Genomic DNA, 72,089 nt, shown 5'->3' on the forward strand with positions numbered 1-72,089 from the left:
ATGACGTGGTGACAGGTATCTTACCCGTGGAATCCTTTGATGCACATGTTTTATTTGATTCTGGAGCTAGCTTTTCCTTTGTCTTGGTAGACTTCGTTAGACGAGCGAGACTATCAGTACAACAAATTGGGCAATCTGTGGTAGTTAACTCCCCCAGTGGTCTTATATCCAGTTCTTATGTTTGCCCGGGGTGTGTTAAAAATATTGGAGATGAGGAATTCACAGCTAACTTGGTGATGATCAATTTAGAGTCATTCGATGTTATTCTTGGTATGGACTGGCTTGCCCAATACCAAGCCATTATCTGTTGTTCTTTGAAAATCATCACCTTGCGAGCGCCATTAGGAGGGGAGATTACTTTCCAAGGGAAGGCCTTGCCATATGCACTTTCCATGTTGTGCAGGTTTTTCCCTAACCGATGGATGTGGAAATCTGGTGCTCTTTGGTCATTGGTGGAAGGGCAGGATGTCACTCTATGCGTGGAAGATATTCCAGTAGTGTGTTGTTATCCTGATGTGTTTCCTAGTGAGCTTCCAGGATTACCTCCTGAACGAGTACTAGTCTTCCGTATTGAGTTGATTCCAGGTACACAACCTATTTATAAGACTCCGTACCGAATGGCTCCAATGGAACAAATGGAATTGAAGAAGCAATTAGATGAACTCCTTGCTAAGGGATTTATCAGACCGAGTACGTCGCCTTGGGCTGCCCCTGTTTTATTTGTGGAAAAGAAAGATGGTACTAAAAGACTTTGTGTGGATTATCGGGCGCTTAATCAAGTGACAATCAAAAACAAATATCCTCTACCTCATATTGATGATCTTTTCGATCAGTTGAGGGGTGCTATGATATTTTCGAAGATTGATTTGCCATCAGGTTATCACCAATTGCGAATCCAAGATGTGGATATTGAGAAGACGTCTTTCAATACAAGGTATGGGCATTTTGAATATGTGGTTATGTCTTTTGGACTAATGAATGCCCTTGCTGTTTTTATGGAAGCCATGAACCGGATGCTCCATGAATATCTAGATGTCTTTGTTGTGGTTTTCATCGATGATATATTGATTTATTCCAAGTCAAAAGAGGAACATGAGATGCATCTCAGTTTAGTGTTGGAGGCTCTTCGAAAGAATAAATTTTATGCAAAGCTAAAGAAATGTGCCTTTTTGCTCGAAGAAGTAGGATTTCTTGGTCATGTTATTAATCAGCATGGTATTACTGTGGACCCAAAGAATGTTGCTGCAGTACTAGAATGGCAAAGACCATCTAATGTGACAGAGATTCGAAGTTTTCTTGGACTCGCTGGCTATTACCAGCGCTTTGTACAAGATTTCTCCATTATCGCAAAACCTATGACTAGACTTACTCAAAAGGCGTTCCATTTGTATGGACTGATGAATGTGAGGTTAGTTTCCAAACCATAAAGAATAAGTTGGTGAACGCTCCTATTTTGGCTTTGCCCGAGAGTGGTAAGCGTTTCACAGTTTACACCGATGCTTCTCGAATCGGACTTGGCTGTGTGCTTATGCAAGAAGGTCGGGTAATTGCATATGCTTCCAGACAATTGAAAACTCATGAACAGAATTATCCCACTCATGACTTATAATTGGCTGCAGTGGTTTTTGCCTTAAAGAGTTGGAGGCATTACCTGTATGGTGAGTTATGTGATATTTTCACTAATCATAAGAGTCTCAAGTACATTTTCACTCAAAGAGATCTGAATTTGAGACAGCGAAGATGGTTAGAATTAATCAAAGACTATGATCTGACAATTTAGTACCATCCCAGAAAGGCAAATGTGGTAGCTGACGCCCTTAGCAGAACAGGTGTACCTAAAGCAATAATGTCCTTACATTCAGACTTGGATCGGATGGGGATATCTTTTTGCTTTGCTGGCACTGTGCAGAAAGAAACTCAAATGATCATCCAATCTGCTATACCTGAACGTGTACGTGAAGCTCAACAGCATGATCGTCTTCTTTTAGAAGTTCGAAAGAGAATTTCAGCAGGAAAATCAAAAGAGTTTAGTGTGGATGAGCATGGTGCAATACGCTTTAGAGGACGTCTTTGTGTACCACAGAAGGCAGATGTGAAAATGGATATATTGAGAGAAGCTCACCAGACTCCTTATACTATTCATCCAGGTGAAACCAAAATGTATCGAGACCTAAAACAAAATTTTTGGTGGAAAAGGATGAAAGTGGATATTGCTACGTACGTTGCAGCTTGTGGTGTCTGCCAACAAGTAAAGGCTGAGCATAAAAGACCTGCAGGATTAATGCAATCCTTAGAAATCCCAGAATGGAAATGGGAACATATCACTATGGACTTCGTTGTTGGGTTGCCTCGTTCATCTCGAGGAAGAGATGCTATTTGGGTTATCGTGGATAGGCTTACCAAATCCACACATTTCATCCCAATGAAGACAACCAGTTCGGCACATGATTTGGCCCCCTTGTATATCAGGGAAATAGTGAGGTTGCATGGTGTGCCAAAATCGATCATTTCAGATCAGGATTCCAAATTTGTATCTCAGTTTTGGAAGAGTTTGCAAAGTGCCTTGGGCACAAAACTTTCTCTTAGCACAGCCTTCCACCCTCAAACGGATGGTCAGTCAGAGCGGAACATTCAGACTTTGGAGGACATGCTTCGTGCTTGTGTCTTATCTTGGAAAAGCAATTGGGAAGATCATCTAGGCCTAGCAGAATTTGCTTATAATAATAGATATCAAACTAGTATTCGGATGGCTCCTTTTGAGGCCTTGTATGGCTGAAGGTGTGTTTTCCCTTTGTGTTGGGATTCTGTTGGAGAGAGATCACTACTTGGTCCAGATTTGGTTCAGCAAACATCAGAAAAGGTACACCAAATACGTCAGAACCTGTTGGCTGCTCAAAGTCGATAGAAGAGCTATGCAGATATCCGGAGATGAGACCTAGAATTTTCAGTTGGTGACTATGTTCTTCTCAGAGTGTCGCCAACCAAAGGTGTTGTACGTTTTGGTATCTCTAGAAAGCTTAACCTGAGGTACATTGGCCCATTTCTAATCACAACCCGAGTAGGCAGTTTGGCGTACCGTCTTGAATTACCAGACTCAATGAGTGGAGTACATAATGTCTTCGATGTTTCTATGCTAAGAAAATATCTGAGAGACCCTGAGCATAAAATTGATGTTGAATCAATCACGATAGAGAAAAACCTGACCGTAAAGTGCCACCCAGTACGTATTCTGGATTCCTCAGAGCGAGTCATGAGAAGGAGAACTATCAAGTTTGTGAGAGTCCTTTGGACAAATCAATTAGAACGAGAAGCAACTTGGGAACTTGAAGAACAAATACACAAGAAGTATCCTGAGCTTTTTGAGACTGGTGAGTCATAGGTTTTGAAATATTTTACCTCCATTCCTTACTTGCCATGGAAGCGGCATAATTCGGGGACGAATTCCTTTAAGGGGGGGGGGGGGATGTAATACCGAATATTTGAGAGAGAAAAAAAGAGAGATTTGACCAAAAATTAACCTTTAGATCCCTTGCTCGTATGGACGATCGGAGACCGTGGTTGTGTTCATCTCGTCGAGATGAACCCATTTTGCTATTCATATGTCCGTTCCGAGCACTTTGTGACCCGTAGCAAGCCCAATAAATTTAGACCGTTGATTGTTTTGAAAAAAATTAAAAAATAGGATAAATATCAGATGGATCGGCCCTCAACCCGATCCATCCAGAAGCCTCTCGCATTTTCTCTCTCTCTCTCTCTCTCTCTCTCTCTCTCTCTCTCTCTCTCTCTCTCTCTCCGTCGCCGCATGTCCACGTGCGCTGCGCGCTGTTGCCTCTGCGCTGTCCGCCGGTCGAGCCCGGCCTGCGCGCCGCTACTGCTCGCTGACGCACCATCGCGCGCTTGTGCGCCGCGTCGCTGCCGTGCGCCTGCGCGCCGCTACCGCGCGCCGCTACCGCGCGCCGCCGTGCGCCTGCGAGCCGCCGCCCCGTGCTGCCGTGCACGCCGGCCGCCGTTGCGTCGTTGCCGACCGCCGTTGCGTCGCCGCAGCCACCGTGAGAGAGCCGCAGCCGCAAGCACGCAGGAGAAAACCAGGAAGAAGAAAACCAGGAAAGAGAAAAGGAGAGAGAAGAAAAAGAAAGAGAAAAGAAAAGGAAAAAGGAAGAAAAAGGGAAAAGTTGGAATTTTCGCTTTTTTGTCGGATTCGTCGTCTATCCTCCGAAGGTGATTCTTCAGTAATTCCTAGACATTCATGGTTAGATTAAATCAATCAATTCCTGTCGTATCATTTCATGTGATCAATAGTCCGATTCGTTTCGATAATCGTTATTGATTCGAAGATACGACATCCGAGTCGAAACATTCATTTCTTTCAACGTAGCAAAGTCTAATTAGTGAGAACTTTGATTCGACTCTGAATTGGAAATAGTGTATCATTTCATATGATACGGTTTTCTGTTCGGTTTTCCGAAATATAGGCGTTTATGCAACGTTTTCAGGCGTAGGAATGATGCTTCATATTTTATGTGTTTTAAATGTGTTTTAGTGCTAATAATATACCTGTGCAGGTGGTAATACTTCCGGATGTACCTTCTTCGTCGCTTTTGGTAAAAGGTAAGTAACGTGGGGGTGTAATTCAATGCTATGTTTATATTCATGTCTTACTTCTTTCACAGATAAAATCGAAATATCTGATTTTTTCCAATTTATTCATATGATGAATGATGTCATATTTGATGAATTAAATCAATGTCATTTCGTTGATTTTGTTTATATCGCTGATATCATGAACTAGTAGTAGTGATACTCATAAAAAAGAATCATCAAAAGAACATTAAGAATTGACGTCAATTCACATGCATACATATGCATTTATGCACTTCATATGGTGATAAAGGTCGATCACTGCCATCGTGCGTGATTCGTACCAGTACATGGAGTTGCATGAGAGGTTGGCATCGTCCAGCTCTCAAATGGAGTTGCATCATGGCATTCATACATTTATATGATATCTGAAGAATACAGAATGCTGGAAGTTAAATGCCATAGTTTGTGGGAGACCATGTGGGGGTCTGTCGTTTGTTTTGTATTAAGTTTCGCACTTGAAAAAGCTGTTTTGTATATGTTGTGGTAAGACGCTGGTAGCGTCGTGAAAATTTCTATATGTTGTTTATATCATATATTGACTGCCTGTGATTTCTTTCTTTTGTGGTCAGTTATACCGCCCCTATAGAGGAAATACTGCCAAATTTTTTTATTTTTGAATAAATATGCTTAGTTGTAAAGTAGGGTGTTACAGAAAAGAACAAAGGAAAGACACACCGCAAGAAAACTAGCAAACCCTAGCACCGCAGTAGTGAGGAGGAGGAGGAGAGTGCAAGTGCCCAAGCAATACCTGACGAGTGTCGAAGGAGGAACGGAGTGCCACCAAAGGGGAGGAAGAGGAGGGATGGATTGCTGACGTAGTGGCAGAGGAGAACCCGAGCGCCGCAATAGTGGAGAGGATGAGGAGGAGGAGGAAGACCTGAGCGATACAGCAGTGTAGAAGGTGAGGAGGAGTGCCAAGTGCCGCTGTAGTGGAGAGGAGGAGGAGGAGAGCCCAAGTGCAACTGCAGTGGACAGGACGAGGAGGAGTGCCCAAGCGCCACCACAGAGAAGAGGAGGAGAAGGAGTGCCCGAGAACCGCCGCAGTGGAGAGGAGGAGGAGAATGCGAAGTGTGTGTGAGATCTGTTTGTGTAAATGAACAATATAATATGCTTCTAAGTTAAAATACACAAGACAAATGGTGTTTTTTAATTTCCATCTGTGTGTTACCACATCACATATGGTGTTTCTTAATGTTTGTCTATGCCCTGTTCTATGGCCTGTGGGACCACACTAATAGTCAGAGATAATTTTCTATTAATATCTATCTATGACAAAGGACATAGACTGCCACAAACAGCCAATACTCAGAGGCGGTTTTTTGTTGATGTCTATCTGTGTCGTATGAACATAGATGGTTTGTTGATTGATGTCTATTTGTGTCTTCTGACTGCTATATCTGTCTTCAAAATTGCCATATTTTGTCAGAGAGGATATGATATAAATTTGAACATAGGCATTTCAACACTGGAATTTCAACACATACATGATACAAATTAATTTCATCACAGGCAATACTTTAGCATTAACACATATTCACATTACTTCATCAATATGGTGTGCAATTAACAAAAATGGTGTAATATCAACAAAAGGGAGGAGCTTCATCAAATTGATCGTACTCCTCCTCCTCCTTAATGATATTTTCAACTCCGATGATCTACCTTTACCCGTTGAGAACTACATCGGCTCTTTTGTGATGTATCATGCACATAAAAAACCTAGATAACATGCTTAGCAAGAACGAATGGTTCTTCCTTATATCTGACACGTCGTAGGTCAATGGTAGTGATCCTATTCTTGTCCACCTTCATGCCCTTTGGGTCTTTAATCCAACGGCATCAAAACAAGGGTATCTTGATACCTATGTAGTCGAGTTCCCATATTTCCTTTATCTGCCCATAATAAGCGCTCTTGTGCATATTATTGTCATAAGCATTTATGTGCACACGACTATTCTGATTTGTATATTCCTCATCCTACGTGACCGTGTAAAATATGTACCAATTAATGTCGTATCCTTGCCATGTCACAATGTAAATATCGGCCCATTTGCCAATTTCTTAAGTATCTGATTTGTGCATAAACTCGATTGGATTCGATTTCAGAACCAAGTGTTGAACATTTTGTTATGCTCTCCAATTATCCATACATCGGTCATTTCTGGATTTTCTCGAATGAGCAATGCCTTGTGCTACTTGATATATTTTGACACTTCATCCATTTGTTGCAAAACAAGGATGTGATCATGAGCATAAGACTTCTGGTAAGAAGTTCTTGCCTTTTTTTTTTCTTCTAATTGTCCCTTTACTTGCTAGCCAGCCCTCGTGCCGAGATATGGACACACCAATAGCACTCGATGAATAAATAAAGTAGACACACCAATCGACAACCTCCTCAGATGTATAGCCTTTAATTATGCAGCCATCTGGTTGAGATCGGTTTCTTACATATGATTTCATAATGCCCATTTATCTCTCATGTAGATGTATCTGATGGAGAAATACAGGACCGAGGTATTTTATCTCTTTTACAAGGTGCACAATGACATGGACCATAATATTGAAGAAAGAAGGCGGGAAATATATCTCGAGCTGAAATACAGTGTAACATCCTTTTAGCATTTAAAGTATAGCAAAATTCACTCCATTTTAAAAAAATTCTAATTATTTAAACCAACATAAAATCAAGGATATATATATATATATATATACTCATATGTATATATTCATATATTATTTTGGCTAAGTATTCCAAAGTGCACCAAATTAAATTCCCTAGCAATAAATTGCATAAGATGTATTTTGGTTTATTTGTTTTCATGGTTCTTGAGCGGATATTTGAATTTGAATGTCTCTCAAATTCAAATATATTCTTAGAGTCTTTTTCAGCTTAAATCCAAATTGAATTCAAATCATTTGAATTCAAATCCTCTCTCAAAGTTAGAGCTTCAATTCCAAACCATAATTCAAATACTCTTATATGAATTTGTGACAAACCAAATCCAAATTCAAAACCAAATTCAAATGCTTCCATTTGAATTTACCCAAAATAAAAACCAACTCCTTTATTCTTCCTCGGGCCACCTCCCTTCTCTTTCTCCTTGTGCATTGTGAGAAACCGTCCAAACAGTATTCTAATTAATCATTAAGTTAATTATTTACTTAATCATGACTTCAACGATTAACTAGAATACTATCCCGGTAGTCCCGGCTAGTGTTTTGTGCCCAAGATTGGAACACATATTTTTCCAACATAAGCAATCACAACCAAGCTTAATAAAGATCGAGTAATTAAATTATATTACGAGTCTTAAGCATTTACAAGTTTAACAATTTACAGCAAAAGAGATCTAAGAGGATACTAAAACTGATCAACTCCTATCCAAAAGAGAAACTACGCAGCGGAAAGAAAAGCTATAGACCACAAAAGGTGGGTGAAGCCATATGCCCTTAGGCTTGACCCTAAAAGCGTGACCACCGAGCAGTTGCCTACTCATGCTTGCCAGTCTCGGTAGGCGTGAAGTAGCCAAACACCGCCGCTTCCTCACCTGCAAAACCTGTAGAGCAGCTGAGTACGAAGGTACTCACAAGACAATCTATATAGGGTACATATAAATAACTCGACTTCAAGAATCATGCATTGAGCCATTAGCAAAAAAAGGCCACAAGGTTAAGTACATTAATATTCTTAAGCAACATAGACACATATGTGTGAGCACCTATGCTTAACCAACATATCCTGTAATCAACAACTTGCATATAAAATGTAAATGGAAACATAACAATACATCAATAGCCAACATCAATATTTTTCAATAGACCATCCATACCATTGTTCTACACTCGTAACTCTATGACCGATGCGGATGGACTGAAACATGCTCATGACCAAGAGTACGGCAATTCGAATTGTTTTTATACCCTGCATGGGGTACTCCTTTACCTACCTGACTTGAGGAACATATGACTCACATGCCCACACAAGGGGGTACTCGAGTCAACCTTTCCCAATAAGCCCTAACCGTTTGCTCATGCACTGATGATACAGGGGTCATCCAGAACTACTCTTAGAGCAAACTGGATACCTCTACAAGCCTGCCCGCTCACACCATTGACTCGCACGCTAAAAGGCCACAGTTACAAAGGTATTCGGCTTGTTGTTCCCATAATGCGACATGTAGTAAGTACGAAAAGTGCTAAAGCCAACGGCACCGACAAACGGTGCTTAAACAATGCAAAACGATCTATGGTGCTCGGACTACTCTCCTGAACTACCCCGATGAACTCATTTGGGGCAGAAGACACATCTAACACCGCCCACATCTTGTCTCATCCTCACAACTTACCCAACCAATATCATCAATATTATCATAGTGAACCGTAATTAAACCTATAGCTCGTGAGCGATAGAACACTCCACCACTCGACTTTTATCGGTGATCTATGCATCGCTAAGCATTTTGAATGACCTTGTAAAATAGACATCAACAATATCACCAAGGCTACAAGGATGTGGATATTCAATAACTCAAGGTAGAGGTAATGTAATCAACATAGATTCTACCCACATAAACCCAACATTGACTCAGCTACACATGCAAACATACATAGAGCATATCTTATCAATTTTAGACTCCACACTTCAATTCAAAAGGTGCAATATGCTTAGATGTTTGCCATGCTGCTCTGGTGGTTGCCTGATACTCCCTGCACAACACTCACAGAACTCTAAGAGGTTGGCATCACCTTCAACTATGATCATGCCACTCTCCGGTGCTTCATTCACTAAAGAAGAACGAATGCAATGACGAGCATGAATAAAGTGCAACAATGCATGCTACAATATGTATGTGATGAAATACCATAACATATGATTTATAATGCATGAAAATATTTTTCCAAGCTATAACAAGTCATAATAAGACTAGAAAAATTGGTTTCACAATTTTGGACTTGTAAAGAATTAACGACGAATTAATGAAGCCTCAACCTAATTAATTTATCTCAGAAATTTAATTAATTATTTTATGGCTTAGGATATTTATTAGGTATATTAGGGTATTATGAAACCAAAAAAATTTGTTTCATAATTTTTGGAGCTACGAAGAATTTATTATGAATTTTACAAGCTTCAGCAAACAATGAACTACGCTGAAACGGTACTATCTGAGTTGACTGCGGTCAGATTGCCGGCAGTGGCGGTCAGACCATGGGAAAATGAAGTCAGACTGCCAGCGTGTAGAGATATTTGGGGTTTGGCGGTCAGACCGGCACGGGGGGGCGGTCTGACTCTTGGAACGGCGGTCAGACCGCTAGAAAACGCGGTGAGACCGCTGTGCTCGGTCGAGAGCACTTTTGTGAGCTCATCGGTGATGATTCCGCTGGCTTTTGAGTGGGGATTTTGGACATAAAACATCATCTTGACCTCCTCTACCGTGTAGGATAACAAGCACACGCCAAAAATGATTGAAACTCGGCTATTGCCTCTAATGGCGTTGGAGGCCATTGTTGAGCTCGATGAGCTCAAATCTGGTCGATCCAGCCATGTGGGAGGAATGCGAGGGGTCTAGGGTGCTCACCACATCTTAGCAAGCCTATGGTCTGGTCGTGGAGGTTGGGAAATGGCCGCATCTCGAAATCACTGTCAGGGAGGTGGTGGATGGCTTGAGGAGGAAGAAGATGTTGCCGAGGAGCTCGGGCTCGACGGGGAAGACCACCTCCGATGGGGGAGCTCGCCAGGGACCTCCTCCTTGGCCTCTCCTCCTTGCTCCTCCTCTCCACCAACTCTCTTGGCCGGTTGGGGGAAAAATGAGGGAGAGGGTGTGGGAGAGTGTGCATGTGGGGGAGAGAGAGCAAAAGAAAGTGATCGATCTACTTAACCTGAGCCTCTATGTATTGGCGGTCAGATCGTGATTAGCTCTGGTCGGATCATGATTGACTTTGGTCAGACAACAGGAAATCCACGTGGCAGCCCACGTGACAGTGTACCTAGCGGTCAGACTGCAAGGGGGTTCTTTTACTGAAATTTTTCTAAGTCTCCCCTCATCAACCTCCTATTCTTTTCCTTCTCCAAGGTATTTAAGGATTCTCCAAAGCACTCTAAACCATATCTAAGGTATTTGAAACATGTTTAACTAGTCTTTGATAGGTAAACACGTGTAAGCACATGCGATAACAATACACATACTTAATTACAAAATTAGCATTTTTGGGACGTGACACGCAACCCAGCAAACTGGCCTGGGTTTCCTCCCCCCACTATGTCGTGCGCTTGGGCCTCTACTATGCCGCCCTATGGCCCTACTACCGTGCTCTCTCGGCCTGGTACTCGCATGTGAACAGCAGCCCGGCTGCTCTCTCGCTCTTGCTAACATGCGAGCCCCACCAATGCCCCTCTTCTCCCTCCTCCAGCGTGATGCCACACCATCGCTACCGGCGCATTCAATGCACCAGCAACTTTCTAGCTGCCTTCCCCTCTCTCTGCTCTCTCTCTCCCCTCTCTCTGCTCACTCACACGCAGCCCGAGCTGTCTCTAACATGCACAACTTTGGCAACCGCACGTGCACTAACAACCAGGTGCACGTGCTGTGCCGCTTGTCACCGCCTCTCCCTCCCTCCCTCTATAAATGCACAGCTAGGCCCCCCTTTCCTTCTCTTTTCTCCCAAATTCGTCACTGCCCAAATCTTAACCGCTGCCATCCAATCTGGTAGCCAGAGGAGGAGGAACACCACATGAGGAGCATGAAGGCCGCCCCGAGCCGCCCTTCCTCGCTCGACAGCCATGTGGAGCACACGCTACAGGACCAAGCTCACCGCACCATGGCTGTGTTCCAAATTTGCCGCTGTAGCGCTCCTTCTACCCAAACAAATACACGATGAGTTTCCCCTCACCCTTCCCCATCCTTTGCACATGTCATTTTTCCTTTGGCGTGACACTGGCACACCTCTCCGCGGTGACCAAGCGTCGCTGCAACCCGACTGCACATTGCCAACCGGGCAATACATCTCTTTGGAATACTTTCTCTTTAGAGAGGTCACTAGTGAAATACATCTCTTTGGAGATGTCGCTTCACTGTTTAATCCAGATTAGATATGCCATGGATCTTTGGTGTTGCGGAATCCTTGATGTCATTTGAGATATGATGAGTGGTGTGTATGGTTGAAAACTATTTTGGTGGGGATAAGTAGAGTAGTCCTCTGGTTGAGGATGCTCTTGGAGACTTGAGTTACCTCTGTAGTATTCATTGCTAGTTAAAGATGCCTACCCTGGGCCGTATAAGTATCGAATCATTGCACCGTCATGCTAAGCCATCCCAGTGCAACCACGTGTCCTATATGGGCAGGACTTTTCCATCTTCTGACCAAGCTGGACATCATACTAGGAGTCTAGGCAGGCAACGAGAAGCCAATCGTCTGTTAGATGCTCTGCGATGGTGTTATTGTACTAGACTCTTTACAAAGGTCTAGGTGGTACCCTGACATCCCTTATGGGGGTTATTGAATTAGACTCTTTACAAAGGTCCAAGTGGTACCCTAATATCGCTTACATAGGCCTGGAGTAGTTGGGGGTATCTCATAGAGAAGTCCGGCAAGGAAAGGTGATGGAAGCGTATAGGTATGATTCGTTCATCCGCTTGCAACGGTTGAAGGCTGAGCATATTGCGTGGGTATAGAGTGTAAATCTATTCGAATAGGCATGTCTACGGTCATAGACGTGCAAAGCAATGACCTCACTTGGTTAGACTCGGTGCGTGTGTGTCTTTGATGAGTGAGCATGTGGACTAGATGTCCATGTGATGAGGTTGTTGGCTCAGTCCACCAGGAGTTGTGTGGTACTAGAGGTACACCATACATAATGACAAGGACTGCGGAACGAGGTGTAGCCCCTCTTAGGACCGAAACCCCCCAAATATACTTGTTACCTTATTCACTCTATTTTCAAAGTTAACAGTAGAGGATACAACTGAATATCTGCATAAAACTACTTTACGCTTAAAACTAAACTGTCAAGCCTTGCCCTTGGGATATCCTTTATGCATCTATCAACACCATGAAGTACTATAGGACTTGCTGAGTATCTTTCTTACTCACTAAGTACCTTTCGTACTCACTTTTTCTATCATTCAGATAAGGAAGCAGATGTTGACTTCGCTGGAGACAAAGGCGCAGATGAGTAGTAGATTTAGTAGTCACGTTCGCACCGTAGCTAGCTTTGGGTAGACGTTCTGCTATGCTTTTCATGTCCGTGAGGCCTATTTCGTAATATACCATATGGTTTGAACACCCTTTTGTATTATTTAACCTTAATACTTTTATGTATAATGTATGACTCTGATGCTACAACTGTTGTACTATGCATATCAGTTAGTTGATCCAGGGACTGATATAGGAGGCATAGGAGATGATATGAGTTTGCCCCATCTATTGAAAGTAATATGATAAGTTGATTTGGCGGAGTTTTGACGTTGGTGATCCAAATGCTCTGACCAGTACAAATCGAGAATTCTCACAAGCACTACACCACTACTCCATGGTTATCAACCGTGCCAAGATATGGTTGACCTCACCAAGAAGGCTTTTCCTGCAAGCGAATTGAGAACACCAGTAAGAACAGGTAGATGCAATCTGAATATTGTTGATTACTACTGAAGTGCTTGAGTTTGGGATTCTATAAATTGATATACGACAAAACATATAAAACAGAACAATCTAAGTAAAATCCAAGCCTAAACTATGACAGCTATTGTGTATATATAGGGGCGTGAGCAAGTCAACCTAGGGTTGTGCAGCCATGGAGAGAAGCATACACAACCTAAACTCCGACCCCGACACGATTACATGACCTGACAAGGTCCAAAATGGTGACATATCACTTTATTCCTTTGCCTCTGACTAAACTATAAGGAATATCTAGTCTAGTTTAGATCCATTGGAAATGACTCGTCATAAGCTTTCCAACATGTCTAAGAATGTCTCAATTGGACTTCGTATGCGAGAGTTATGCTCATTTTATTGACGTGTTGTCCTGAGACTCCGAACCGAGTTTGGAGTCTGACTTGAGCTCAACTTGTTGTTCGAGTTGACTGGCACTCTAGTGATTACGTCCATGTGAGCTTTTGATGTCTCTCCTATATTCCTAAGCAATAAAACATACAAGAATTTAGCAGTAATCAATCCAAGAAGGCATGACCAACGAGGAATGAGTTCACTTGGTGGTTTAATTGTCACACACATGCTCTTGTAATTGACCCTTGTATGATTTGAGAAATATTAGCAGTGCTGCTTGTATCCGAAGGAGCCATGTCCTCATCATCCTCCCCCTCTTGAATTGAAGTCGTCCTCGACTCAATCCCATCTTCTTCTCCTAAGTATGGTCTCAAACCTGAAATGTTAAACGTGGGTCTAACCCCAAAATTGGCAGGTAGGTCTAATTTGTATGCAATGTCATTCATTTTCTCAATGATCTTAAGCGAACCATCAGCTCTAGGTATCAACTTTGATTTTCTTAATTCTGGAAACCTATCCTTTCTCAAATGCAACCAAACTAAATCACATAGTTCAAATTTTACTTCTTTCCTACATTTACTTCCAGCAATCATAAACTTTTCAGTCATGTACTCTATATTTTCTTTAGTTGTTTCATGCAACTTAAGAATAAATTCAGGATGCTTCTTAGCATCCAAATTAAGTCTTTCAGAAATAGGCAAAGGTAGTAAATCAATAGGAGCACGGTGATTAAGTCCATACACTATCTGAAACTGATTTATCTTGGTGGTGGAGTGTACCGATCTGTTGTAAGTAAATTCAATATGCGGTAAACACTCTTCCCACATCTTCAAATTCTTCTTTAAGATAGCCCACAACATGGTCGATAATGTGCGGTTGACAACCTTTGTTTGTCCATCAGTTTGGGGATGACCTGTAGTAGAGAACAACAGCTTTATCCCCAATTTGTTCCAAATGGATCTCCAAAAGTGGCTCAAAAACTTTACATCACGATCAAAGATGATAGTATTAGGCATTTCATGTAGGTGAACGATTTTCCTGAAAAACAAATCAGCTATGTTTGTAGCATCATCGCTCTTATAACAAGGTATAAAATGTGTCATTTTAGAAACTCAATCCACAACTACAAATATGCTATCCCTCCCCCTCTTTATCCTAGTACAACCCTAAAATAAAATCCATAGAAGTATCCTTCCATAGTATACTAGGACCAGGAAGAGACATGTAAAGACTATGTAGATTTAAACGAGACTTAGCATTATTGCAAGTAGTACAGTGCGACATGTAGCGTTTGACATCACATCTCATCTTTGGCCAAAAGAAATGGGTGACCAACACATTTTTAGTCTTCTTTTTTCCAAAATTTGCCATCAATCCTCCTCCATACGCCTCCTGTGCGACAGTCTCAAGGGTCGGTCAACTCTTTACAGCTTCGATTTTTGCTTCATCCACCTCTATTCCCTGTGGAGTAACAACATAGCCAAGAAAAGAGACTCGATTCGTGCAAAAGATGCACCTTTTGAGGTTACCAAACAAACGTGCATATCTCAAAGCATTAAAAATAGCACATAAGTGATCAAAATGTTGAGTATGTGACTTGCTGTACCACCACAAATCTTCTAATGAAAGCACGTAAAACTTCGTTCACCAATCGCATGAAAGTACTAAGTGCATTAGTTAACCCAAAAGGCATTACTAATTACTCATACAAGCCAAACTTAATTTTAAATGCAGTTTTTCATCCGTCTCCAAGTTTCATCCTAATCTAGTGGTATCCACTTCACAAGTCAATTTTAGTGAAAGTTATAAAACCACTCAACTCATAAAGCATGTCGTCTAACCTAGGGATAGGACGATGAAATCTTATGGTAATATTATTGTTGGCCCTACTATCAACACACACGCTAACTACCATCTTTCTTAGGAATTAAAAGAACAGAAACAACACAAGGACTAAAGCTTTCTCGTACGTACCCGCGATCCAAAAAGTATTGGATTTTTCATTGAATTTCCTTAGTCTCTTCCGGGTTGGTCCTATATGTTGCATGATTTGACAAGATTCCTCTCGGAATCAAATTACTTTGATGTTCTATTACTCAAATACGTGGTAAATCCCTAGGGTACCTTAAATGAAAATACATCCACAAAACTCCTACAAAAGGTTAGCAACAGTAGGAGGCAAAGATCTAGATATATCATCGAGTGAAATTAGAGCATCTTTGTATATCAAAGCATAGCATGATAACTCATTATCATAAATTTCAGCAAGATCAGATTTAGTAGCAAGCATAACACACTATTTCAATTTAATTCCTTCGAACTTAGAACGTGTTGTTGCTTTGTCCTTTTTTTGGGAAAAATATTTTTCGCTACTTGCTGATTTTCAGATTCAGGCTCTCGCACTTTTCGCTTATTTTCAGCTATCTCTTGTTCACATTTCACAATTTCAGCAGGGGTTAAAGGTAGAAAAGTTATTTTCTTTACTTGAGTGTACTTATTACTCTTACCATGATGTGTTGCATCAGTATCAAATTCCCATGGCCGACCTAACAAGAGTGAGCATGCTTAATTGCATTTGAAATATATCGAAATCAGCACAATCATGGTATGAATTAATAGAAAAATGCACCCTAGCTATTTGTATTACCTTCACCTTACCTCTATTGTTAAACTATTGAATATGGTAAGGATGATGATGTGTCCTTATTGGTAATTCATGCTTCTTGATCAAATCTGAACTTATCAAGTTGTTGCAACTCCCTCCATCAATAATGACTCGAACATGGTAGTCCTTGAATATGAGGAACATCTAAAATAAATTGTGGCGTTGTAGCTATTTTGCTTGTTCTATTTTAGTGCTTAACACTTGCTGCACAATGAGTGTCCTATAATTCTCCGTGGCAGTGACACTCAATTCTTCCTCGTGGTCAATTTCCGTCTCATGTTCTTCCACATCTCCTGTATGGTTAGCAGCAAGAGCATATTCATCCTCAATATTACTAGCACTTACATACTCACCGTCTTTTGTTGCAATGTACGCTCGCTGACTTGGACAATCTTTCATGACGTGTCCTATTCCCTTGCATCAGTGGCATACAATTTTGATCAACCAGCATGTAGAAGCAACAAAAGAAGAGCTCTTGACTGGAGCTTGTACATTAACAGATTTACTTACCTCTGAAGTGGGTGACGGTGTTGGAGGTGCTTCTGAACGTGCCCTACATGAGAAAGGGGCAACATATTGTGTAGCTAAATTTGTGGTTGTTTTGACTTGTCCCGGCGTTTATTTTTAAGTAGCCGTGCTTCCAAAATAGTTCCTGGGTCTTTGTTGTCGTCTCTGCAATTCTTTCTCTGCCAAACATGTAAGTTGGAACAATCTAGGAACATTATTATAGTCTTTGTAACCAACTATATCCTGAATTTCATCCTCAATAATATAACAATGTAACATACTAATTTGTAGCTCTTGATAATATTCTTCTATGGATCTATCATCTTGATTTAAACGCTACAATTTCTTACACAAATCATATTTAAAAGAGGGTGAAAAAAATATTACGCATAACAACCTTTAAAGCATTCAACGTAGTAGGCACTAACCCATCGATGCATACTCTATTCCACCAGATAATTCCAATTTCTTTAAATTCAATAGTGGCTTGTCTAACTCTATGCACTTCAGGAACTAAATGAGCATTGAACTTTTGTTCAATCATCATCTCCCAATCTAAATATTTTTCAGCATCATAAGCATCCACAAAAGATGGTATAGTAAACTTAACCTTAGCAAATATATCATCATTAACATGTAGGTTATGTTGCTAAAAATTATTACCTCTCATACATTAACAGTTGAAGTTTAATCAGTCCTATTATCATGCATCAAAGGTGTCTTATTCTTACTTCAAAATCTCATCATCGATGACGGACTCGTGAACATGGGCTGCACCATGAGGGTCCATATGACCATTGTTCACGGGTTGAGTGGCCAACCAATCAAAGCGCGTATTGAGCATTGCAATGATATCGTTGAGTCACTGCAAAGCGGTATTTGTTCCTACAAGCTTCTTATCAATGTCGCCATTAATAGATTATCGATGATCATCCAGCAACATTGTGAGTTCTTCCCTCAAAACACACTCTTTCGCATATGATGCTTTACCTGCCATGGTTAGTAGAAAACAAGAGACAACAAAAATATATCATCCCTATCGACTACTAGGTAGTAGAGATTGAAGTGGAATCACATACTCTCAAGCATCTTGCCATGCTCTTGCAAGTGTTCTTACCATTCACAACAGGTGACACAACCAGTAGCTGGTTCGTGATACCTTATCGGGTGTGAGTGAGACGGTTGCAATAGGGAGAACTGTTCTGATCAAGAGAAGGTGGAGCTTGTACAAACAATATTTAGTAGCAAGGAGTAACGATAATTGAAATCAGATTAGCAAAGTTGAATAAAAGACCATGATACTTGTCATGGTTGCTGGCCCGAACACGTTCTTAGAACTAGCTCAAGCAAGCTAAAGACTATAACAGACACAAACACATTGGAATAAAATTCGCAATGCAAACCTAAATTTTCTCTCTCCCTTTTTTGTACTCTCCTTTTTTTGGCACTCTTTGATTCTTGCTTTCTTCTTTCTTTCTTTCTTTCTGATTTTTTTTGCGAATGTGACACAAAGTCAAAACTTTTTTACTACCTTTTCTAAGACCAGTGAGGTATATAGGTCATAAATTTTTTTCAAAGAGCAAGAGTATAAAGGTAATAAAAATAGTTTGTGACCAGTGAGGTATATGGGTCACAAACACACACACTCTCTCTTTGAACTTTGGCTTGCTCTTTTTTGGCTAAGGAGTTGCTATTCGAACTTTGTCAAACAATGCTCGATATGAAGGGTGTGGGGGGGTGTCCAAGAGCAGCTAGAAATAGATCGACTCTGACTAGGTTGTGGAGGCAAAATCGAGTGGATAGTTGAATCTGACTAGGTGGTTGAACCCGAAAGGATGGTTGAATCTGATTACGTGGTCAAATCTGAGGAGGTTGTCAAAACGACTAGTGTTTGAACCCGAATAGATGGTCGAAACGACTAGTGGTTGAACCCGAGTAGATGGTCAACTCAGCTAAAGGTCAAACACGAGTAGATGGTTGAAGCCACTTGTAGCATCTAGGCCCCTAGGGAAGTGGTAATTGTTTCAGTGATTAATGACAATTGTATCATTGTGACTAATGCATTTGTTTTGAAGGGAATCAATTTTTTAGTTTACAATGATTGAATGGGTTTTCTTGGTCGCTCATGGAATTCTATTGGTCGATCAAAAGGATATTTGCGTCAAGACTAAGGATTTTCTAGTTCTAAGTGTCACAAGGTGATGAAGGACACTTAGAGTAGATATATGTCTCTTTTTGTCTTTTTGACCGTACTATAAAGGGAGCTAAGTGTTGTAGCTTGACCTAGTTGAGTCTAGACATAGTTGAATGCACACTTATGAAAATCAAGCACTAGGTAGCTCATAGAAGCCTAGGGGTGAGAAGTTAGAACTCAAAGTCGATTAAATTGAACGGGTTCCAGAAAATTTGTTCTCACCGGATTGTCCGGTGTGAGAAGGTTTAAACTCACTGGACTATTCTCCCTCTCAGTGATGGGTTCAAATGACCTCACCGGATTGTCCGGTGATTGGAGGAATTCTGCAACGGAGCATTTAACAGAAGAGTTATTTTTTAAAAGAAAATCTGAGTTGAACTGACCGGATTATCTGGTGATCAGAAGGAAGCGTACACCGGACTATTTAACAGAAGCACTGTTTTTCTGGAGAAAATCCAAGTTGAACTGACCGGATTGTCCGGTGATGTAAAGGAAGTTATCACCGGACTATTTAACAATGACTTAGTATTTTTTGGAGGAAATGATTTATACGTCACCGGATTGTCCGGTGATACTATGAGAAGGAACATCAGACCATTTTGCGACGGCTACTGACAGATGGCAGACATCACGTGAAGAAAAGTAATTTCACCGGATTGTCCAGTGATGACAGAGGCATGTGCACCGGGCCATCTGGTGTTCATAGAAAACATGAGTGGTTGAGTAACGGTTAGATTTGAACCTCTAGCCTATATATACCCCTTCACTTGACTTCATACGTCTCTCTTGCAACCCAGAAGTATTCATACATAGTTGGTGTCATTTAGAAGCAAGGGAGAGCACTTGAGTTTATTTGTAAGTTCTTAATTGAAGATTAAGGACTTCATCAGTGCTTCAAGAGTAGCGAGTGTGCATCTAGCTGTTGTTTAGGCTTGATAGGGATCAAGTGAACCAGTTAGCTTGTTACTCTTGGTGGTTGACAACACCTAGCTGGTCGTGGAGATTGGAGGTATTCTCGGTGAGCTCTTGGAGGTCTTGTGGGAGCCCCGGGAAGTATGCATACTCTCCACAATAAATAATGTAATCTTGCTTGCAAGTATGGACTCTTTCCACTTCCAATCACAAATTCTTGAAATCTAGCAAACTCTCTATCATTGTATTCATCATTCCCCTTTGCATTGTGGGCCATCTACTCCAAATTTTCAAGAATATCATCACCTTGATCTATGAAGTCATCACCAATCTATTTGATGTTCCTGTCTACAATAACTTTATACACATTACACTCGGGATCTCCTACTTCATACATATCGCCATCAAGTTCATTCATGCCTTCTTCTGCATGCTTGGTCCATGTAACGCCCCCAGATTCATTATCATGAATCCAGGGACTCTATACCTCTGTGTCAGTCCCAGGAATAAGCTGACACGTACAACTATTGTCACATATGTCATCAATTCCATACCATAAACATAAATTTTTTTAAAGAGTACAAGTTCCTCATTATTACAACATAAAGGCTCACAGGCCAAGTACACGAATGGTCTCAATCAAATAAAAACAGCAAGACAGCGGAAGAAAACGCAGTGCCACAAGCACAGGCAAACTTAGCAGCAAGCCATGATCCCTCATCTTTTAATCCTCAGAATAATCATCCAAGAAGCTGTAGTCTGGCTCATCGCCTGGACCCAAAACAAATCTGTAGTATATGAGTACACGATAGTACTCAGCATACCCTACTCAAAGCACTAGCGTGCACTACATGCACACATGAGTTTCAAGGATACTGGCAGTATAGGTTAGGTTGCAGAAAGGCCATTTTTAGCAATCCTAGGGTTTTGAAAATAGAAATACAAGAAATAAAAATCGCATTTTGTTTCCGAAGTAATTATGTGGTGAACACATAAGCTGGAGCCTCCGTGCTCCCCACCAAGTCAGGTAGACAACTCCCAACATCCCACAGCTCTCGGCTGGAATCCAAACACACACTTGATTTTCTTTTTCCAAAAATCCGAATTCACCTCCCAAAAATAAACTAGTCAAAGTGGATAGTTCCCGAGCTTGTCCATACCGTGGACACGGCTATACGTATAGATTAATACTCTGCAGAGCTTGTACATCTGGACCCACACGACATGGTACCATCATCGCCCAAGGGCACCTGACGACCGGCAACCATAACAGAGAGACTCTCTGGCTAGGGGAAATACTATCCTGCCTAACAGGTCTGGACTATCCCAACCGAATCCTCAGATTCGGTTCGGGGACCCTGCAGTAGTGTTGGTAGACCACTCGACCCCCTCGCAAGGCACGGTCAGTGGCTTCACCTCCCAGAAGGACAAACTCACTTCTGTCACATACCCCACGGTCAGTGGCTTCACCTCCCAGAAGGACAAACTCACTTCTGTCACATACCCAAACTTCCACAGTATTCATACTTCCCCTAACCGGCCAGTCTCTAAGCCTCGCCACATACAAGGCGTGTGGTTAGTACGATTTGACACCGGGACCGTATACAACACATAGACTCGGTCCTTAATCGGCCGAGGCGAGCACCTTCAACCTCTCCACTCAACTCGCTCGTATCCGCCACAGATACTCCCACATGGGAACCTCTCGAATGGTTCCCCGGCACAGTACCCAAGGTACTCCTGTCTCACCCCCGCCAGTTTTTACCATTCCCCCCCCCCCAACACAAACACGCAAACCAGAACATACATGCCATCACAGACATAAAGCATAAATGAACATGTGGTGGTACATAAGAGCCAGCTGTACTTAATGCAAACAGTGCTAAGCAATTTCTAATAAGCATAAAGAAATCCTATGCATGATAACATACTAGGATCATGGGGTACAAGGGTATAAACAGGTCAACAACCATCTCAAGGCATGGGCTCAATCAACTGGGTCATGAAGTCATAGGCTCATCAAACAGAACAGCGCTGTGAATACAATAAAAGCATTTGCAAAAACTAATCACTACGCAAAAACATAGGATGAATATGGTCAAGGGATTAAAAGGGCATGCCTTTGACACTCTTCTTCCTCCTCAAAATCTGGCTGGTACTCTTGGTCTTCGGGATCGTCTTCAACCCACTCTTGATCTACGCAACATAAACATACAGAGGGAAAAATCACCAAAAAAAAAAAAAGGGAAACTAAAATTCAAATACAAATCCAAATGGAAAGGCCGAAATACTGCAAATGCAAATAAACATATTCTTATATGATATACTACTAATCAGTGTTAGCTTTTCTGTTCTTCTGTCTAATTAGAATTAGGCATGGACTCGTGTCTTTCTGAAAATAGCATGGCTGGAGATGTCTAAAATCTAGAGGCGTCACTGGGCTGCGCAAGGGGGAAAAAAAGGTTCCCAGACGGTGGAATCTCACCGGAAGGGAGTCGATCCCCATCGGGAGCGCACGTCTGGCGACGAAAACACCTCCAGACGAGCTGGAGACCATGGCGACCCATACAGGTAGGTCTCACCATTAGACTCGTGACGGAGCTGGCCCAAGAGCTCGTCGAAGCTGGTCCCAACGGTGGCTCAACACGGAAAAACTGCTATATCGCACCAAAATCCTGTTCTAAGTGACTCTACCACACCACAGGAGCAACAAAAATCCTACGTACTACGCCTCGTTGTCAACCGGGCAAAGACAGCAGCCGACGACTATGATCTCCGGTGACAGGACCCCAAAACACCACACAACATTCCTAGCAATGATGCAAACTCTAATAACTCGTATAACTAGCTTACACAGAGGAAGTGGGGAATAGACGCGGGGGCTCACCGTGAGATGGAGACAACGGCCAAAAACAGGGGTCGACGGCGTCGGAGATAAAGCAGAGCAGCGTCAGGGCACGGTTCTAGTCATGAACACCACTGCGACGAAATCCAAGAAATCAAGCACGACATACACAGAGAAAAAGGGAACGGAGACGGTGAACGATGACGCTCACCGGAGAGATGAAGGCAGCGGGCGTGCGTTTGACGGCCACGCACCAGGTTCCACCGAGAGGCCAACCCCGATTCCGGCGGCTTGACGTCGGATGCCTCGCCGGGATTGGAGACGACAGAGAGGAACCAAAGACCCCTCTCCAGAAGGGGTGGCGGCGGAAAAAATGAAGCTGGTGGGCGCGTGCGGCTTTGTAGGCGCGAGCTAGGGCATCCTGTCCTGGGGTGGCTCGGTCGGTGCGGTTAGGTACGGTCGGACCTTGGCGTCCGCGCAAGAGGCCCGGGCCGATTGGGGGCAGCATCTCCTCGGGTTCTTCTGGAGTCTTCTCGCGCGGCGCAGCAGGGAGCGTCGTGTAGCGGAGATAGGCAGGCGACAGCCGTTGCAGTGCGGGCCCGGATGGAGCTCCCGCGTGGAGGAGAGCTCGGAGTAGGCCGGCTCTGCGCCTGATTCCGATTTGGGGAAGTTTTCCTGGGAGACGACAATGGTACAGGCGCCTCCCTCTCCCTCTCTCTCTCTCTCTCTCTGCCAGCGGTGAGGATAAGGTTGGAGAAAACGGGCTGCGGTCTTGGGCTTGACTACGGGCCAGAAGTACTAGGCTTTGGTCCATTTTTTTTAGATACAAATATATATATATATATATATATATATATATATATATATATATATATTCAGAGTTGAATTCAAACACAAATCCGATTCAAATTTCTAGACATCCAAGACAGATTCCACTAAAAAAAATCCAACAAAATCCAAATATGACAGGCTATGAAATGCACTGATTTCCTTCTAGGTTCTTAATTTAACAAACATTCGCAAAAGTTTTGATATTTGGAGATATTCTTTCACATACTCAAGTGCGTTAATTACTGGGAATGTTACAGTCCAACATGTATAGTTTGGTGCGAATGCATGCATAATCAAGTGTGCATGTATATTCTGTGTCTTTAGAAACTTTCTCTTATTTCTGCAATCAATGTATGGACAAGACCTAAATTTCTCATTTTTGTTCAACATATCTGTCTCGGCAACACATATGGATCCAAATATGCTATTAAGGAACTCATCACAAGTTTGATTCTCTAGTACATCCAACTTCGGTCAGCCATCTGCAATTTCCAAAAGTTAATAGCTATTGAATTTTCAACCTAAAGAATTGTTTTCAGTGTAAATTTTAGAGGCAACATAATGATCCCGAACTAGAAAAAAGACAACATATGTATATATACGATATCTTGAATAGACCTTCAAATATTTATAAGATATATATGGTTATGTGAATGTACCAATTTGGAGCTAAAGAAAGTAAATACTAGCATATAGGAATTCCAACAGAGGAAGCTCCAAACAAATCAGCCAACAAAGGAAGCTAGTGCTGCAGAGTTCAACAGAAGCTCACATATTTAGACACAATGGTTCTTTGAATGTATATATAAATTAGGAGCTAAAGAAGGTAAATACTAATCTCTAGGTATTTGAATGAGGAAGCTCGCGTTGTAGAGGCAACTTCAAAAAAATTGCCTCGCAGAGGAAGCTTAGCCCAATGTCTAAAGACTTGAGCGCACCTCTGTCTAAAAAACTCGCGCCAAAATGTCCTGTCTTAAGACCAATAATTGAGGGACACAAATGTTTATTAGAATGAACCGTCTATATGTAACCTTCGTGAAGATAGCCGTTAAGTCCAGATGATTTGTCATTTTTAACTGTATGTGACTACCAGAGAGACACAAACGGGTTTTAAAAGAAACTGTATGTGGCAATGGTATAGTTGGGTTTTCTTAAAACCCGTTTGTATCTATTAGCGAGATACAGACGGATTTGTAAAAGTCATCTGTGGATATTGGCACACCCAGATGGCGGAGATGTTACATACACATCTATCTTAGCAACTGTCTATAGGTATTTTATCAGTAATGGATCCTAAGAAACCGCCTATGATACTTCTTCTGCTTTCACTTGCTGTGGTAGTGAGAGCTTAACTGAGTAATAAGCATACAATTAACATCAAATAATCAGTATCATCAGCCATCAGCACTACCACCACTTGCACGACACATATAGGAGAGATGCTTGATAATACCCATTCTCAAATATGAAAAAGCATAATAATTTATCACATGAAAATGATATTAGTAGATCTGCCACATAAAGTACTTTCAAGTGATTATATTTTCAATAACTTTCGATAACAAATACTTAGAAAAAAATGATTTTTAGAGTCAAGCATCGGATACCATGTCAATGTTCTTAATGACAAGTAAAAAAAAACAGAGGTAATACTTCAGAGATGTTTGTACATAACTTTTTTCCTCTTTGCTAAACGGTACCATAGTCCATCAATATTCTCTACTAACAACTTAGGTGATGTATTTTGAATTTTCTTGAGAACGTGCTTCCCGTATATTTCTTTAAGGAGAAAATGGAGTTTCACCAATTACATGGCCAAGCAATAGGAAAGGAAAATTAAGAGGTGAATTTGTTGTTATTTTTCTGAGATTTTACCGAACAAAACTTTGAGTTAGTGTGTCTTAAAATGTCTTCGATAATTTAGCTATATCCTTTGTGGAAAAAGACGACCTCCTTTCGACACACAGCGTATCTCACGTAAAATCAAATAAACAAGGGTTTAATCGCAACATCGTCAACGTAAGAAAGGATTGCAAGGCACCAACAAGTGAGGCACCAATCATGCATCGACCAATACCCCCCCTCCCCCCCAAGATTTCCATATATATATAAAAACGTCCCATTCCATCACCCACCCATTGCAATTCAGCACCCTCCCCACACAGAGCACTTGCAATTTCTGCAATGGGAATCTCAGCAACCAGGGAAAGAGGTCATGATCTCATGGACCAGTATATATCTATGCATCCATGAGGGGTGTGCAGCCTCTTGTAGTGGCTGAAAGGGCAAGGCCCCCTGTGGTCACAGAAAAAGCACAAGTTGACACTGAAAGATACACGCTGCAAGGCCGGGTTGTGTCAACAGCCAACGTGAGGAGACTGCTCGCTCAGGTCACACCTCTCGTTGGGACCTGTCTCTATGAGGATCACGCCCCATGTTTCGTATCTTCTTGGTGCCTGCATTTAGTTCTCTCCTTTTCTGACTATTGCCTCTCTTTTTTAAGATGAAAGGAATTCTATTTCATCAACCTAATAAAAGGGTCCTGGCCTTTATATCTTTTTATATATGTGACCAACAATTATTACAAATTTTATGGATACAATGCAGATGTCCATCTACCATACATTCATGACACACCCTCCTACAAAAGAGGTTTAAATAAAGACATGTATTCATCCTTAAAGACATATTCTATTATTAAATCTTCACCCATGCATGGTGAAGATCTCCATAATAATTGACTCCAACACACGCCATACACATTATTATCCTATGTTTCTCATGTTGCAACAAAGTCCGAAATCTTATCCAATACGTAGCTCTGCAGATAACTTGTATAGAAGAATGTATTTGTTTTTTTAATCAAACATCACATCATTCCGGCTCAGCCAAATTGCCTAACAAATAGCACTAGCCCTCACTAGAATTTGTTTTTTTTTCAATTTTGTTCCTATTCCCCTAAGCTATGTTTCAAACATATTGGACATGCTACGAGGAGGATATCCACCAAAAGTGATCGCTAACGTTCTCCAAATAAACTTAACAAGACTGCAATCAAAGAAAAGATGTTGAATTGTTTTGTTCTTATTACATAAACAATATTTTTCATTGCCATTTCAGTTTCTTTTAACTAGTTTATCTTTTGTAAGGACTAAGAAACCACAGAAAAAATCTTGACTTTTAGAGGGATTTTTAATTTCCACACATATCGGTTGTGATCTATGATGTTATCATTTATAACAGCCATATATATCGATTGGACTGAGAATTGCTCATTCTCCTTTAATGATCATAAAAAATGTCAGAGTTTTCATTAAGACGAACATTTGCAATTTTTATCACTAGATTATAGCAGACTGTCCATTTGTTTCCCATTCTGACTATTGCCTCTGTACTGACCAAAACTGCCAGTAAGGGTCATTTACTATTATCCTTACAAGCTGCAAGGACAGATAAAAGGATCGGAATTGTAGAACTCCAGGGACTGCTGGTTCATCAAATTTGACTGCGATGAGGACTGAACCTTCATCCAAGCATATCTTGGCTTCTTTTGTGAGGGATTAGGGCAACTAATGTATCTACCGGTGGAATTACGTGCTACCTGAAATGACAAATTGCAAGAATTATTGTCTGAATATTTATCTACCATACATTCAAATTAAAGAACAGTCCAGCGAGCGCACTGCTTACTATCTGAATATTCATCTACCATACTTGATTTCCAAACAATGACATAATAATCGAATTACTATCTGAAAAAGGGAAACCAAGATGGAATTAGTTCCCATCATTGATCACCCCTGTGCTGCTAAATGTGGTCTGCATGCTGCAAGCACAGGATTCTGGTCCAACCAAAATACATATCCTTTCTGGATGTAGGAGTACTAGCAGAATACATATGGTGTAGTTGTTTGCAACCATGTTTGAAAGGAACCTGGCAGTAGGTGAGGTCAATTCAGACCCATATGAGATTGAAATGGACCTTCCCAAAATTTTAAAGGGGCAGGCCAGGGACAGCTAAACCAATACTGGAGCCCTAATTATATAATTTGCATAGGTAAGGTCCAACCTTCCTCTAGCACGTATCTTAGCATGAAATGAGTACACAAAGTCACCAATACAATAATTTCGGCAATACCATCGATTGCGTGTCACTACACGCACCACAATAGGCTTGCCATTTGTCTTCCCCGCGAAAAAAAGCTGTGCAAGTTATACCTTATGAAGCTAGCTGAAAATGATCATTACCCAAAAGTCATGTATATATGGTTGTCTAACAATACTAGGGTTAACAAAAACCATATGCTTGCATCACAAAGTCCATGTTCTTTATTGTTTCTGTTGTAAATAAGTTCATATGTGCAAAAGCAACAATCTCCGGATACACAACATTTGTAGAAATGTGCAGAAACTTTATTTAATTTAATTGTAAAACATTGTCATGGGATTTATAAGATATGTTGTCCAAAAGCTTAATGTTTTTATATTATTTTCAAAAGTACAATTAAGAACAAATCTAGCACCATATCCCCCGTGACGGCATCTTTTGTGAGCACTAGGAGCGAAGCCTGGAGCACTGTTCCACCGGGACTGATGCTAACCACTACTTAACCCCTTGTTTAACGACACATAACCAAGCATCTCCCTCTAAACCATCCCTCCTCCAGTTGACACGTGTAAGAGATAAATCCCAAAGCAAAACAGAGACACAATAGTCCTGTCAATTCTTTTCAGGTGTTCTGAAAAGATCCAAAAACCCTTGGGAAAAATTATTACCGCATCACAGAGATGATGGAGACCGTTGGAGCCCGTTCATTGTCGTGCTCTAATCACAAGTCTTGATCGCGTAATAATTTTAATCCACCACCAGCCACTCCTTGCAAGACCATTGCTCTCCAAAAGGTTTCCCCGCGAACCCTTTTCCCTGTTACATCACGATGGACATAGGAGGCATCATGGGCACTTGGTATTGGGCACCGATTCCATTTCTTCCGCCCCAGCTAATCCTCTCACTCGTCTAGCCTCTAGCTCCATTTCTTCTTCTTCTTTTCTCTCCCACTCTTTGGAGCTAGCTCATCCAAAATTATTTGAGCATGAGAAGGGCTAAGCTAGATTGCAATTACAAAATCGTGTTTTGATCACCTAGAGTTAAACCTAGCTCTATTCAAATCAATCCTGTCATGCCAACCGATGTCTAGTTGTTCAATAGGGTGTCACCAGTATCTCGTGGCAAACAGCATGGCTTAAGGACCTCTAGCTACACAACATGTGGAGGCTACCGAGGATATCCCACAATCTGATTTCTTTGTTGTTGAGTCGTAAGGATGATTATGATAACCAAACTGTATTGTGTGCAAGGAAGTGCAATCATAACAGGGAATCGTTACAACATACAATACAATAGGATAACCAACTGTACTTAGGGGTGGAGCCAGAGATGGGCTAGTCTCCAGGCTGAGCTAGTTAATACATGCATATATTATTAAAAAAATATTTTTACTGTCGGCTCGTAAAGAGATTTTACTATCAGTTTTGAAGTTGGCAGTCGGTCCATAAAAAAGTTTCATCGTCGGTTTTGGAACTAGTAGTGAGCAATAAGTAGTGATAGTCCCCGACTATTATTGTCGGTCTGGGGACTAGTAGTGAAGGAGCTATCACTGCCGGCTGAAGGCTTCAGCTGACAATGATAGTCGGATGCCGAATCGATCTTTTTCGGGGTAGAAAAATTGAAAAAAAATTCTTTGCACCCGAGGAACCCCACATCTGCGCGTCACAAGTCATACGATTTTTCACGCGAAATACGCACGCATGCGGTTCGTTGCACTCAAACTCAGAACCTCTCAGCTTGTGCGATACATCCTTACCATCCCACCACAGAAGTACTAGTGATACTATTAGCATGTACAATCCTTTTGACATCTTCTGTCTGAAACTTCAAACGATTATTTAGATATCTAAATGATATCAAATGAAAAAAAATTCAACTATAAAGTTGTAGATCTCATCGATCGTTACAGTTTTAATATAAAAGTTTGTCTCCATTCGACTTCATATAGAAAAATATGAATTTTTTAAAATAAACTATCATCTATTATCACTGCCGGCTCTAACCACGAGCCGGCAGTGAAACCTTGATTATCACTGTCGGCTCTAGCCACCAACTGACAGTGATGCTCGACTAGTCAAGGTTTCACTACCGACTCATAACATAATATGAACCGACAGTAATACTATCACTGTTGGCTCGTGGTTAAAGCCGACAGTGATAGTTGATTTTCACTGTTTGTTCTTTTCGAATGATGTTTTAGTGCTAATTCATGATACGAATCGGTAGTGATATTTTATTATTATCAGCTCATAAGTGATAGTGATAGGTCGATATATAAGTCTATTTTTTTAATGATAAACTTTTGTAAATATTTATACATTTTTAAGTGATTTTCCACTGTTTTCTGGCCTAAGACCAGGGCCGAAGCACAGGCAGCACAGGGCCTGTCTCCACCATTGACTGTACTGCGTTTAAGGAAATGCAATCTTAACATGAAATTGTTATAGCATACAATACAATAGAATTGATATATGCGCATTTGAACTGTACTCGCTAAATCTGACATCCACTCTCCTACAAAGAACTGAAGCTGTTGAAATTGTTGTTTTTCCATTGAACTAAAAATTGTGAGACGGAAATAGGACAAACTGTACGAAAATAAATAGTAGCTAAAATACCAGAGAACATTTGGGGAAAAAATCATGGAAAATTCACAAGAGTGCCTAATTAAGCGCCATTTCTCCTAATCCCTCTCCTTAAGTAAGACACAACCCTCCCCCTCCCTCCTATCCCTCTCTCTCCTTTCTCTCTCTTCCCCACGCGTCCCCTCCTCTACCTCCTTCCGTCCCTCCCTTGCTTTTCTCTCCTACCGTCGTTAGCCCTCCGTTACACCACCCGCCTCACGCCGTCACGTCAACTTCCGCCACAAAAGCACGCGCCCCCGCCATGTCCAGCGCCGGCGACCCCGCCGGCGCCGCGGCGGCGGCCGCGGCGACCCCGTCCGGGCGCGCGCCGAGGCTGCCGCGGTGGACGCGGCAGGAGATACTGGTGCTCATCGAGGGCAAGCGCATGGTGGAGGGCCGCGGCGGGCGTAGCGGGAGGGGGCGCGTGGCGGCGGCGTCAGGGGAGACGTCGGCGCTGGAGCCCAAGTGGGCCGCGGTGGCGGAGTACTGCCGGCGGCACGGCTTGGAGCGGGGCCCCGTGCAGTGCCGGAAGCGGTGGAGCAACCTCGCCGGCGACTATAAGAAAATCAAGGAGTGGGAGCGCGCGGCGCCCGCCGCGCGGGAGCCGTCGTTCTGGGCCATGCGCAACGACGCGCGCAGGGAGCGGCGGCTCCCCGGGTTCTTCGACCGCGAGGTGTACGACATACTCGAGGGCTGGGGGCGGGCCATCCTTGCCAGTCGGTCCGGTGGGAATGCCACGGAGGAGGAGGAGGTGGTGCACATGGAGGAGGAGAAGGAGGCCGGGGCGGTGGTTCCCGTGTTTGACAGTGGCCGCCCGGCCACGGAGGAGGCGTTGTTCTCGGAAGACGAGGAGGAAGAGGAGGAGGCGCCGGCGGCGGCTCCTCCTCCGCTTCCACCGCCGGTGATCGCCTTGCCGGTATCCGGTGAGCTGCTCGTTGACTATTAGTGCTAAAATTGCGAGCTTTTTCGTTGATAAAGATGGGTTTTTTCGCCGTTTTGCTGCCTCCCGGTGATTGCAGTGTTTGGCTCTTTGATGAATTCGAGTTTTTGATGCTAAAAATCGGAGATTTTTTAATGGAGAATTCGTTTTGCCGCTGTTTGTTGGAGGTAAAAAGGTGGGAGGCTTTCTGGTTTGGTTCCTATCCATACTAAAGCTGAGTTATTGATGTTTACTGGTTGTACCTTGTAAACACTTGAGCTTCTTTTCGGTTAGATGCTCTTGATTGGACATATTACTTGATATCTCGTTTTGAGATGTATCAGTGTTCTCTTTATTTTGGTGGTTTGATGTGGTGCAAATTTTTGAGTTTTTGGTACTTCCTTTTCTTTTTTGGCAGTAGTAATACAGCAGTTGCTCTTGCTCTGTTCCTGATGCTTCAGTTTTGTAGTCATTTTGGTGTGGCGAAATTGAAATTTGAGATTGGAGTTTGATCAACTTTATTGGTTCATCTCTTAATTCTGATTGTGTACGTCCGGCGTACTTGATTCTTGTATTGTCGATTTCGTTGGTAGTTCCATTGATTTGTTGGTTAATTTCTTGTGTTCTCCATTTCAGAGAAGCCCGAGGCTTCAAGGCAACAACAGAGCGCTGAGAAAGGTAATTGGCCTTCTACTTCGTTTAGTGATCTCTATTCCCTTATTTTCCACTTGCAATTTCCAGATTTATTAGCATTGCCGAAGAAACATTTACTGTTCCATTGAGTTCATCAGCCTATTGTGCGCATGTCATGAATAATTGGGGGGCGCATTAGTGCCAAATGTTGCGTTTCAGCTATTGTCGTTACAGCATGCGTCAGCTGCAATAGTGCATACTTTTCCATCATCAAAATTAACTTTGATCTTGCAGTTTCGAATTTATCAGCAAGGCTGCAGTAAAATGTCTGATGCTACTAGCATTGTAGAATGTCCTTGTCTGCATGACTAATGTTACGTTAACCATCTACGCTACGTTCTATTGGCTCAGGACTAGAGAACTGTATTATTGTCCAACCATTGCTACAATATACATGATGAACTCATGTTCCTATATGGCCGTGGGGTCACTGAAACCAAAACTGGAGTAACTGATTGGCTGATCCTATACTTTAGTGTTAGCTCATACGAAAGTGCAACCAACCACAAATGAATGGTTTTGGTGATTACCATGTCCAGCAAACTTTTGCTGCATTGGCAGTTTTAGATCAAACACAGTTATCGGTTCCTTTCTCTGTGATGTCTACATTTCCAAGTTTGAGATGTTCAAATATATGACCAGTTTGAGTTTGTGATAATTAACTAGCACACATAATGAAATACCTCAATTTGATTTAGCATTTCTAATTGCCAAATTGTACAATTTTTAAGAGATTGGCTTGAAGCATTGTCATAGATTGTTGTTGAGTCTAATGTGTGGTTTATTTTGATCTAGATATTTTCATTAGGCACTACTAGTTACTTTATTTTCGTCAACGCTTTAATGTTCACCTTTATGTGGTACTTACTTTGACACTTCAACTAGATTCTTTTAATTTTGGCTCATGTGGAGAAAGTTTGCTGTTAGTGGCAAGCTGCTGACAAAGAACCTATCTAGCATTGCCTTAAAATGGGTAGAGAGTTTCCACTATGAAGTTAGAAAAAGGAGCAAGCAGCAGAGGTATAAATAGGAAACAAGTGATAGTCATATGCATATTCACTTGTAAATTCCAAAAAGTTTATAAATGTGCAATATGTTAAAACATGTACACCTGCAAAAGATATGTTGGTATGTGCACTGTAGAGAAAAAAGATAAGGCTCATGTCTTATTCTTTTCAATAGTGCACATATGAACATATTTTTACTCAATTTATTTTGCAGGTATACATATTTTAACATAGTATACATCTATGATTTTTTGAGAAAATTTTAAATTGTTGAAGTGCACGAATCAGAAATGGGTGTTGGCGACACCTTTTTTTGTAGATTTGCTTTCTGGATCTTCGTTTTTTCTTTTGACAAACTGGGATGATTGGATCAGCCTGCTATTGTTTTGCAAATATGAAATCATATGAATGGGAGTATGGGACTTGCTAATGTTACATTCCTAGGTGACATATAGTAGCTATTAGCTAGTGATGAATTATGAAATAGTTTGAGTAAATATTCTCATATTCTTTTTTTTCTCATTGGTTGAACAACTCTGAGATGTCCAATGGCAGTGGAATATGCATGATTGAGAAACTAGATTCATTTCACTTGCAGACACTGCATCTTCAATTGAATATAGTAACTGAGTTGGAAACCCTATAAATAAAATCATTCACGCTCATCTTACTTATTATATGTAAGCATGAATTGGAAATGCTAAAACACACCAAGAAATAATGCCTTTTCTGAAGCAGGCACATCGAAAGACAAACAGCCGGAGCACAGCGCTGAGAGGGACGCACCAGCTCAGCAAGGCGGGCAGAAGAGGCCACGGACCGAGGAAGATGCTGGCGAAGACACAACATACCTGCAGAGCAAGCTGATCGAGATCCTAGATCGTAACAGCCGGATGGTGGCAGCGCAGCTGGAGGCACAGAATCTGAACTGCCAGCTTGACAGGGAGCAGAGGAATGACCAAGCTAACAGCCTAGTTTCCGTGCTCGGCAGGCTCGCCGACGCTCTTGGTAGGATCGCCGATAAGCTATAGTCGCTCGCCTAGGTGTATGTTTGGACAGAAATAATTACGACAACAGAAGAAAAAAAAAAGATGATATTTGTAAGTGGATGTACAGATTGGTATAGGGTTATTGGCATTCGATTCTTTTTGGGCCGGTTCTGAAAATTCTGTCAGAAACCTGTATTGGGGTGGGGTTTGTGTTATATAGGGAGATGAGGTTTATAGCATTCGAATGATCTGTGGTAGATTCTTGAAGTAATTATTCTCAGCAATGCAATTGAGCTTTGGCTATGGTCTCCTGTTAAGGTTGGTTGCCTATGAGTTCTGGCTATAATATTCAAGCAGAAGTGGCCGGGCAACTTGTTAGTAGTAAACATAGTGTCAGCAGTAGTGGTCAAGAGTCTAGACTCACGAGTGGTGTCAATCCTGTTGCTTACCCAGTCATAGTTCGTCTGATCAAAATTTCTCAGCTTCAGGAGCTCTCCTAGAGGAATTCATGTATCCTATTTTCTCAGCTTGTAGAGTAAGGAAAAAGAAAGTATTTTGAAGTACGTAGGAGAACTTCATCCGTATCAAATTTTAGCACTTTCAACCTTCAAGTTTTATTTGAGCCGCACTTCTCTCTTCACCTTCCAGGAAAGCATCCAAAAACGCAAGATGGAAGCCGGTAGACTTTGGCTATTTTTCAAAGTGCTTGAAACACAACTTATATTTTAGTCACCTTCCTAGTCCCTTAGAGTTGGTGGTTGGATATTGAAGACATACATGTCAAAAAAATATATAAAAATAAAAATATTTAGCATACATTTTGGATTTTTTAGAGGAATATACATTTTGGATACCGAGTTTGAAAAGCATCAATAGAAATACGCAGCCCAAACTCCCCGGCCTATCCCGCACTGCCAAGCCCGTTGGTTCTGGCCTCCAACAAGCGTTCGCGTGCTTGTTAGGAAAACCCGGCCCAGGCGGCAAGCAAATTAGGGATTTTTTATTTCTATATTCTTAAATAGGTCTGTTATGAAAAATGTCATATCTAGACTACTGTCACCCACTGGAATTCTATCGCACCTCTAATGGACGTCAGGTTTTAAAAAATGAATATGTCGTCATTACAACAGAGGGCGGGTTAATAAATAAATAAAAATACAACATTTAATTGATCTCAAAATTCAACACACTATGAAAATAATTATGAAAAATTCTAAAAAAATTGGTGGTGTAGAGGATACTATAATCTATCTTTAAAAAAATAGATAAAATATGATTTGTACAATGAGAAATAAAAAAGAAAAAAATTATTCCGATTTTTTTAGAGAGCTAAAATATAATATCCTCTACATAATACATTTTTCTAGAATTTTTTAAGATTATTTCGATAGTGTTTTGAATTCTACGTGCATTAGAATGTTGTATTTGTATTTTTTTAATTTATCGCTCGTTGGACGGTGACATATGGCTAGACATGCAATTCTTCAAAACGGACTTCTTTTTACAGTTTTTTGATTTAAGAAAATAAAAAGTAAAGGTCGCAAAGTGGGTGAATTGATGGGAAAGGCCTGGCCCATTTGGCCCTACACTACCCCCGGAATTGGCCTGGGAAGGGCCCACATGTCATTGTCACGTGCAACCGCGACACGTGGGCCTATCAGTTCCGATTCCCCGGGGAAAAATTCAAAATTATACAATATACGTGATCATATTTACTGAAATAGACAACATATCGTCATATTTACAATTTTAGCGTTCGTATTCGGCACTTCATTTACCGAAAATTGATTTTCAGTACACCATATCCAGAAAATACCATATTCGACACACGGTGTATCGAATATGGTGCTGTAGCACCGTATTGGGCACATGTGTGACGAATATGACATGAACAGTGTCGTGTATGAACAGTAACATCAGCGCGCTTAAATTTCGCTTTCCCTCTTTTTTTAAACGGTGGTCTTCTATTACTCAAAAATTTTAAAACTTTTTTACGTGTTCCATAATCCATGTGCAACCCATTTTAATTGGATTCACCGAAAAATCCTTTGTATATTTTAAATTAAAATTCTCCAAAAAAACTACTTTTATAAACAATTGTCAGTGTCTCAAATAAATTCCTAAAAATCTAAAAAATTCACTAATATTTTTCTTATATGATAAAATAATTTTTAAATTATTCCCAGTCCTAGGTTATATGATGAAAAAATGAGTTTCTTTGTAATACTCTATTTATATAAAAATGCATATAAATAGAGTATTACAAAGAAACTCACATTTTCATTATATAACCTAGGACTGGGAATAATTTTAGAAATTAGTCCATCACATAAGAAGAATATTAGTGAATTTTTCTAGATTTTTGGGAATTTATTTAAGACACTGACAATTGTTACAAGTTATAAAAATAGTTTTTTTTGAGAATTTTAGTTTAAAATAAACAAATGATTTTTCGGTAAATCCAATTAATGGGTTGCACATGGATTATGGATCACGTAATTTTTTTTAATTTTTTTTAAAGTAATAGAAGATCACCATTTTAAAGAAGAGAGAAAATGAAATTCAATCGCGCTGATATTACTGTTTATGCGCGACACTGATTTTTGCCGATTCCCCGGCGAGCTCCCGACTCAACCGCACATCCTACTCCTGTCCCCAAATCCTCACAGCTTTCGCCAACTGTATGGGCCCAGTCCACAGTCTCCTCCAACACCATCTCACCTACACCCGGGCCCCGTCCCCATCCATCATCTTCACTTCCTCCACGTGGCCAGTCCACGTGAACCATGTCTTTGGCTGCCGCGCCCCACCCCCGGTGAGTGTACCGCCCCTCGACCGTATAAATTCCTCGCCGTCGCCACCCCCACACCCGCGTCACCGCCCCTCCCCTCGCCGCCGACCGAACGAGCCACCCCACGAGCTCCCGCGCGGGTTCATGTCCATCTCCCCGCGCGAACGAACCGGAGGATCCTATTATCCGCGCCCGCCCAGCGCTAGTCCTAGCCCTAGCTCCCAGCATGGCAGCGACCGACGCCGCTACGGTCGCCGCTCCCCTCCGGCATCCGTCTCGCCTCCCGCCGCCGGAGGGAGCAGCGCGAGCTCCGGTGAGTTTTTCCTCCGACATAGTTCGCCTTGCTCTCCGTTCCCCTGCGCACTTAGATCGATTAAACGCGACTAGCACAGGTGATGTTGGATCTGGGTTCGGTTGGTTAACTTGGGGGCGAGCACCTGCTGGGGGGTTGGTTTGATTACAAGAGTCTGCTTGGTTGGTGTCGTTTGTGCGTTGGCTGAGCTGAAGCTATGAGGGGATTTTTTTTTGCCCCTGTCAAGTTTACAGTGCTCTTCACAGATTGAGCATTAGAGCATCTCTAAAAGGCTCTCTAAAACTCATTTTCTATATCCTCGTATAGGGAGTCTTCTCAATAATATTCTATCCCTAAATCTCCTTCATCTCCAATAGACTCTCAATATTTCATTCCTTATATGTACTCTACTGTGTCACCGAACGGATGGATCGTCATCTCTCTCTTAGCAAGACGTCCGTCTGGTCGGAGCTAGGAGGCCACCATCATCCTTTCCCGGATGATTGGGAAAGTGAGCGCTAGCACAATGCACAACACGAATCAGATGATCATGTTTGCATCAATGCATCTTGGCATCGTGCGTGAGATTTCTATCGACGTACATGATGGTGACGCGTCACGATGGCCTGGAGGAGCACAGAGTGGAACTTGCTCCGGTCTGACTTGGATGACTCCAACGCCAGCGTCAAGCAGAACCCCTCAAAGTAGAACACGGCAAAGCCGCAGGAGAACGTGATGCCCCAGAGCCCCGCGAGTGGGCTCTGGCCCGCAAACGGTTGAGCTGGAGGTCCTCCTTGATGACGGTGGCCACGACTAGGACGGTGCAGGCGTCTGCGAAGATGCTGAACGCCGTGAGCAACGATAGTGAGTGGATGAAGGAGAGTGCTGCCTAGACTGGTAGTAGGAGCACGAGGACCACAGTGGCCGGCGGGAGTTGGCCGCCGTTGGCGAAGACGGAGGAGATGTTCTGGCCGATGAAGACAAGGTAGGAGACGGCGCCGCCAGTCCAGGAAAGGATGATGGTGGGCCCAATAGGATTGGGAGTCTGAGAGGAGTTTCCTATTTCTAGTTAGGATGGGGTGTGTTTAGGGGATTGGTAAAAATAAGGACCCTGTTCGGGGAGTTGTTGGAAGGTGTTTTTAGTTAAAATCTCTAAATTTACCTATAGGGAACAGAATAGGGTTTCTCTTGGAGATGCTCAGTGGCTGAGCTTATGTCGTTGGCTGTGGAATTTAGGCTTTGTGCTGTGCTGAGCACTGTGTTTGATAACCTGGAGGCAATTCTTGCGTGGTTCAATGTTCTTGCCCCCAGGGTTGGTCAAATATGAGGGTTCCCCTGTTCGAAGTGAGTAGTTACATGCCAAGCTGTAATATATAAAAAAGAGTTCCTCTTTTGAACGCAAAAATCTGACTGAGTTCCCCTGTTGGAAGGCCGCAATAATAGTATAGATTATCAAATCCAGATGATACTACTTTTCGTTGATTTCTCCATGAATATTCCATGCCTAGACACCGTTTCCAATTTAGCTTATGGTCAAATTCCGTGAGCCTAACTCTACCCACGACAGCAATTAAACATTTTGCATTGAGAATAAAAGTCAATCTTGTCTAGCCAGTGTACAGGTTGGTTTGGCCATATTGAGCAGATGAGCATAAAGTTGGCTGGAATTTATAATCAATGTTTACCTGATCGATGTTAGGATTCATTATAAAAACATGGATGTCAATATGGTCTGATCCACATTGACTCACCGCTTTACCCTTCAGTTGGTTCTTTTAGTGTTGTGCTCAAGAATATTCTGCTGAAGCTTTAGTGCTAGCATATTGAACACTGAACAGTTGGTTTTATAGAGTAGAAATAAATATTTCACTGACAATGAGGGTACTATTCTATGCAGCTTGCTTGTTTTTCAAATTTCAATCAAGTTGTTCAATGTGAGCTGTTTTTGTTCCAGGAGAAGCCATTTTGCTTTCTACATTATTTTTCACTTCCACAGATTTGTTGTTATTAAGATCTTACATCAGCATGTTCATTAGCATCTGCTCTTGGCAGATAAGTTTTCTGCATGCTTGTTGTTGCCTTTTCTCATGGTTAATGCCTTGCTAATTTCCAATTCTCCACATTTCAGAGTAATCTTTACAATGCAATTCATATTTTGCAGACTCAGTGGTTCCAGCTATCAGAGACTCTATTAATGCTTCCGAAAAGGTGAAGTGCTTGTGGAACTTAGTGCCATTTTCGCCGTCTTTTCATCGTATATAAATGCTAAATACTCTTATTGCTTCTCTTAACTCACTGATAAAAATGCTATAACTCCCAGGTAGTTGGATTTAGAATTTCCGGTGAAGAGAATGGTTCACGTACTCAAGAGGTTGGCAACATTTCTGAATGCCACTCTTCTGAACAGGGGAATTTGAGTTTCCCTGTAGATAATGTTGGCTCGGTTCGGGCCTATCCTGGGAGATCTGAAATGGTAGGATCTCTTCAGACAGACCATTTGGCTACATGCTCTACTAGACATCAGAGCAATGGGAGTCAGATAGCTGCTAGGAAGAATCAGGCTGTAAATGCAAATCATCTTCTGAATTTCCAATATGATCCTATTTCTCGTCCACAGCCCAGAGGCCCTAGAACATATCCTCCTAGAAGACAAAGGAAGATCAAACCTTACAACAAGGACCTGTTTCTCCAAGCAAATTATAAGTTTGTTGTATTGGATACCGGCGATTACCAGATTGAATCAATGGATCCGGATAAGATGCTCCAGTGGGACGATATTATCTGTGTCAGATATTGTAGTCCTTACGAGGTGCAATGCCCTATTTGCTTGGAGAGCCCATTGTGTCCACAGATTACATCATGTGGCCATATATATTGCTTTCCATGCATTTTACGTTATCTTATGATGGGCAAAGAGGACTACAGAGGTGAGTGCTGGAAGAAATGTCCACTGTGTTTCATGATGGTATCAACTAAGGAGTTGTATACCGTACATATTACTCAAGTTCAGCATTTCCGTGCTGGTGATGTTGCAACATTTACACTTCTAAGCCGGTCAAGAAATTCACTCACTCCTTCTGTTAAAAGCAGTTCTAGTCAATGTACTTCAGCAGATGAAGATCCGTGTAATGTTTTCTCCAAGTTTATTTTGACATCTGATATGGAATTATCTGTTCGAGAGGCAAAATCGGATCTTAGTAATTGGTTGCATATGGCTGACTTAGGCCTTGTTGATGACTTGGAGAAACTTCCATACGTTTCTGCTGCTTTGGAACAGCTGGAAGAAAGGATGAAACATTGGATTGAGAACAGAAATTATGGTAGTAGCCCCCCTTTAAAAGATAGCTTCTCTCCAGGATCTAGTTACAACTCAAGAAACTCTTCTGATGCTCATACTTCGCGCCAGAATAGTGGGCACAAACTCTCCCATGTTTCAGGCGGAGATATGATCACTGGTATTTCAGTGCTCTCCGTGTCTCCCGAGTCAAATAAAAGCTCCGATAAAGGAACACTATCCAAAATGGGTGAGAAATGTACCACACCCATTGATTCAAATGAACATGACTCGTACACATTTTACCAGGTCTGAAACATTTAGGAGATTCTTAGCACTGATGTTTTTTTTTTTCAAGTCACATGGTTTTGCACATTCAGAGGCTTTAAATCTTGTTGCAGGTGTCTGATGGCCAACACCTAATTCTTCATCCACTAAACATGAGGTGCCTTCTAGACCATTTCGGAGGTTCTGACATGCTCCCACCTGGGTAATTTGGTCTTTGCTTGTTCCCTGAAAATTTGAGCTCTAGGCTTTCCTTATTTACATCATTTCGTTGTTGTCATGCAAGTGGAGCTGTAGTACGATCATGTAGATTGCATTCGGGTTAAGGACTTCAGGATATTGGATTCAGAATGCACACATTGTGTTCTAGCACCACAGTCAAGAATCAACCTATATGACCAAGAAGACAGATAGTGGTAACATGTGATCTGTAGCTACTCTTCTCCTGTGACAAGTTCCTGGAAGGGATAGTGCTACAATTGTAGTCTTTGGTTCTAACAAAGATGTTTTGTTCTTGGAGTTTACGAAAAGCATGCAATTTGAATTTAAACATAATCAATGATATTATTAGTTGTCTGAAGCCTACTATCAAAAAACGAAATCCATGACCCCTGTTTCCAGTCAATTTGGCCGCACTCTCATACTTGGATACCAAATATGACATCAGTCAACTTTACGGACAGTTTGGGGTTGCTGTATTTGGGCTGGGCTGCGGTGTGGAATCTAATTACTTACGAGAACTTCAACTAGTTCTACTAGGATTTTCTGTTGCAGCCTCATCGAAGATTTTTTTGAAACAATTGCTACATCCAAAAACAGAAATGTATAAGTGCTTTTGAAAAGTCACCGCAATGCCAACTTGGACACTATAACGCTCCTGCAGCTACTGATTTGAGCTTACCTGCACACAGAATAACTGGAAAAATCTTGGAGCTGGAAACTGTAACACAGTCTGAGGCTACTAGGAAGCGCTATCGTTTTTTGAGCCACTTCTCATTAACAACTACATTTCAGGTAAATTAGGTGTTGTCATTTACAACGACATCCAGGAAAGTTAGGTGTGAACATCATGTTCTGCTTTTGACCATGTCTCATGTTTTACACATTATGCAGTTCTGTGAAATTGACCTGAGTGATATGCTACCTCCTAGCTCGCTGGCACCATTTATGGATGAAATTAAGAAGCGTGAGAAACAGAGAAAAAGAGCTGCCAAGAAGGTACTGAGATAACTGGCTACATTCAATGTTGTTTTGTTGAACCTTTCAGCACCATCATCTTCATGAGGGTTGTAGACTTAAACTGGGGGTAAACCGCCGGATGGTCGGTGGTTACCTGATGGGAGGCAGCCAATAACAGATTTTGGTTTACCACAATTCCAACTCAAATTTCTTAGGGTTTGAAATAAGGATCATCTACTAGAAGCCTAGACAGTAAATACACCTATTTCAATTCTGGTGGTTCTGGATGGGGAACTGCTTAGGGATGAACTGGCCAGGGTTTGGATAACTGGAACTAGGCTGCTTCCTGTTTATCCATCGCCGCCTGTTTTTTGAACCCTGTTGAGCATCACCTAGTTATCTTATGATTATCTCACTTCAGGAAAAAAGGAACATGACTCTATGTAGCAATAAAGCCCTGCTGTTTTGAATTTGCCAGCACTAGGTCAAATCCTGTTGATATGATCTGGCTTAGAGTTGGGTAAACATCCGTCATAGAGAGGCTGGACGGTGACAGCTTGAGGAAGAAAGATGCTAATGAAAGAGAGTGCCTGGGGGACAAGGGGACTCGAGAGAAGACGTTAGCCATAGGGAGTACGTGAGAGGAGATAGAGGTACATAGGAATTATCTTTATTAATCATGCCTCCTTAATAACAGACATGTCTTGCTCCTTATATAGTCGTTCCTAACAGTAGTGCTGTTATGTGCTTAAGATACAGTTCACGCTAGTGAACAGTAACCACGCAAATGCAGTAACGACGATCACTGTTATATGCGCTACTGTAGCACCCTGCGTACTGTAGCGCCGTGTTAGAGATATGATTCTTTGTTAGCGATCATATTTGATTAGTTAGAGATAAGATCTATTAGTTAGTCTTAGAGATAATATTGATCAGTTTAGATTGTTAGGACCGACTCCTATATAAAGGAGGACACATCATCTATTGTAATCAAGCAAGAGAGATCAATCTAGTTCCTAATCCTCTTTTTGTAAGTCTCCCTCAATATTCTGTCTCTTCAATCTATGATCTAATCCCTCTCCTAGTAGTCAACGCCGTTTGGCCATCCTCATAGCGGATGTTTACCCTAACATTTGGTATCAGAGATGCTAGGTTTCGAATCTACCGAAGGTTTTATTGCTCAAGCCATGAAGGGATCTACACTGTCATGGCTGCCACTATGGCTTGAGGACGAGCTGTCTTGCAAGGAGGGGTGAAGCTGTTATGTGCAGAAAATATAGTGCACAACAGGGGTAGTAATCCACAACTCAGTTTGATTCACAATGCTTATCATCACATTAACGAAGTGCTGACCTAATTGGTTAATCTGGTAATTAGCCACACTACTAGAGAAATGAATGTTAACGACAGGATATTGTTATTAAAAGTCCATATGTGGTCGTTAAAAGTTTTTAAAGACCACAAAAATGTGGTTGTCCATGGTCGTTAAAAGCTCCGTCGTTAAAAGAATTAACGACCATGAACAAATTTTGGTTGTTAACTTTTTAAAGATGGGACAATGTGTGGTTGTTGATAAAGAGGAATCAACGACCACTTTCCAAGCAATAACGACCACATTTGTCATCATTAACAATAATATGGTGGCTGCTATTATAGCAGTAACGACCACTTTATACTATAAACGACCATTTTTTGGTCATTATCATTGTGCACTGGGCATCAATGGAGCGTTGCAGGGAACCTATTTGGCTTTTTCATGGTAGCAACCACTTTTAGTAATAACAACCATTTTTTTTTTATCACAGCAACAGCCTTCATTCGAGCACCACTTTACAATATTAACATCCACACATTTCATCATCCTTTAACTTAAAAGGAACTGGAATGCATTCTTTATATGATTGAAAACCACATTATTAAAATCGAAGGGTACAAGCAATCAATCATATGCAGACACCCTCGTGCTTGTACATAAAAACATTATGGGAAATTATTCAGGCAAAGCCTGTGACCCAGGTTGAAAACAACAATGGAACAGATTGAGTGCTATATAAGGCTAAAAAAATAAAGATACCGCAGCACAGCAAATAGTCTTCCTCAGCACTTCAGCTGTTCAGCAGCCACTTAATGAAGTCTTATACAGTTCCCCATATGTAAAACAGGTTCCAAGTTAAGTAGCTCCCAACGGTGATCAATGAAGTGTCGAATAATTTATCCTTTGCATCACTGCCAAGAAAATTTAAATTACATTTTTAGGAAATAGCTCAACGGTTTTACAGTGTACAGACATACTTGAAAAGATAAGGAAATCAACCGTTGGCCATGTGTATTTAATTTTTAAGGTTGTGGTTTCAGATACATCATTTGTAGACTGATGTACTGAATATTTACATTGAGGTTTACCGAAGTAGTAGTTTTACAAGAATTGTAAAGCAGAACTAATACTTTGGAACAATGGCTGATATGCAATGATAACTGAGCTCAGACAAACTACTCAGTTGTAACACAAATGAGGAAAGTAAAAGATGTACAATGATCAATGATGATGACAAACTGAGATATCTTTAGCTGTCCTGGCGCAAGTACTCCCAAATCAGCCCCCTTTCTTTGTCACATCGAACTGAATCTATATGCTGATCATGAAAAGTCAGTGCTTCATATGAGAAGTTTATACTCAAGATTGTTTCAATAAATCTGCTCTTTACCCAGAGGTAGTCATTGTAACACAGAAACTTAACTAACAGATAGATATTGTAAATTATGAAAACTGCTTGATGGATAGATAATACATAACATCAATGCATACTGAATATGAATGTCGATGACAGTAAGCTACAATCCTTTTGCACATGGGAGCTTAACTCTCAAAAATGTTCTCACAAATTGCACGTCTTCCACAAAGAAATAACACAGATTTCTGTCAAATTCAGACAACTAATCAAGTAATCATCATGTTCATCTTACTTATCTACCACAACCTAGAGGACTCTTGGAACCACTAGTTCACTGAATAAAAATCTCAGACTATTGATTTAAATTGTAGGAAACATTGAGAAATTACTGGAGCTAAGGCATGCCTGACAATACCTGAAACCACGAAACAGACAGATTTTCAGTTAAGTCTCCTTTTAGCTGCCTCGTATGCTTGAAGCTCCTCCATCAAATCGGTAGAAGCTCTGAAGCTTTATCTTTCATTGAAATCCAGAAAAGGGATCTACCATAAATAAATGAAGGGCACATCGCCTGAAAAACTATCATGGAAAGGCAAAATTAGATAAAAAGATCTATTTTGCTGGGATCTCATGTCAAGCATCAGCATTAGAAAAGAGGGAAAAACTACGAACCTAATTGTGGAAGGAGTAGCCTAGGGCAGGAGCACCTTCTGGTGTGCCCGGTTCTTTACGGTGAGGATAAGCTGGGCGTTGAGACCAACGCCGAGAATGATGAGGGTGATGAAGGAAGTTGCGGATCCAGCTCCCAGTCCACCCACATCTGCGACTCCTCAACGGCTGAGGCGGTTGTGCCGACAAAATCGCACGGATTGAGATCGGTGGTGCACTGTGCTCGCATGCGCTGTGGAGATTGCCATGGGAGAGAGGTCGTCGATTTTCGTCGCTATCTAGGGGGATGGCAATGTGGAGGGTAGAAGAGATTTGCTGGGAAGATTGCAGCTGGTGGGGGCGCAGGGAGGCCACTGCAGGTGGGATGAGGCAAGGTGTGATGATGGGGATAGGGCAGCGGCGTTGGGTGGGAGTCTGGGAGGAAGCCAGGTATTTGGAGAAAAGATCATGCATATGCAAAGAAGGTTGAACTGGCCGGCGGAAATTGCTCCCCTCTCTGTTGATACAACAACGACCACATAGGTAGCAGAAGTGACTGCCGGAATTTCTCTCGTTATCGGATACCCTGTTTAGGGCCAGTAGCTGCTTCAAATTGTAGTTAACGACTACAAATCTCTCGTGGTCGTTAAGATTTGGTTGTTAATAATCGAAACTCTAGTAGTGCCATTTCTGGAAAATTAGTTGCAAATGTAGCTGAAATATGTAGGTAGTATTTATGACGGGCTTTCTGTATAAGGCCCATTAGGCTTCATGATTTGCGCGTAGTCTGGTTTGGCTCTTTCTCACACTCTTCATTTGTGTTTTTGTAGGAAGAAAGCGAGAGAGTGAAAGCCGAAGTTGCTGCCGCTGTGCAGGCATCTGCTATGCGTTTTGAGCATACAAGCTTCTCTCACAGTCACAATGATGTCATGTTCTCTCTGGATGACTTCGAAGGTAAGGTTACTTAACTGGGATGATAGTGGCCCTATGCGTGCGATGTTTACATTAATACTTCCTTTAGTTCCACATTTCTTCTGGGACGAAAGTTCCCTGCTGGTAGTTGATATTCTTATGCTACATTTTCTGTTTGCGTTTGACTATCCCACTTTTTCGCCTGCTTTATTACGGATGTCTACCGATGTGTTCATTTCTGTTAGCACTGTTTTGATCTCTCTTTGCACTGAAGCTCTGGGAAACAACGCTGGACCTTCCACGAGTCCACCAGCCAGTGAAAGAAAGCTGTTCTCTGACGTGACACGCCTGGGCTTTGCATCCGCTCAAGACTCACCTCCTCTAAGAGTTGAAACTGGCGATGCAAGTGGTAAAAATGAAAGCGCGAGAGACCAAGGTACGCAATCCCATGTCTGTTTGTAGTTTTGACACATATCAGAACTTATTTTCTAATGAAGTCCTGACGTAGAAATGTATTTTTGCCATGCAGGGCCCTCAGCAACAGCCGTATTATCATTTGCCAGCGTCATATCTTCCACTAGAGCCGTCCTGGACAACAGCTCGGATATGCAAAAACCAGATGGCGTCGGGAAGAAAGGCAAGAAACCAACTAGGGTACTCTTGTCGACCGGTGGCGGCCGTCGATACTGAAGGAGTAGCTACACACTGGAAACAAGCAGTCTAGTTTCCATAGTGGCTCAAAACAATGTGTATAGTGCATATCTCGGACTACGTCTGTAACACTCAAGTAGCAGCTGTTTTTCTTTTTCGTTGTTTCTCTTTCTGCACCTATTTTGTAAGGGGTTCGCCTTGTACCTGTAGCCTGACCCATGCTTAAGGGTAACTGCTCTGGAGTTGAGAGCAGAGAGTCCTGTAACGTGATACATATTAATGATGGAGCTACACTGTTTGCCGGACGCTTCAGACAACGGGAAAAATTGGGTCGATAATGACGTCTGGATTGCGTATGTACATGCTGAAGGTTTCTTGAAGCAGAAGCCCCAGGTAGGGCATATGCGTCATGTCACTAACATGGCGTAGATGAAGTATGGACAAATACCCTAGACGGTAGGGATCTCGGGTGGCGCAGCAGCGGACCATGGGGATCTCAGGGTGGAGGGGCGATGGGTGGATGGATGGCTGGGCTCTCAGGTGGCAGATGGAGGAGGGGCGATGAGCCAAACTGCCAGACGAATGGTAGAGCTCCCAAGCTTGGGGGTGGCAGTGGGGCACTCGGGCCCGAGGGGTGGCGGCGGGTTGGATTCAGGATTGATATGGTGGCTGATGGGGTTGGGTGGGGGAATGGAGTGGACAGAGGAGGGGCAGTGGAGTTGTATTAGGACTGGCCCATGTGTCATATATAAATATATACAGGTGCTACAGGTATGGGTAATCTTTACCTATACTCGTACCTGTATACCCGTTGGGTAGCAATTTACATCCATGAACATGCCCGTGGGCACTAAATAAGGAACAAACCTGATCCTATTAGGATATTTATCTGCGGATAAATAGATAATCAGGTTTACTTCTCATCCCTATTTGGGAAAATTTCTTGTTATGTTAAAAGTGAGGAAAAAGAACTGCAATACCCTATACATCAATGGCAGCATAGCATTTCTTGTTTGGAACGAAGTATTCTATAATGCAAGTGGGTAATTGTTTGGGGCGAAGGACTTTGGTACTTGTGGAAAATTGGTATGCCAGGGATTAAAGTTATCGAGAGCTTCACACATTTCTTCTCAACCAGCTAGTTAATTGTATGCTCATGATTTTTTGCAGATACAGTTTTTACCGAATCAGTACATTAAGCCATAGTTGTGAAGATTGGTTTGCTACACGCCCTTGACTTATCCTCGCCTTGCAAATGCACCTCCACCAGCCGCTATTGTGTGTGCTTGACTACACCGATTACAACAAAAAGAGTCATCCGAGCCGAATCATCAGTACTAGCTAGGATAAAATCAGCACTGATAAAGTATCACTGTCGGTTTGTAAAATCCCACGCTCGATCAATAATTAGTGCCGGTTCGTAACTTAGTATCAGTGACAGTTATTGTTACCAACTGTCACTGATACTTCAGTGCCAGCTCATAAACATGGATCGTCACTAATAACCTTTGAGCCGGATCCAAAATTTTATGGAGGTAAAATGAATAAGTCTTGAGTCCGCATACGAGCACGAGCTTAGCCAATGGAGCTCTTGGCCTTCTCTCATCTCTCTCTCTCTCTCTCTCTCTCTCTCTCTCTCTCTCTCTCTCGCTCGCTCGCTCGCTCGCTCGCTCGCTCCACACCCGATGCTATAGAGGCTTGGCTTCAAGGTCGATCCCGCGACAGGCGGAGGGATCTACGGCTGGGTGCATGGCGGCAGCGGAGGCGTCGACCTCCTGGTAGTGTCGGTCTCGTTGCTCATTGAGATTGGTAGCCGGCTTGGGCAGGCAGGGTCTAAGCTCGGTGCCTGTGTCTGTCGTGGGCCCATATCCCCTCCCCCTTCCCGTCTCTGTCTCCCCACTCGCCTGCCGTCGATGATGCAAAATCGCGCACGGGACCTCATTCCTATGGCCACAGCGATGAAGCTCATCCACTGCGACATCGCCCGCAACAGCCCCGGCTCTGTCAAGGTCCCCTTACCTTCCGCTCTTCCTCCCCTCCTCTCTACCTATGCTATCTATTCGATCTATCCAGTTGCTTGTTGGGTACCTTGTTTTTGGGCTAGGACTAACCCTCACCATTGGGATTCTGTGGGTTGGTTGTCGATTGGCTCGTGGTTGACTGGTTGTGGTGTGCAGTTGCTGTCAGAGGAGGAGGACGACCTGTGGCATGCCTACAACCTCATTTCTGCCAATGACAATCTCCAAGCCATCACCATTCGGTGAGTCCCTTTTGTTTCAGGCTTCTAGCATGGTTGAATTCGTATGATGTTTTATGTAAGGCTCTCCTCTGAGTAAGTGTTCTAGCTGATGCAGAAATCAACTGGAAGTAAAATTAGGGGAGACAGCTATAGTTGGAAGGCACGGTTAGCATATTTGTTACATGAGAACCAAATGGAGATAGATGGAAAATTCTCAGTTCCTTGACTAAGATTTGGGCATTGGGGTGTGGCTGATATTTATTCACCAATTCACCTTTCATTCAAAACATGCCTTACTCCAGCTCACCACTAATTATTACACAATCATAATTATGTAACATGGGCATAGGATTACAAACCATTGCTGCGAAAAGCATCTACTATGCCAAATTAGTTTTAAGTATTTGATGTTTGATCATAACGCCTCCTTGGGAGTAGTAGTTAAAGTCTCCATCCACTGATCTCTCTTGCATGTGCACGTGTTTAAAACACTTTTACAACCTTCATGTATATTATGGAGATTGTGAGTTTCCTTAAAAGAAATTATTGTTCCTTTGCTGGTTTCCAGGAAAGTGCTGAGAGCTTGACCAGTTCCACACATTGGAGCTTGAGCTGAAGAGACCTTTTGTTCTACGAAAGCTATTATTTAAATATCAACCAAGTTTGTCTCAAGAAAAAAAAAAGAATTATGTAATCATTGTGTTTTTGGACTATGGTATAACCACGTAGTTTTCAATTTTCAATTAATAATGAAGAGCTATTTGTCTACACTCTACAATGTCAATTTAAGTCCTGTAATACTTGAGGCCTAAACTGAAATGGCTGCCATATTCTTAGGATGTCCCAAATAGGGTTTGCTGACATAGTTTTTTCTTTGTAATCTTAACCCCTCTTCTTCAGCTTTTGTGACAAGATCAACTTGTAGATGTAATAGGAGAAACTAAGCACCTCCATTAGCTTCCATATTGCTTGTACATACTAAGCTGATAAAAGTTATCTACATTTTTGAATTGCACTTGGCATGAGGCTTGAGACTTCAACTAGATTTGAACTTGCTGATTGATGGCATCATAGTGCTATCCTTTGGTCTCTATTCTCCTTATTGAATCTTGCTTATGAGCTTGATGATCGCTGCCCACGAACCTTATAATCTTTTTAGTCTTTGGCCTTTATAGTTTGTAAAATAACTCTGTATTTAAGAAACGAATCATAAAGTTTTGGCTTTTTAATTTTTTTTCCGCCAGGTGAGGTCAGAGTAATATTCTTTTCATTATGCTCATAGTTGATGGAAGATGAAAGGTTGTATGCTAGAGAGGGGTTTCCAGCTCATATTTTGAAGAATGCTTTGTTTTTCCATAGCCTGTGTAGATTGATGCACCTAGGTATTGGAAGTCTTATTATTAACGCTCATATTTCTCTTCAAGTGGCAACACCTTCAGGAGGTAGAGGTTTAGCAGCACCTTCTAGAGGCAAAGGCACCTACTGCACTACTTTTTTTGTTTTTTTATTCATTAGTGACATAGATCGACAATAAGACTTATAGTGTGAGTATGTGTGTGTACTTGCACATTTAGGCTATTAATATTGGAATAGACATTACAGTTGGTTGGTAGATCTTTCGTAGTTGGAATTGTTTCATATTATCAGTTGCAATATCTTTTATTTGTGTGTACCCTCTTTTAATATTGGAATGGGCATTAATGTTGAATGTATGAATATTTTTGAGCAACAAAGGCTTTTGCCCATTTGTTTCCAAATAAGAGCAGGGAACCCCTAGATTGGGGGGGGGGGGGCATCAGTGCTGGCTCATAATAAAAAGTGTCACTGATAGTCTCCGTATTAGTGCTGGTTTGTGGGACAAATTGGTACTGATAGTCTGAGTATCAGTGCCGGTTTATTGTTATGAACCGAATCAGTGCCGGTTCTTAAACTGACACTGAAAGTCATGGACTATCAGTACCAAGTAATTAGTTTTGGTTCAAAAACCACCACTAATGGTGTTTTTGAGCCGGCACTGATGACTATTTTTGTAGTAGTGACCACACCTTTGGGTTGGACTCTAGCCCAACTAATCGACCTCCACTATGTTATAAGCTATGCCTTTGGCAACACTCCTAGCATGGACCTCACAACCCACCATTGTATCAAGTGATGGATCCAAGATCATCAAGTAGAGGATCTATCAAATATCTAACTATAGGGTATATACATAAGGAGTACATTATATATAGACATGATACTTTATTCACATCTTTAACGACTCTGGATATTACAGACCTGAATCTGTGGGACCCGGTGTACTCGAAGATCATGAAAGCCCATACTAGGAAGGTCTCAATCGGGTTAATCGACTCGGGTATGACTAGTATCCAAACTGGATTCGGCTGCCTTGCCTTTATCGACAAGACGGAGGACTTCTCATCAATTATGGTAGGATTTAGGGCAATGACAGAGCCTACATAAGGTGGAGACCTAGACCCCTGGAAGGAGGACAACGAGTCTTACAACTAGAGCCACAACTTCAACGACCTAGAGCAGTTCAACATGACTCAACTCGATGCAAGCATCAAGACCATAGGAGATACTCAGTGACTTCAACTCTAGTTTAGCTTAGATCTGATCGACTCCTTGTAATAGGTCTATCCACCTTGCTTGTACTCAAGATAATACAAATACATTAACGTCCATACAGGACGTAGGATATTACTCCAGCCGGGGCCCGAACCTGTCTACATCGCATGTCTTATTTTGTGTTTTATCCCTAATCTCGAAGGTACTCTAGTCTAATTTCGGACACATTGTCAAGAACAAATCTTCAACAGCTGGCGCGCCAGGTAGGGGCCTTCTTTTGTTTTTTAGGATTGATCATGTCTCAAAGTGTGTGCCCGTGTCGGATTCTCTGACACCGGTTTCTACGACCAATTTGAGTCAGCGGCAGTCATCTTCGAATCACCTCTCGTCAGCTCTGAGATCACCTTTGGAACTTTGGTTTACCACTAGGACAATCAGAATGGACTAATCCATACCAGTATTCTCGAGTCCAGCCCATTGGACGCATACCACGAGAACTGTTGTCCCTCCTCAGCAAACAACTTGTTTAATCAAGCTGTAGCGTCCTGTAAAGACAGAGCTGAAGAAGGGAGAACTCACTCGACGAAGATCAATTGCGACTGCAAAGAGCATTAAGGGCTAACTAAGTCTTACATCCGGTCTTGTCCCGGGAGCTAGCACTATCTCCATAATATTCCCAAGCGAAGTGATCCTGCGCTTTCAAGGGGCTCAGCCTTCGATTGATAAAGTCTTTGGCCACATGCCACCTAGTTAAGCCACTCTACCTAAATTCTTCAATCTTCTGTATGTAATAGGCAGTATGGTCAAGCATGCAGTGTTTTTTTGACCAAGACAGATTTGGATGGGGCTGAAGACCTCTATAGACCAGGGAGAGGCAACGGGGTTGGGATTGGAGACATAAAACCAAAGTTTTTTTCCAAACTTTATGCCAGGAGGAGATCATAGCAATCGGGATATAAGAATTCTTCATTCCTTTCTGATGTTGGAAACCACAACCCCGACATATTTATTTTCAGTATTCTTCTTTAGATGATAGAAATACTAAAAAAGATTCAAACTCGATTCGATGCCGAGGAAGGCTTTGCAAAGGTGAACAAAACTACTAAGCATGGTGATAGAGTTGGGCTTTAGGTGGTGGAGTTTGATTTGGTAACAATTGAGTACATTGAGAAGAAACTTAGAAGGGGGAACATTAAAACCACGGAGAAAAAAGGATTCAAAAACCATAATCTCGTTGTCGAATTGGCAGGATGATAATTCCTCACCCGATGCTGGCTTCCAGTTGGCCAAATCACAAGGGGCAATGATGCCTTTGCAAGTTCCTTAAGTCTTGATTCTTGCATCGACGAGATTGCCCAAGCCTCTGTTAGCTATCTTATCTCGTCTAATTGCTTGGAGGATGGGTCGGCAGCCTTCAAGTTGGAGTCTTTCTCCGACGAGGAAGGAGAGGTGGCATTTTTGGAAGGGCTGGAGGCCATGGGCAGAGATTTCTGTATGACAGCACGCAACTAGGCGAACAAAGCAGAAGACTTGAGTGAAAGAACTAGCAACGCAAGGGTGAAGAATGGCTACAGTCCATGTTTGTGCGGATAAATATTTAAGAGTTAAACATTTTCTTTGGTAACTACTCCCGCCATTGTGGTGCTTCGTTCGGCATGGAAGACGAGATAATGCCATCATGCGAATCTCTGCACGCCGATCTGGATGCATTAAATGCACCTATACCTAACGTTTCAAATTTCAGAGATGTTCTTTTTAACTTACTCAAAGGCGGATGTCGGGAAGTCAAGTTTTCAAGCATTTCTCAAATCTGGAGTGCGGACAACGGCAGGGCACTCGACTCAATAGCGTTTCCACTCGATACTCGGCATAGAGCTTTTCCTTGCTCGATTCTTTCGACTGCAGGCTTGATTTACCTTACTTGACCAGGTTCGGACTTTGCAGTACTCGAGTAGAAGCTTATGGAAATCCTCATTACTGAGTAGAACTAGGGGGATACTGTCAAATATCTAACTATATGGTATATACATATAAGGAGTACACCATATATAGACATGATACTTTGTTCACATCTTTAATGACTTTGGATATTGCGGACTCAAGTCTGCGGGACCCGGTATACTCGGAGGTCACAAAAGCCCATACTAGGAAGGTCTGGATCAGTTAGCCGACTTGAGTACGACTAGTATCCAAGTTGGATTCGGCTGCCTTGCCTTGATCGACAAGACGGAGGACTCCTCATCGATTATGGTAGGATTCATGGCAATGTCAGGGCCTATATAAGGTGGGGACCCAGACCCCTGAAAGGAGGACAACGAGTTTTACAACTAAAGACACAACTTCGACGACCTAGAGCAGTTTAACACGGCTCACTCGACACAAGCACCAAGTCTATAGGAGATACTCATAATATCAACTCTAGTTTAGTTTTGATCCTATCTACTCCTTGTAATAGGTCTAGCGATCTTGCTTGTACTTGAGAGAGTACAAATACATCAACCTCCATACATGACGTATGATATTAATCTAGCCGGGGCCCCAAACCTATCTAAATCTTGTGTCTTATTTTGTATTCAATCCTTGATCTTGAAGATACCTCAGTCTAATTTCAAACACATTGTCAGAAACAAATCTTTAACGGAAGCTTTCCCTTTTCTTCTTCCTCTTTTTCTTTCTCTTCTGTACCAAAAAGAGGGGGCTAGGAGAAGGGGAAGGTTGCCAGGTGCACTAAAGGGTGAGCGTCTTGAGCCTCTTCTGCTCCCATGATGGATCGGCCGCTGATGGTGTCTCATGTCTCACCATCGCAACCCAATTGGCCACCAGCTGGACTGGGACAATGTGCCTAGATAGATGGAGATGAGAAGGTCCAATAGGACTGGGACAAGCTGCTTTTTGTTCGGTGCATGATATGGCAACCGATACGAGTGAGATGCTGAGGTATAAGAAAATGAAATTGTAAGAGAGAGTGAGATTGTTGATGTAAGATCACAATTTACTGAAATCTATCAGTTTGTTTGTTTATAGGTGTTTTTTCTCTCTCCATTGTCTGTTAAATGTCTTTTTAGGAAGATGAGTAGTGAATGAACCACGACCACCACCAACTCTTTCATTTAAAATGGCACAGTTAAAAAATCGTGGCTATTTGTCACAGGGTACTGTAGCCATGATAATAGTATTTTATTGGATTTTAGGTGAGAGATTGTTGATGAATAGACTATTTTGCCCTTTGGGTTTTGCTGTAGGTTGATCTGCCATGTTGTGATGTTTGTGCCAAACTTGAAAGGCTTAGTTGAGATGCTTCTTCCAGACACGTGCCTTAGTTGCGATGGTTATGCCAGGCCTAAATTTTTATCAGTGATTTGTGATGTCTATGCCACACTTTCTAAGGCCTAAATTCAATCAGTAATTTGTGATGTATGTGCCTACATATATGCATGCAAATCCATGAATACATCATTATCAGGCTATATCCATGCAAATTTATCATTATCAATATTCAAAATTGCTAACTATGGCATCGATTTTTTATATAGAATACACTGGTTTCAATAGTCAAGCAGCAAAACTCAATCAACTCTCTCTCAACTGATATCCAAGAAAATACTATTAAAGTGGTTATGGTACCAAAATATAATACAAATATATTAAAAATGTCTCACAATGTCATAAATTAAACAAATAAGTTTGAAATTTTGTAAAAATATACAATATAAATAGTTCAAATATAAAATAAGGTCTTACACAAATAGAAAATTACAATACTACAATTAATTTGGCATTATAGTAAATTTCCCCTGAATTAAAGTCAACTTGGAAAATAAAAAGAGTAATTAGAAATCACTAAAAGCAACTTCATAAGCTAAAAATGTTTTTAGAGTGTTCCTTATGTTCCAAATAGCCCTCCATAATTTTTCCAGAATTAGTTGAAGTATTTTAGTATTTCTTTAGCCTTGCTTTGATATCTAGAATTTATGAATCAATTGGAAAACATAATAGAAAGGAAAATAATGAAGAAAACTTAGAAAGAAAAAACCTTTGGACAAAAAAATCTAATCCTTTCTGGGTTGAGCCTAATTCCCTTTCTCTTTTTCTTATGTTTTTCCCGGCCGTCTCATTTCTTTCTTCTCTGTGTCCTTTCTTTCTTCTTTAGGCTTTCTTTGTTCTCTAGGCTATATACTATGAAAATTTTGGATAAAAAGTTTGGATAGTCCCGGGCCTACCCGGACCCCACCTAGCTTTGCCCATGGTTATGACACCCTGTGGCAAATAGCCATGATTTTATAGTGGTACCTAGCTAATTAGTGAAAGTTTAGTGTGAAATAGCAAATGCCAATGACTGTTTAGTGTCCTGTGGCAAATTTTGTTGTTATAGTATGGATAGGAAAATGCACCCAAATGGAATCATAGAAAAAAAAACATTACCAATGGATCCCTTGGTGGGACCAGCTATACAAGTGCCCACAAACATGCTACAAATCTAGTTAGTGACCTTGTATGCGTATGTCTTCAATTTACTACTTGTGTAACAGTTGAGAAAGGAACAAATTGAGGCCCAGTTGACATAGGGTGGCTGGTGGGAGACCGTTTTGTCGATCCACTAATAATTCCAGACAACACACATGTACGTACGTACCAATTGCCATGGACAGGCAGACAAAATGGGAGGAGAGAGAGAAGTTGGAGGGTCCAACGCTACAAATCTCGGGTGAAAAGGGAGATTTGTAGTGTGTAGAGAGAGAGGATGGTGCTCTGTGTGAGAGAGAGGATGGGTGCAGTGCTTAGGTAGCTGGCAGCTGGTCCATGGTCGCCCATGCATGGTCGATTCCTTACTACAGGACTTGTGAGAGACAAAAGAGGACAGTGAGACAGAAGATGGGAAAACAGTGATGAAGGGCCTCCACCCTTTTAGGGCTTGAATCATAAGGCCATCATCATGCCCCGCCCGGTCATCCCCGTGCATCTCGCATTCTCGCCCCCATTGCAAGTTGCAGTCATTTCCATGCCAGCTTCAGTTTACATCATTAGCCACGTGTAGCAATAGGTGACTTTTTAAAGTAGTGAATTAGGACACGTAAAAGTTTAAAATAAATTGGTTCCAAAATCTTATAAGATAAATTAATCTTAAATTCTATCTAAATGTGTTCTAGATTTATCTAGTGTATCTACTCTATCGTTCAAGAGGATTACAACTTACTCTAGCAAGATAAATTGTAAAAATATAAATGTAGAAACGTAAATAAGGTAGAGAGACAAACTCGGTACAAGGGATTTTTATCCTATTGTATCGATGGCTTGAATGTCACCCCTAGTCCACGTTAGAGCTCCATTAAGTATATGCTCCCAATCGGCATTCGGTCACAGCTCTCGAGCCACTAGGCCACCAAGGCAAGGCCTCAAGCAAGATAATCCGCCAAGCCACAAAGGTAAGACCTCACCACTAGCCTTTCTTCTGATCACTTGCCGTCGTGATCACTTCATAGCTTGAGCCACCAAGGCAAAGGTCTTCGCGTCCCCTACACATGTTTTGTTGTCTCTTCACACCACATCGAAGGGTCAACAAGCTTGAGAAACTTCAACTCAAGTTGCCGATGAGTCACTAGGACTCTAAGGCGCCGATATACTACTTGGTACAAGCTATGATCACTTTTTATCCCTTCTTCAAGCTACAACACCTAACTACAACTCACTCTAGCCCTATAAGCACTAAACACTCTCTAATCTTGTGCTTAATCATCTTGGATGATCACTTTAAACACTCTGGTGGCTTGGATGTCTTCTCAAGTGTATATGGGTTTCTCTGAACAGCCACATCTTCAAATGACTGAGTGGAGGGATATTTATTGCCTCAAACTTATGCACTAACCGTTAACCCAACGGCTCAACTTTACTGTAATCACTAAATGTTCCAATGTTAACAATAGTACCATCACTGGAACATCCAGTGAGTACATCCTCAGAACCAGCCGTTGGACTTCCACTCAAAGTTTCTAAGAACACCAGACACTCTGGTATATACTTCATCTCCATCATTGGACTATCTGGTGAGTATATTTGAGTCATCCAAGCCTCTACAGTCTCTCTGTATAAATTACTCCGGTGTAAGCCTCTGGTGTACACAATACCTATCATCAGACCATCCAGTGAGATATTCTTCAATCTTTAACTCTTGGAAATGCTTCTGCAAGAAATACTCAGGTGTGAAGCATCCATTGTGTACAACACATGCACTGGACCTTCCGATGAGTTGATCTTTATTCTTCTATGCTTGAATTTTTCTATGCAAGAATTAGTCCGGTGTGATCCTCAGGTGATCACTGGACCATCTGGTGAAGCCATCTGCATTCTCACCTTAGTCAACAATGCTCCGCTGCTTCTGCCCATTGGACACTGGACCATCTGATGAGGTAAAATTGTCCCTGGATACAAAGCTTCGGTGCGTACAATTCTTCCACCAGAGGATCATCCGATGAGTATATTTTTCCTGAAACTTCTTCAATTCAACCAAAACTTTGTCCCGGCTATAGTGGATTCTTGATGTATTACATCCATGAGACATACGAACATATATTTTTGACAAACATATTAGTCTCAATGATTATATTGTCATTAATCACCAAAATCACAAGCATAGAATAATAGGGTTATTTTCGCTACAATCTCCCCTTTTTGTGATTGATGACAACACAACCAAAGCAAGTGACAAATAATAAATGATATCAATTGTAAAGAGCACAAAACCACCTTACCATATTGCTTAGATGCATGTTCTTACCACTTAGTCTCCCTTTTGTTATGGCTCCCCCTTCTCCATTATCATTATCTCCCTTGATCGACCCATGCAAGAGCTTCTTCATTTGCATGTTCTTGATACCAAATGTAGATGAGTCCACCTTTATCAACCTTGGCATCTTATTTGTTCTCCATTAGGCATGCCTCTTGCTTTGGTCATCAAACAACTTATCTCCCTTTATCAATAATCTCAAAAAGGGCTACGAACACATGTTGAAATCGAGAAAGAGCGTTAGAGCACATAGGAGAGAGTTTTATATATCATGAGCCAATAAAATATCAATTATAAGGATAGGAGGCATGGATATCAATTGAAAAAAACAAACAAGGATCATAATTCATGAAACTCACATAATATGATTTGAACTCTCCCTGTATATGTGCATACATATGATAAAAAAGGGATATATGCACAACTAGATAATTATGTCAAGATGGAAGTTTAAGTCATATTATACATGGAGGTAGCTTAAATGAATAAATGAATTGGCAATGATACCAATTGAAGGGTTTAAGCATTGCATATCTCTAGGGACTTATTGATCACTGCATGAGACTACAAAAGCTATCACTTGACATACATGTTAGCCTCAAAATCAGAATCTATAGGATATACTCCCCCTAAATGTGTCCATACAAGTATTGAATGCTTGCAAGATACATGCACTTGTTATTGATAACAATGAGGATTTATCCTATAGAATGGATCATGGCACATGAAAGTTACCACGAAAGGAACCTACAACTAATAAACCATGCAGGTTACTCATAAGAAGGAGAAAAACACAAGCAACCTACCATATAAAAAACTTATACTATGCATTGCAATAAATTAAAATAAGCACATACAATCCTAGACAAGACAAGTAAATTCATCAATTTAGATAATTTAGCATATAGTACCTTTACCTTGTTTATCTTTGGATATAAATTTGGATATATAATGATTATACTTCATTAATACGCCAAATGTTGTACATTTGGCTTCTTTACTTAAATCTTTACTTCATCTTGTTAGCCAAGTTTCTAAATTCTCATAGCCACCTTAGGCTTTAAGTCTTCTTTGGAATCCAAACCAATTGAGATCCCTTCATATTGGTAATGACTTTCTTAGGCACTCAAATGGGTTGGTTCCACCTTCGGTCCTTTCTACCAACCATATGTGTAACCACCTTGCTATTTTCCTTCTTCTTGAGCTTGTAGTGGATTTTTGGTCTTGTTCTTGTAGTTGGGCTTGGTGTAGATATTGGAGATTTTGTTGGAGAGGTTAATGATCTTCTTCTTATTCTTGGTCTTCTTCTTGACTTGCTTGCATTGAAAGGACTTATGACCTTCTTGATAGCACTTGAAGCATGTCCCGGCAGACCTCTCCGCAAGCTTGTTCACCATAGTTGCACAGTTACCTTGAAGAGGTTAGACATTATTCTTGTCAATTAATCTTGCCAAATTCTTTTTGAGATTCTCCATTTTTTCTTGATCTTATCATCTTCTTGTGCAATGAGATCATAACATGTTTCTACAACAACATTCTTAGCATATATCTCATTACGAAAGGGTGAGCTAGATAGATCAATTAAATCATCATAAGAAGTGCAACCATCTACCTTAGAATTGAAATAAAATATAGAGGTAGATTGCTTCAATGGGACCTTAGTTTGAGATTCAATACCCTCAAGTTTTGTCTTAAGTTCTTCATTCTCCTTGTTTAACAATTTGAATTTGCTAACTAATTGTTTATAATTATAGACAAAAGTAGCATGAATGTCATTAAGGGTATTAAATTTCTTTAGTTCTTTAGCTTGTTTCTTTAATGCCATTTTTGCTCATTGATCAAATCAAGAAGTTCTTGTTGAGAGAGGGTGGGAATCCTCATCGGGTCATCATCACTTACATTGCTTTCCATACCTTTAGCCGTAAGGCACTTATGTGATGACGACCTTGAGGAAGAGCTTCTCTTGGAGGAGTGGGTGGCGAAGCTCTCATCACTTGAGCCTGAATCTTCATCTTCACTCACCCATCCTCCCATGCTTGCCAATGCTTTAGTTCTTCCTCTTATCTCTCACTTTCTCTTGGTCTTCTTCTCCTTTTGGATGTGATCAATTGTTTTGACCAAGTGTTTTATGGAGATTCGGTGATCAATCTTGGTATTGATTTTCTTGATGTTCTTTTCTACTTGAGAGATGAGTTTGGTGACTTCGGGATCTATCTTTTTATTGTTTGATGTGCTTTACTCATCATCTTCATTGTTCTCTTCATCTTCATCTTCATATCCATCATCTTCGCTTGAGTTTGACTCTTGCTCTTGCATCCTCATCTTTGCCTTCATGTGTTTGCATAGTGTTTGTTTGCTTGTGAGAAAAAAGTTCTTAGCATGAGATGAAGAAGAAACTTCTATCCCTATGTTCAAGGTCATCTCATGGGCGGTGATCTTGCCGAGTACTTGACTTGGAGTCATCTTTTTGATGTCGTTGTTATCGTAGATGATGGAAACTATCAACTTGTACTTCAGAATGAGAGCTTGGAATATTCTTCTCACCACTTTATCATCATCAATTTGTGTCAAACCTAACCCATTGATCTCATTAACAAAAATATTAAAACGTGAGTACAAATCATTAGCATTTTCATAGGGTAGTTGTTTGATGTCATTAAGCTTAGTCACAAGCGCATGATATTTCTCATCGTGCACATCCTTTGTGCATTCATGTATTTCAATAAAACTATTCTAAATATCATGTACATTGGTGAGAGAATAAACATGATTAAATGCACCAACACATAAAGATGATAAAAGGATACTCTTGGCTAATGCATCTAATTGCTTCTCCTTGTTGGTGATACAAGGTATCCCTTCCTTGGTGACCCTCCAAACATCTAAATGTCAGGCATGTAAATAATAAGACATTAGAAATGAGGGAATTTTGTGCCATCGAAAAGTGGAGCGCTATGGGTATCCATCCTAACCCCAGACGTCAAACTCATTAGGCGGTGAAGCCTAATCGATCAAAATAAGACGGGGTCTCAAATCCTACTTGAATGGTGTGTCCTTGTGAAAGGTGTGAGCCCCAGCTCTGCTACCACTTGTAAAGATCTGTGACGTCCTAAGAGGGGGTGAATTAGAAAACTTAAAAACCTAAACCAAATTGGCTCTAAAAACTTCACAAGATAGACCTATCTCAATTTCTATTTAAATATGCTCTAAGTTTATCTAGTATGTCTACTCTACCGCTCAAGAGTATTGCAACCTACTATAGCAAGATAAATTATAAGAATGTAAATGCGGAAACATAAATAAGGTAGAGAGACAAACTCGTCATAAGAGATTTTTATCCTGTGGTATCGATGGCATGAATGTCATCCCTAGTTCACGTTAGAGCTTCACCGAGGATATGCTCTCGGTCAGCATCCAGTCATGGCTCTTGAGCCACCAAGCCACAAAGGCAAGGCCTCATTACCAGTCTCTCTTCCGGTCACTTGCCGTCGTAATCACTTTGAAGCTTGAGCCACCAAAGCAAGGGTCTCCATGTCCCGTACACGTGTTTTGCCACCACTCTACACCAAGTCAAAGGGTCAACAAGCTTGAGCAACTCCAGCTCAAGTTGCCGACGAGTCACCAAGACTCTAATGCGCTGGCGTACCACTTGGTACAAGCTAGGATCACTCCTTGATCCCTTCTTGAAGCTGCAGCATTTAGCTACAACTCATTCTAGACCTATAAGCACTAAACACTATCTAATCTTATACTTAATCGTCTTGGATGATCACTTTAAATACTTTGGTGGTTTGTATATTTTCTCAAGTGTATATAGGTTTCTCTTGATAGCCACACCTTTAAATGACTGAGTGAAGGAGTATTTATTTCCTCAAACTCGTACAAGTCGTTAACCTAACTTCTCAACTTTACTGTAATCACCAGATGTTTTGGTGTTAATAGTAGTACCATCACCGAAACATCCGGTGAGTATATCCTCAGAATTAGCCATAGGACTTCCACTCAAAATTTCTAAGAACACCGGGCACTCTGGTGTATACTTCATCTTCATCACCGGACTATCCGGTGACTACATTTGAGCCATCCGAGCCTCTGCAGTCTCTTAGTATAAATTGCTCCGGTGTACACAACACATATCACTAGAACATCCGGTGAGGTATTCTTCGATCTTCAACTATTGGAAATGCTTATGTAGGAAATACTTCGGTATTAAGTATCTGGTGTGTACAACACAGGTGCCGGACCTTGTGAGTTGATCTTCATTCTTCTATGCTTGGATTTTTCTCTACAAGAATTAGTCTGACATGATCCTCCGGTGATCACCGGACCATCCAGTGAAGCCATCTGCATTCTCCCTTTTGGCAACAATGCTCCGATGCTTCTGCCCATTTGACACTGGACCATCCGGTAAGGTAAAACTATCTCTGGACATAAAGCTTCAGTGTATACAATTCTTCCAGTACCAGACTATCTGGTAAGTATATTTTTCCTAGAACTTCTCCAATTTAATCAAAATTTTATCCCGACTATGATAACTTCTAGTTGTATTGCATCTATGAGAGCTACTAACTTATATTTTTGATAAACATATTAGTCTCAATAAATATATTATCATTAATTATTAAAATTACAATCATAATTTAATAGGGTTATTTTAACTGTACCACGCATGCAAGTGATTCTTATTACTGACTGCTTACGGACTATCACGATTACCACCGACTTTTTCATCTAAAAGTAAACCTCTTGGCATATTGATCATTGAGTTGCGTGCATTGATCAATCTACCTAAAAAGTCTAAACTATTGGAAAAAAGATCAGCCTATGCGCACCAATGAAGCTAGAAATCAGTGTACGAACTGCTTGTCTCATAAATGTGCCGGGCTCTTTGGTTTATGACGCTCATTTTCTGACCCAATGCAAGCATGAATATGCGCATTGATTAGTGTAATAAAATTGTTTTGAAAGCTTAATTTTCGTCTGCAGGTAAGTACAGTACTCCAGTGATCTATGCATGTTCAGCTAGCGCATGCATGCATGCAGATGCAGCCATTTGAAACACTGTTCCTCCTCGCTGTAGGGTGCGTGATCTCTGGCTTTCCATCAGGCCAGCCTACCGGGCCCTCATTTGCAGTTTGTGGGCCTCCATCTCTGGATCGACCACAAGAACGTTTCCTGAAACAAACAAGCGTACGTCCCTTCCATATAGACAAAAATTCAAAATTAGATAATATATATAAGTGTAATTATCGAAATAGAAAATATATAGTCGTATTTACTAATTTAGTATCCGTATTTGGCACACGATGTGCCAAAAATTACGGTGTACTGAAAAAGTGATTTTCGGCATACCGTGTACCGAATATGTACCGTATGCTGATCAATTAACACAACGCGTAGCGAGCAAAGCAGAAGGCATTGAAGATGTTGTTTGGAAGTTTTGAAGAGTCTTACAACTATGTCCCGATGCTGCTACAGAATATTGCCATGACGAATCCAGGGACTCAGTGAGCCATGGCGGATGAGCCGATCAAGCTGGAGGATGGATCATACAGCAACACTAACCGATACTATATTAGGTTTTTCTGGTCATTTGCACAATGCATCGAAGCTTTCGCACATTGCAAGCCAGTTGTTTGTGTGGATGCCACATTTCTTAGCGGCAAGTATCATGATAACCTTATGACAGCGATGGCGGCAGATGCACACGATCAGATCATTCCCCTCGTGTTTGCAATGGTTGAGAGTGAGAACAATGATGGTTATGGTTCCTTACCTTGGTGAGGACACATGTCGTTGGCAATAGGGAACGAGTTCGTATCATCTCAAACCGCAAGAAGGGCCTTTTGCATGCGTTGAACATGCTGCATGACAACACAAACTACTTCATTACATGGCCTGATGTGGAGAGAAGTGGTGCATGCGATACTTGGGTGCAAACCTGTACTCAAGGTACCACAACAAGGGTCTTGTAAAGAGGTTCAAAAGGTTGTGTCTTCAGAACCAGCAGACGAAGTTCAACGAGATATGGCGAGAGTTAAATGAGACCATTCGCAAGATGATGGCAGAGCAGGAAGCACAGGATGACCATCTGCGAACGCAAATGGTGGGGGGCCAAACCATCATTAGCCGTTCACGTGCTACGTTTAACCAGTGGATAGCGGAAAAACCGGCAGAGTGTTGGGCCCTAATCCATGACACTCATGGTGCCAGGTTAGAACATAGCGTTTTAATGATCGTATTTTACTCTTGGTTATGCAAATATCCTATCTAAAATTGTTGTCTCTTAGGTTAGGTATATGATCATGACAACGAACATAACGGAGGCATTCAACAATGTCCTAAAGGGTGTACGCGGCCTCCCGTTGTGTGCCATCATTGAGCTCACATTCTATAGAACGGCTGACTACTTTTGAGACCATGGTATAGCTGCAATGGAGTGCAGCACGCAGTTTGCACCTAAGGTGGAGGAAATCATATCCAGAAGGAGGAATAAGGCACACTTTCATCGGACTAGGATCTACGACCAGGCCAACAATGAATTTGAGGTCATGTGTCGCCGTCGGTACACTTCTGGGTATAGCGTGAGGGACACCGTGCAACAATGTCAGATTGGTCTTAATGAGGTAAAGTGCACATGCAATGAGCCAAAACTGCACCATATCCCGTGCTCCCATGTCTTCGCCGCTTGCAGGGACATGGGCGGCAACGACATATCACAATACGTATCACCCTACTTCACGATCGATGCATTGAGGAGCATATGGCTTCCAAAGATGTGTTCCTTCAATATCGGAAGCAGCTACAAAGTGATCGAGGGGCCTAAGTGGGTACCTTATCCCTGAGCACGACACACGGATCCTGGAAGGCCTAGAGCCATAAGGCTGCAAGGTGACATGGATGCATCAGATGCTGTTGATGGCCTACATAAGTGCAAAATATGCAAACAATCTGGCCATGACAGGAGAACTTGTCCGATCCAGCGGTAAACTATCAGGCTATGATCGAGTTGTATGGTATTACAGTTGTTGCAATTTAGTTTGTTTTATGAAGTTACTCGCAGACATGGTTTGTATTGTAAATTGTTATTCACCTATTAGTTGTTGTACCTATTTTGTAATAGTTGTTGTCTTACATTGTTTTTTTTATTGAACCATGAGGCTTGAAATCATTGGCATGGCTCACGTTCATCTTCCTGAGTTTCTTCAGCTACGGTACGACGAGAACCACAGGGGAAGGATGATTTTCACAGGGCAACAGGTACAACGATAATATGTGATTTTCAATTGCCCTGATAACTTGGTACTTACTCAATACATGTATTGGATACCTTTGAAGTTGGTTCCGTTGCGTTCTAGGAGTGTGCGCAAGATTAAGGAGTTAGACCCTCGATTCCACGAGCTACTCGCACGGGAAGGACTACTACTATTCGCTCTCATGATGGCCGGAGCTCTCATGAAGGGCGGTGGAAGGACTCCCCTCCCACCGATTGAGGTGTCATTGCTCACAGGTCTCGTCGACCGCTGGCGTCTTGAGACGCACATGTTCCACTTTCCTTTTGGAGAGATGGCCGTAACTTTGTGGGATGTGGCCATGCTGATCGGGCTACCGATCAGGGGCACCTCGTTAGTACTTTCGTGACCAGCAAAGGAGTAGTGAAAGAGTTATATTCAGGCTAGGTAATTATTTGTTATGTAATGCACTTCATATATTCTAGTCATGCTTCATTGAGTCTCTGCATCTTGTAGGTTTGGTATGCAATATGACATGAACGATGTTGGGCTCTCCATGTCATTGATTCATGGGCTACCACAGTTCGGTCCATACCCACCAGATGCGGATGAGGCTACAATTATCCATCATTACGAGATGTACTTGTATATCATGCTGGGAGGCATCATTTTCTGCAACACGGCAGACGATTATGTACTTCTTCACATTGTATGATTAGCGGGCCAGCTCGTGTTACATCCTTACGAGCCGACATCTTATAGTTGGGGATCTATTTCAGGCTGCCTACATCTTTTACAGCAATGGAGCTGGGAGTACCTCCCGATTTGTCGACAGTGGGTAAGCAAGAGCTGCTATCCAGTCCCCATCTTCGATGGCGTTGCAGATGACATGATGCCTATGATGGGGTATCGGTGGATTCATGCTAGACTGAGATGGACTCACCATCAAGACCATGGTAACTACTCTCGGGTGATCAGTGACCTGGATGTCCTCAACGCTGATCTCGTGGAGTGGGATCTATGGTGTATGGAACGAGTGGCCAAAATTGTGATTGGAGGCCTCATCGCATCCTCTTGTTTACATGACTCAGACTTATAGATGACCAGATGCTTCTTATTGTACATGAACAATGTGGAAGTATATTCTCCTGAGCATGTACAGAGGCAGTTCGATCACCGACAGTTGGTGCCAGTACCTCCCTCACGAGACGCTGGTTAGCCGCACCAGTAATTGTGTTATTGTATGTACCATTATTACTTTAGGTGATCCATGTTAAGAAATTATAATTGTTTATGTCATGTACAGGAGGAGCACATAGGGAAACGTAGGCATGTAGGACTGGTGTGTGATTAATGCTGAGCACATAAATAGGTGACGGAGTCAGCCGCAGTGGATGTCGTCATTCTTGTGGGACAGTACGATGATGGCACGTACTGGGAGTACCTTTTGTGGTACCGTTCTTGCGCGCGTGCCACCTTACTCAGCGGACTAGTACCGTCGACCCCCAGACCCTCGAGGATCGTGCCCGTCTTCTTCATGTGGTGGTAAGTGATGTTGTACTTCTAACAATTTTCATTAGTTACACATCTGTATTACTGACATGACCCTTATTTTATACAGACCGAAGCGGGGTATGAAATGCATACGCAAGTGGAGCAAGCATGTGGGTAAGCAAGTGGATCATCAACGCAGAGGGATCGGAACCCTCTCCGGGACTACATGAGGACGAGAGGGTCTCGTCTGTTGTCCGTGTTATGTGGTCTAGGTGGTTGTGCCCCACGTTTGAGGGGGTACGACGTACCAGCCATGTACCCGTCCCGTGCCTCCCACAACAGGCGCTCGTCCAGTGCCCATGAGGCACAATCACGAGAGGCACCTTCGTCTGCGGACCATCATGTGCCACGTTCTTGTGCTGAAGCCGAGGAGTTCATGGAGGCTCCTGATCCCGAGCAGTATACACTGGGTTCACAGCCTCCTCAGTGGGCACAACCTCCTCAGACTACGATGACACCTCCACCAGTAGTATCAACTCATCACGAGGATATCATTGACTGCATGCAGCAGACGCCAACCTGGAGCGGCACACAAGATTTTGACTGGGCTGTTGCATTGCAGGCGGGCAGCTTCACCGAGCTCCTAAGCGTCCAGTACCCCTAATATCTCAATACACCTAGGAGTTCACAATGGTACTAGCATTGTGAGACTTCGACAAACCAGACTCCATCGGAGTACATACTACTGGCATCCATACTTCCGCATGAGGATCCTACATCATGGTACATGCAGAGCCGAGTTAGCAGTCCTGGATACACATTTGGTGGAAGTGCAACAGGATACGACGATGATGATGGCGAGCAAGGGCACACATGGCAGGGGCCAGCGCAGGCTGCTGGGATGAGGGCCACACACCCGCCACTCCTGGGTATTGCGTGAGGCGTCGTCATCATTGACGAGACAGTGCAGTTGTTCGGTGCACTTGCACTTGTTAATGACACATGTGTTATTCACTATATTATGTAGTCATCTGTACTATGTTTTATGCACTATAGTGTTAAAGTAATTACATTTAATTTACATAATATTTGTCAAATAATTAGGACACATAACTTCATTTATGAGTTACTTATTAAGCATCTGTACATATTAATTATGATATTTAATACCTTTTCAATGTTTATTAAATAATCAGAGATTCATGCTTTGGTGCAGAGCAAGAACGTTGTACTGAAAGATCAATACATATATAGCGGGATATTCTAGTACAGTCTATCCATGTACACCTACAACAATCGATATAGCACTAAATGCCTCCTTACAGGTTGTGCATGGAGGGAAGGATGATCCCTTCAAGGAGAACAACTAATCCAAGCTGTGTCCAAATTGCTTGCAAGACTGTCCTGTTCTGCATTGATCGCTCCGCTCCTACATGTAACAACCGACGACCTTAGGGCCCTTTTGCACAAGCGCCGCCAAATATACCTCAAGGTGTGCAAACTAGCCGACTATCCTTCTGTGCTAGGTTTCTCTATGAGGCAAAGAAGGATGGCGATGTTGCCCGACTAGTATGCATCTCACATACAGGTCCGTCATTTTCTATTTGGTCACCCTACTTATCTTATTGTCATTGATTCGAATGCTCCTCTTCTGTGTTAGGTGTTCCCGGAATACGCAGAGTTAATCAACAAAGAAATCCCACACTTCTTGGTGATGCATATACTATTCGGCGGGGTGTGATGCCTGGTTTGCGTAGAAGATGACGAAAATCAGCGAACCTAAAGGGTACAAGGGCACCCCTCTACTATTCTACCTGAAAATGACGAGGCCAACGAGGACGATGATTTCATACCACCAATGCCTCGACGCTCCAGCAGCCATATAGGTGAAGGTTCAACGAATACTACAAGAGGACGTTCACACACCACATCGATATGGTGTCTAACCAACAACGAAATAGGATGTACTCCTACTGTGATAGCTCAAGATGACGACGAAGATGACGTTTTCATGCCACCTCGACCCCTCCCTCCGAGGCCTCCATCTCTAGAGGACACTGATGACCGTGAAGATAATGATGGATTTGCTTGTACCCGTCCTCACAACTTCCAACCACCACCTCGGAGACGACAACCATCTTACCTGATAACCTTGACTGGCACAACTGGTATTTTTTCGCTAATTTATGTCGTCACTTTCCACCGCCATCTTGAGATGATCAATGATATAAGGGTAAATGTTGTCCATGTTAAAACATACCTAAGTGTTAAGGCTGCCCACCGCCTTAGAGACTACATGCATGGTGAATTACGAATTTTAAAATGTACAGTTAAATTAGCAAATAATTTCAAATTTCGTTGAAAGTTGGCAATTACATGAAATAACAACACACAGGCAAATAATTTTAAATTTTGTTGAAATTTGCCAATTATATGAAGTGCCAACACACCGGCACCAAATGACAGTTAAATTAGCAAATAATTCCAAATTTGGTTGAAAGTTGCCAATTACACGAAATAACAACATGCCGGTATCAAATGACAAAATCAAACCGCAGCCGGCCACGACCATATTTGGCAATTACATGAAATAACAACACGCGCAAAAGAAAGCAACGATTTTATCAAGGAAAAGTGATTTTTGACACACCGTATGCCGAATATGGCATTGTTGCCCGTAATCAGCACACCGTGTACTGAATACGGTCCATATTTGACACACGGTGTGCCGAATATGGACAACAGTGCCGTATTCGGCATACGGTGTGCCGAAAAATTACTTTTTAGTATACGGTGTACCGAAAATAAATTTTTGATACACCGTATACCGAATACGGATGCTAAATTAGTAAATACGACTACATATTATCTATTTCCGTAAATATGTTCATATATATTATCTAATTTTAGATTTTTTTTTTACTGCATACCCGTAACACGCATGCAGTTTAGAGAGGGATGTTTTTGGATGAGGTGCACGTAATTCGCAGTTACACCGCAGAAAATCTTATATGTACGTACGTATATATAGGACTGCCAAGAATATGTCGAATTCCAATAACGATGGATCATGTAGCCAGATTGCAGTGCTGCATCACGTGTGTGTATATAGAGAGAGGTACGTGCATATATAAAATACATAGCTGACAAACAGAGCTATGCATTTGTTTGTGTGATCTCGATGCCACGAGAGGGAGAGAGAGAGATGGCCGGGAGTCCGGGACGATCGCGATGCCTGCATCGGGCATGATGCATCGGGCATGATGCAGGCATGCCTGCACGCAGTTTAACAGCGGCGACGAATATGTGTCACGGGGAATCAGACAAGCTGGCACGGTCTCACAAGCGAGGGCATCGCATGCAGCATCATGGAGATAGGGCATGCGCGCGCTGCAGCTAGCAATATGCGTCTGTCTATCTATCTATCTATCCAACACGTGCATGCATCCATATCAACTGTTCAAAGTAAAATGTTGCATCCATCAATGATGCAACATTGTTTCTGTTTTTGTTTTTTGAAAGCAAATAACATGTCATTTGCATGCAACGTAAAACTGAAATCTTTATCTCAGCTTTTGCACTGCAATGCTCTCTCTCTCTCCATGCCTGCCCAACGTAACCAGCTGGCTGGACGATGGCGATGTGTCGTTGTGCGCATCGTATTCTTTTTGTTCATCCCCAGTTTAGTTTCTGGTAGTTGCGAGGATTTGGACGATCCAAATGCGTTCTACTGTCGCCCAGCTGGGTGGACAGCGACGCCATCCACCTGAAACATGTACATGTATACTGTAGTCCATGAGATAACCCTTAAATTTATATACTGTCGTGGGGTGCTTGTAAAAGATACTGAAGGCGATGAATTACCATACCGAAGTTTGGAATGTGGAGGCGATGAATTTAATCAGTTTTTTAGACGAAGGAAATATTCTATCCCTATATTTAGAGGTCAAGACATCAAATATATATATATATATATATATATATATATATATATATATATATAATCTATAAATGTGAACACCTTTGTCAAGTTTGGGGCTCGAATCTAAGTGAACAGGTTCCATCACAACTTAGGATGAATTCAATCAGATTTTTTTTCCTATGATTCAGTGATTTTTGCTCTGACCCAAGGTTGTCTGGCTAACGATGCGTATGTTAGGCATAGCTAGCTAGGGTTGGAGGCCCTACCGAGATTCTCTTTTGAAAATTCCTCTAGTTTCGAAATTTGAGCGCTTTCACCTGCGTTTTCAGTATTTTCCTGGTAAACACTGCAAGTGCGCATTAACAAGCAAAAGCATATGGCGCCATGAAAGAAATACAGTATGAACGTACAGTCTGATCGATGATATCAAAATATATACTGTCAGCTAAACTCTCTTGGGGTCCACTTATAAAAGTTAGGTAGATAGTAGGACCTAGGGAATGTAACAGGTATAAGATAACCATTTGATTGCATTGCTTTTTTTTTAATCTATTTTGTCATGTCATTTCAGCTAGCAACACATAACTTTAGGGTTTTTTTCTAAAAAAGGTTTTATAACGTCGTTTTTTTTAACTAGAGGAAGTATCGTTTAGGAGCACATATACTTTGATTCCCATAAGAAAGCTTTATCTTAAGAATCTTTTAGAGTAACAAACTTCTCATCAATACCAATAAATGGAACACCAAGGATAAATAATCTCTTTAACCTTAATTCTAATTGGTTGCATGTCTGTAAAACAACAGTAATTTAGACAAGATATATCATTAAACAAAGATTCTTGAAAATAAAACATCCGACACTTGATTCTTGCGCACCTTGATTGAATAATAACCAATGGATCTATAAAGACTTGCGCTGACTTACTTGTATATTGTAAAGAGAAGTAAGGCTCATTTGTTAGGCTATCTCCATGAGCTACCGTATACTTTCTTCAAAGTACTGTGCCGCTAGCTTTTTCGTCCTTTGCCGATTCCAGTCGTCCGCAACAAGCTCCAACAGATCCCGTATCCAGATGAACAGGGATACGGGCACTGGTTACTGTAGCGCCGGGAGAGGCAAACTTGCCGATCGATTGAGGGACCATTAGGACCGAGGTGGATGGGTTAGTCAAGCCCCCTATTTCCCCGAGCCCAAGGAGTAGCTA

At 41.8% G+C, this 72,089-nt stretch overlaps 2 protein-coding genes across 3 annotated transcripts; both read left to right on the top strand.

Moving 5' to 3' along the window:
- Positions 1 to 30,443: 30,443 nt before the first annotated feature.
- Positions 30,444 to 34,244, top strand: LOC133922084 (trihelix transcription factor ASR3-like). The gene is made up of 3 exons (XM_062367247.1): positions 30,444 to 31,256; positions 31,889 to 31,930; positions 33,691 to 34,244. Exons 1-3 carry the CDS (start codon positions 30,596 to 30,598, stop codon positions 33,981 to 33,983), a joined length of 996 nt encoding a protein of 331 aa, XP_062223231.1. The 5' UTR covers positions 30,444 to 30,595; the 3' UTR covers positions 33,984 to 34,244.
- A 2,293-nt stretch (positions 34,245 to 36,537) lies between these two features.
- On the top strand, positions 36,538 to 46,986 carry LOC133922085 (uncharacterized). Of its 2 annotated transcripts, XM_062367248.1 has the most exons (9): positions 36,545 to 37,045; positions 39,186 to 39,232; positions 39,345 to 40,607; positions 40,700 to 40,788; positions 41,495 to 41,597; positions 41,697 to 41,801; positions 45,913 to 46,036; positions 46,269 to 46,430; positions 46,524 to 46,986. In XM_062367248.1, exons 1-9 carry the CDS (start codon positions 36,625 to 36,627, stop codon positions 46,682 to 46,684), a joined length of 2,475 nt encoding a protein of 824 aa, XP_062223232.1. In that variant the 5' UTR covers positions 36,545 to 36,624; the 3' UTR covers positions 46,685 to 46,986. The 2 variants fall into 2 exon arrangements, with proteins under 2 accessions (XP_062223233.1, XP_062223232.1); XM_062367249.1 differs by lacking the exons at positions 45,913 to 46,036; positions 46,269 to 46,430; positions 46,524 to 46,986 and adding an exon at positions 42,906 to 43,685 and having other exon boundaries at positions 36,538 to 37,045.
- Positions 46,987 to 72,089: the final 25,103 nt, after the last annotated feature.

Source organism: Phragmites australis, chromosome 6, assembly GCF_958298935.1.
Source record: "Phragmites australis chromosome 6, lpPhrAust1.1, whole genome shotgun sequence".
Lineage (NCBI taxonomy): Eukaryota > Viridiplantae > Streptophyta > Magnoliopsida > Poales > Poaceae > Phragmites > Phragmites australis.

Excerpts from the sequence above, each read along its gene's own strand:
- LOC133922085 (XM_062367248.1), top strand. The coding sequence starts at position 36,625 with ATGGGCCCAGTCCACAGTCTCCTCCAACACCATCTCACCTACACCCGG. Across the intron at positions 40,789-41,494 it reads TCTGACATGCTCCCACCTGG|AATAACTGGAAAAATCTTGG; the intron begins GTAATTTGGTCT and ends ACCTGCACACAG. Across the intron at positions 46,431-46,523 it reads TGAAAGCGCGAGAGACCAAG|GGCCCTCAGCAACAGCCGTA; the intron begins GTACGCAATCCC and ends TTTGCCATGCAG.
- LOC133922084 (XM_062367247.1), top strand. The coding sequence starts at position 30,596 with ATGTCCAGCGCCGGCGACCCCGCCGGCGCCGCGGCGGCGGCCGCGGCG. Across the intron at positions 31,257-31,888 it reads GATCGCCTTGCCGGTATCCG|AGAAGCCCGAGGCTTCAAGG; the intron begins GTGAGCTGCTCG and ends TCTCCATTTCAG. Across the intron at positions 31,931-33,690 it reads ACAACAGAGCGCTGAGAAAG|GCACATCGAAAGACAAACAG; the intron begins GTAATTGGCCTT and ends TTTCTGAAGCAG.